Genomic DNA, 71,240 nt, shown 5'->3' on the forward strand with positions numbered 1-71,240 from the left:
TATGGGCAATAAATAAAACAAGTGTCTTCATCTTGCCAGTGTTAACTAGGAACAGTGTCATAACGGAAGGAAGGTATTACTGGTATTATTATGAGATGAACTATATCCCACTAAAACCCATATGTCAAAGTCCAATCCACAGTATCTAAGAATGTTACTGTATTTGGAGACAGGCCTTTAAAGAAGTAATTAAGTTAAAATGGGGTCATTAGAGTAGGCCCTAATCCAATATGACAGCTGTCCTTATGAGAGATTAGGCCACAGAAGATAGACAAATGACCATGTGAAGACATAGTGAGAAGGCAGACATTTACAAGCCAAGGAGAGAGGCCTCAGAAGAAACCAAACCTGTCCCGCATCGGGCTCCCTGCTCGGCAGGGAGTCTGCTTCTCCCTCTGACCCTCCCCCTCTCATGCTCTCTCATTCTCACTCTCAAATAAATAAAATCTTTTAAAAAAAAAAGAAGAAACCAAACCTGTCAACAACTTGATCTTCAACTTCTTCAGAATTATGAGAAAATAAATTTCTGTTGTTTCAGCCAACCAGTATAGGATATTTTATTAAGGCAACCTTAAGGGGCGCCTGGGTGGCTTGGTGGGTTAGGCATCTGCCTTCAGCTCAGGTCAAGATCTCAGGTCCTGGGATTGAGCCCCACATTAGGCTCTCTGCTCAGCGGGAAACCTGCTTCTCCCTCTCCCTCTGCCCCCCCCCCCACCCCCGCTCATGCTCTCTTGAGAGAGAGATTTCTAAATAAAATCTTAAAAAAAAAAAAAAAAGGCAAACCTAGCAAACGAATACAACTGGTATATATAGCACATCACAGGAAGAGATAAGTAACTACCATGTGATAAGTATTACTGGTTATGAACATACATAGGCAAGTAGATGAGGGACCAGTTCATCTGGCATGGGAATGATGTGGGATCAGGGAAGTTATGGGAAAGAGATGAGGGTTTTATTTGTTTTTTTAGTAATCTCTTCACTACCCCTACATTAAGAGTAGCATGCTCTTCCAACTGAGCCAGCCAGGCACCCTAAGAGATAAGGGTTTTAATGAATTAATTTCAATGAGCCAACTTTAGGGTCTGGTTATCTTAAAAATTCATCTACCTGTGAACGTACTTCTATATGCTGCACCAATAAGAGGAAACCATTATAGAAATCACACGTTAGGGGCGCCTGGGTGGCTCAGTTGTTAAGCGTCTGCCTTCGGCTCAGGTCATGATCCCAGGGTCCTGGGATCGAGCCCCGCATCGGGCTCCCTGCTCAGCAGGAGACCTGCTTCTCCCTCTCCCAGTCCCCCTGCTTGTGTTCCCTCTCTCACTGTGTCTCTCTCTGTCAAATAAATAAATAAAATCTTTAAAAAAAAAAAAAAAAAGAAATCACAGTTTAGAGAGGAATGACCTAGGGTGACCAGTGTGAACAGTCTAGAACCACATCACATGCATATCAGCCTAGGGAAAATATAATGTGACTATTCCTGTTTTCCTCAAAGAACCAGAATGGGTTCCGAAGCAAAAGCTGCATTCACCAAGAATTTCCTGGATGATTGCTACAAAAGCTAATGCAACGTACAGTGAACATCATAATACAGTAGATGCTCTCTTAACTTTGTCTAACTATGTCTACTTAATCAAATCATACTAACCTGTATCTATGGCTAGATTAAATGACAGTCCCCATCCCAAACAGGACTTACTAACTTGATGTCCATGAAATGCCAAGCACGTGTGGCTAGCAGGTTCCTCTATGGCACTCACAGAACACCTGGCCATTTCTGCTGCCATAGGCTAAAGCAGATCCTTAATAATTATCAATTGTGTTTGTTCCAAACCTGTATATGACCCTTGTATTTGCGGTTTCAATTACATAATAAAATCATATAAACCAATCAAATCAAGGCAAAAAGTAAGTTACTGAGTCTGTGAAAACCATGTTGAATACTTCGGACATATTTGATAAAGCTTAAAAAAACTGTAGTCAAATTAGGTGTGGTTGAGCAACCATAAAAGGATGGAAAAAGTGGTAAAAACGTAGGAGTATTCAAACTGCTTTACTAGGAGTTTTTTAGGTTTTGCTTTGCTTTAAAGAAACAAACTTTGGGGTGCCTGCCTGGCTTAGTCGGAAAAGCATACAACTCTTGATCTCGGGGTTGTGAGTTCAGCCCCACGTTGGATGCAGAGACTATTTAAATAAAGACTTAAAAAAAAAAAAAGAAACAAACTTCATATTACAACAGCTGCACTTACGGGCATACTTTGTACTGGGAAGACAAACTACTCTAACACTGAACCCGGAGTCAAAAACAAGGCCTCAGTCCCAGATCAAAATATTCGTAAATGAATAAACATTTAACATGGGTGGTTTTTTTTTTTTAAGATTTTTATTTATTTATTTGAGAGAGAGAGAAGCAGGACTCGATGATCCCAGGACCCCGACATCATGACCTGAGCTGAAGGCAGACGCTTAACCGACTGAGCCACCCAGGCGCCCCCACGTTTAACATGTCTTAAATTAAAATCAAAAGGTATGTATGGATAATTTACTTTTGATTGATTAAAACAACTACTAGACTGAATACGGTTGAATAAAGTTTCTATTATACAAGTGGCTGCTTAAAGTGGACAATAAATACATCCTGGCTGCCTCTCAAAACAAGTTGCTTGGCGGGTAGGGGGGCGGGAGACAAAAAAAAACGAACTGGGAAGAGGTAGGGCCTTTGGATTAGGCAGAACCATGTATAATCCCTGCTCTGTCACTTATTAATTATAAAACCCTGAGCAAGTAAGTTAATGGCTAAATCTGTTTTCCCGTGTATAGCCACTTTGCTAGGCTTTAATGCATCATCTCATATCATTAGCAAAGCGACTGTATTAGACAGGCATCATCAGCTCCATTTTATACACGGGAAGCATTCACTATTCATGGGCTGTGTACCCACCATCCACCTCAATTCTTTTAGGACTCAACTTAAACCTATCCATATTTAAATACTCACACAGAGGCTCCCAGCCAGAAGCAGGAAACACTGTAGGGACCTAAGTATCTGTCAAAAGAATAAATATGGAAACACAGGTGTTTGGCAGGCACACAAACTAATGGAATTTAATGAAGCAATTTTAAGAATCAAGAGATCTTCTTTCAAACCAGTATTTCCGGGCAACCAGTATCACTTTTCTTTTCTTTTTTTTAAAGATTTTATTTATTTGCCAGAGAGAGACACAGCGAGAGAGGGAACCCAAGCATGGGGAGTGGGAGAAGGAGAAGCAGGCTTCCCGCTGAGCAGGGAGCCCAATGGGGGGCTCAATCCCAGGACCCCGGGACCATGACCAGGACCCCGGGACCATGACCTGAGCCGAAGGCAGATGCCTAACGACTGAGCCACCCAGGCGCCTCAACCAGGGTCATTTTTCAAACAAAAAAAACACTTCTGCTTTCCCCCAAAACAAACCTCACTTCTCACAATGTACTATTCTTTTCAGTTGACACCGGTACTTAATTTGCTAACATTCCATTTGGAATTTTTGCATCTATGTTCATGGGAGTGGTCTGCAATTGTTTTTTGTGTTTTTTTTTTTTCCTAAAAATGACTGGGTCAGATTTTGGTATTGAGTCTAGGGTGGGCTTGTGAAAGTAGTCTGAAAGTGTTCACAATATCACTTTTGAGATTAAACAAGGCAGTTCAACTGTTTTACTCTGGATTTTGGTTGTTGACCTTAGTAAATCATTCTGCTCCACACTGTATATACAATTACCTCATCTCTACTGTCACTGTCCTTCTCCTCCAACGTCTCGTCTTCCCCATCTTCTATCTCCTTCGCAAAACGACTCATTTTCTTCTGTTCACCTGGATTTTTTCCCCCCGCTTAAAATGGACACGATTATTAGGCTCATCACCGGGCCTCCAACATTCCATGGGCTAAGCACATTTTCTCTCCGGTATCTGTAATAAGTTTCTATTTGTAACAAACACATGTCAGGCCTCATCTTAAAGTTACTTTCATTTTGAATCTTTCACTCACAGTAGTGAATATCAAAATATTTAGAAAAAGATAATTTTTGGCATCTATTTGTAGGTCAGATGTCCCATACCTTGTCTTTTGCCACGATCTAGAAATGGTTAACTCCTCGAGGTATTAGGCAAGCTTCCAAGAACTCCTCCCTTTCCCTCTCGTTCTGTTCCCTTCAACACGGGTTTTCAAATAATTTCGATGTTTTTAAAAAATTGATTCCACTACCAGCTGCTCAAATGAAAGCACACAGGGCCAAAATAAAGCCCCCTTACAGGTAAAAAATCAGTACCTACAATTCAAGTGTCTACCTTTCCAGACCGATAACTCAGTGTTAAGTGGAGCAGCGTCCATCTCTACCTCCCTGCAGCACAAATAAGGAGTCTCACACCAGAACCTAGAACCGCCACTTCTCTAGGTAACCCGCACAGTCTCGTCCCTCCTGGGGAGGCGATCGCGGGTGTACGGCCCCGCCCACCCAGAGCCACCGCGCACTGCAGAGCCGGGGGCGAAGCCCCAAAGCGGCCCGCCGCAGCCCGCAGGCGCCGACAGGTCTGGAACGCCCTCCCAGCGGCAACCGGAGATGGAGACCCGGGCGACACACACACTCCGGAATAAGACGGACCCCTCGTGACTCCGCCTCGGCCAATCAGAGCCCGCACCGCCTCTGGGCCAATCCCGAGCCGCGAACCCAAGGAGGGGGTGGACTAGCGCGAGCCTGGGGGCGGGGTATCGAGCCGGGGCAGCCAGTGCTACGCCTGCGCGCTGGAGGGGCGTTTTGGGCGTTTGAGTCGATTTGTCTCGGTTCTCGCGGGCGTCCTGCCATTGGCCCAGATAGGCGGGCCAGAAGGTGAAATCCCCAATAAGTTCGGGAATTTGGCGGGCGGCCACACGTCTCGGCACACCTTTGTTGGTGGGCCCGGAGAAAGTGAATAACCGTTACAAAAGCAGCCTCCCATCGCGGGCTCGTGAGCGAAGCTAGATAGGTTCCAGGCGCTTGCGTCGGTTAACCCGGTTAGGCCGCCACCCGCGCAGTGGGGCGGGCGTGAGTCCTCTCATTTCCAGCCGAGAAGGAGGCGCGTGCCTTCTAACGCGGGGCAGAGCCGAGACCAGGACCCGGCAGTCGGCCTTGGGGGTCGCCCTGTTGACCCCGGGCACCGCGCCCTCGCCGCCCGCCAGCGCCTGCCGCTGCCGTGGAAGCAGTGACAGCGCTGATGGTGATAGCCAAGGTCGTTAGTACCTGTTTTGTCCCGGCCATTGTTGCTTTCCACGCATTTTATGCACTTCTCTAAACTTGTGACTTAGATGTTTTAATAGTTTCATTTTACATGTAAGGAAATTGAGGCTCACAGAAAGGGAACTCCACAGCTATTGACTTGCATCCTCAATTACTAAATATTATTTCTTTGAGTTAAAACCATCAGTAATATGCTCTTTCAATCACCCTTAGTACCGGTAAACCCCGTAGTAGGATCAAAATCCTAGGAATTATCCCCATACCGGGACTGGAAAAGAGCGCCTTAGGATGTGTGTGTGTGTTTTGGGAGTGGGGAGTCCTAGCTTCAGAAAGTCCTAAACTGGAAGGAAGGAGAATAGGAAAAACAATTTGCCTACATATTTTAGATTTGGTACCTCACTAAAGACTTACCTAACTAAACTGATCAATGACAACTCAAAAGAAAGCAGAAATCCATTTCACCTATGAATAAAGATGCAAGGTTCAAATAAAATATTAGCAATTTGAGCAAATTGAATGAAGCAGTGTAGTAAAAAAAAAAATGTATCGACAGTAGGATTTAACCCTGGAATGCAAGGATGTTTCAAGGTAAAGAAATAGGTCAAACTAACAGACTAAAGGAAGAAAAACCATGTAATTTGAAATAAAGCCTATCTGTGAAAATGAAACATTTGATGACAAGTTACCAAGCATTCTTACTTAAAATCAGTAATAAGAGGGTGCCTGGCTGGCTCAGTCCCTACAGCATGAGGCTCTTGATCTCTGGGTGGTGAGTTCCAGCCCCATGAGTGGCCTAGAGTTTACTTAAAATAAAAAAAATAAATATATATATTTTTAAATCAGTAATAAGAGCTTGGCATTTGAATGTCATTCCTAAGGAACAAAGACAAAATCTGTAAATGAAATTAAGACATATTTGACTATAAACAATTTAAAACTTCTGGATGCAAGATTGCCTGCAAACAAATTTAGAATATAAGGAATAGGGGCGCCTGGGTGGCTCAGTTGTTAAGCATCTGCCTTGGGCTCAGGTCCTGGTCCCAGGGTCCTGGGATCAAGCCCCGCATCAGGCTCCCTGCTCCGAGGGAAGCCTGCTTCTCCCTCTCCCACTCCCCCTGCTTGTGTTCCCTCTCTGACTGTGTCTCTCTCTCTCAAATAAATAAATAAATAAATCTTAAAAAAAAATAAAATATAATATAAGGAATAAATTGGAAAGAAATATTTGTAACGTACATAACAAAAACTGAGTGTCAGAAATAAAAGAACTATAAATCAGTAAGAAAAAGACAAAAATGGGCAAAGAATATGAAAAGCAATTTTCAAAAGAAATTTAAGTAGCACATAAAGTTGTGAAAAATGCTCAACTATACAACCATCGGGGAAATACAATTTAAAATGATAAGATATCGGGGCACCTGGGTGGCTCAGTTGGTTAAGCATCTGACTCTTGATTTCTGCTCAGGTCATGATCTCAGGATTGAGAGATGGAGCCCAGGTAAGGCCTCGAGCTAGGTGGGGAGTCTGCTTGAGATTCTCTTTCCCTCTTCCTCTGCCCCTTTCCACATCCTACGTACTCTCTCCCAAATGATGTTTTTTTAAAAAAATAAATAAAATAAGACACTATTTGTATCCATCAGATTAACAGAAATTAAAACATCAATCGAAGGGCGCCTGGGTGGCTCAGTCGATGGGCGTCTGCCTTCGGCTCAGGTTATGATCCCGGGGTCCTGGGATCGAGCCCCGCATCCGGCTCCCTGCTCAGTGGGGATCCTGCTTCTCCCTCTCCCTCTGCTGTTCCCCCTGCTTGTGTTCCCTCTCTCACTGTCTCTCTCTCTGTCAAATAAATAAATAAAATCTTTAAAAAAAACCCCAAAAAACATCAATCGAGCTTCTGCTCCGCAGGAAGCCTGCTTCTCCCTCTCCCACTCCGCCTGCTTGTGTTCCCTCTCACGCTGTCTCTCTCTCTCTGTCAAATAAATAAATAAAATCTTTAAAAAAAAAGAAATTAAAACATCAAACAACAAATGTTTGGGGATTGTGGGAAACCGGCAAATTGTGTAGGGGAGGATATATCTTTTTTTGCTCTACCCTTCTAAGTTCTGGGCTGGGGGCCCTGTAACAAAAGAGATTAACAAGAGAAAAGCATATAAATTTCTTTATCACAAGTTTTATGTAACATGGGAGCCTTCAAAAGGAAATGAAGACCTGAAGAAGAGGGTAAGCCTGAGTGTTTTTATGCTATTTTTGATAGAGACTTATGGGAACATGGATGGGACAAAGGAATATGAGCTCAGTGTAGTAAACTGGGAGAAACAGCAAGGCCTGTTGGTTCAGATTCCTCCTGGTGTCTTAGAGAAAACGGTGCTCCTTTCCTCTGGGTATAGGGAGGGCACCTCTCACATGAGAGCCTATGGCCTGCCTCAGGGTAAGTCAGAGTCCTTCCTGCACCTGCTTTGTGTCAAATTCCTTTAGCTTAAAATATTTAGTATGCCGAGGTGCCATATTTAGGGGTAATTTGTCCTGAACCCCCTTATTACAAACACCCAGAGAGAAATTTGGCAATTTCCAGTCAAGGTAAAAATTCTCATTCCTTACGTTTAGGAATTCCCCTTACAGGTATCTAACCTAGAGGAGCAGTCACACTGATAGACAAATACGTGAATTTTTCTTGCAAACTTAAAAAGAATTTTATTATGGACATTTCCAAACATACATTAAGTAGAGAGAATAAAAAAATGAATCCACCTTTACCCATCACCCAGCTTCAAAACTTCAATATTTTTTTAAGATCTTATTTATATATTATTTGAGAGAAAGAGAGAGAGATTGAGAAAACGAGTGGGAGGAGGGGCAGAGGGAGAAGCAGACTCCCCGTGGAGCAGGGAGCCCGACGTGGGGCTCGATCCCAGGACCCTGGGATCGTGACCTGAACCGAAGACACACGCTTAACCAACTGAGCCACCCAGGCACTCAAAACTTCAATATTTTGCCAATTTTTTCAAACTATTCCTTGCCTCACTTTTCCTCTCTCCTCCCTTCCTTTTTTTTCTTGAGTATTTTAATCTGAATCCTAGGCATCCTCTCATTCACCTATAAACACTAATTTAGTATGTGTGGTAACATGCTATTGGCTTGATACCATCTAATAGCTAGTCTGTGTTTGATTTTCTGTCTCAAAAATGTCTTTTTACTGTTGGTTTGCTTGAATTAGGATTCAAAAGTTTCCAAAAATTTTTCAAAAATTTCCACACATTACATTTGGTTGATATGTCTTAAATCATTTTAAATCTATAATAGAGAACCTTATATATATATATATGATAGGTGGCACCTGGGTGGGTTCAGTCAGTTATGTGTCCAACTCTTGATTTAGTCTCAGGTCATGATCTCAGGGTCGTGAGGTTGAGCGCTGCAGTGAGCCCCACATCCAGCCCTGCATCCAGCCCCACATCGAGCCCCATGGCTGACTCGGCACTCAGCGGGGAGTCTACTTCTCTCCCTCTCCCTCTCCCCCTCCTCTCTCTAATAAGTAAATAAAATCTTTAAATATATATGTAATAGAGAACCTCTTTTATTAAATTTTTAATTTAAATTTAATTAATTAACATATAATGTATTATTAGCTTCAAGGTAGAGTTCAGTGATTCATCAGTTGCATATAACACCCAGTGCTCATTACATCACGTGCCCTCCTTAATACCCATCACCCAGTTACCCCATCCCCCCACCACCTCCCCTCCAGCAACCCTCAGTTTGTTTCCTATAATTAAGAGTCTCTTATGGTTTGTCTCCTTCTCTGATTTCGTCTTATTTTATTTTTCTCTCCTTTACCCTATGATCCTCTGTTTTGTTTCTTAAATTCCACATATGAGTGAAATCATATGATATTTGTCTTTCTCTGACTGACTTATTTCACTTAGCATAATGCCCTCTAGTTCTATCCACATCATTGCAAATGGTAAGATTTCATTTTTTGAAGGCTGAGTAATATTCCACTGTATATATATACCACATCTTCCATTCATCTGTCGATGGACATCTAGGCTCTTTTCATAGTTTGGCTATTGTGGACACTGCTGCTATAAACATTGGGGTGCAGGTGCCCTTTCAGATCACTATGTTTGTATCCTTTGGGTAAATACCCAGTAGTGTAATTGCTGGGTTGTAGGGTAGCTCTATTTTCAACTTTTTGAGGAACCTCCATACTGTTTTCCAGAGTGGCTGCACCAGCTTGCATTCCCACCAACAGTGTAGGAGGGTTCCCCTTTCTCCGCAACCTCACCAGCATTTGTTGTTTCCTGACTTGTTAATTTTAGCCATTCTGACCGGTGTGAGGTGGCATCTCATTGAGGTTTTGATTTGTATTTCCCTGATGCCGAGTGATGTTGAGCATTTTTTCATGTGTCTGTTGGCCATTTGTATGTCTTCTTTGGAGAAATGTCTGTTCATATCTTCTGCCCATTTCTTGACTGGATTATTTGTTTTTTGGGTGTTCAGTTTGATAAATTCTTTATAGGTTTTGGATTCTAGTCCTTTATCTGATATGTCATTTGCAAATATCTTCTCTCATTCTGTCTGTTGTCTTTTGGTTTTGCTGTGCAAAAGCTTTTTATCTTGATGAAGTTCCAATAGTTCATTTTTGCTTTTGTTTCCCTTGCCTTTGGAGACCTGTCTAGCAAGAAGTTGCTACAGCCAAGGTCGAAGAAGAGAACCTCTTTTAAATGTTATCTATTTATTGAAGAAACCAAGTCATTTGTCCTATAGAATTTGTCCTTATTCTGAATTTGGCTGACACCTTTAAGGTATCTTGAACATATTTGTCCACCATCGGTTCTTGTAAACTGGTAGTTAGATCTGGAGCCTTCATTAGATTAAAGCTCAGGGTTTTTTGCAGTAAGACTTCATGGTTGGTGGCATGTACTTCTTTTGCCTACCTCTAGGGGGCACTTAATGCCCGGTTGTCCCACTTTAGAGATGTTAAAACTGATCAGACAGTTTGGGTGTTCTCGGCTTCATCATCCATTATAACCACTGGTTTTCCACCTGATGGTTCTAGGCAGTTTGTTTTGTAAAGCAAATGATTGAAAACAATCTATTATTCATTATGGGGGCAGGGGATATGTGTGAGGAAATGATCGGAATCAAATTGCCAGAATCTTAACAGAGGTTAATTTCGGTGCTGGGAATAGAAGTACTACTTTCGGGGCAACTGGCTGGCTCAGTGGGAAAAGAGTTCAAGGGTGTAGAGATTACTTAAATAAATTGGAAAAGAAAATTTTTGAAGTATTACTTTCATTTTTGTACTTTTTTTTTTTTTTAATTTACTAAAATAGAAACAAAAGAAATCCTGCCTATGCATGTCTAACAAAGGTAAACCAGACAGGGAAAAAGATTGGCGGGAAAATTCCAAATCCAAATTCCAGGAAGAACAGCCAGGGAAGTACAGAGAAGGACAGCAGTGAATGTGGAACACAGTCTGCTTTGCTTTGTTTTTGCCTGTCTGATGTCCACGCCTCCTCCCGACAGCCTTCATTCCCTTTAGGGTCTCCTCCCTCCTTCCCTGGATTCAGTTTTGGTGGAATTGCCCTTAAAGATGCTCCGCCCTCCCCTGACCAGAGCTCAGAGGCCAGTCAGACCCCGTCTCCCAGGACTTTGAGTCTTGAGCAGCATCACTTCCTCCTGGACGCCTTCCCTCCCCTGGGGCAGGTGCCCCTTTTCTGTGCCCCCAGAGTCCCAGCTGTCAGAGCACTTACACGCCAGTATATTTGTATGTCCCCGTTCCAGCTCTGTACGATGCCAGGCGCACGGTGCTCAACAGATGTTAGCTGAATGGATGATGCCCACCTGGCTTTAATGCTGATGAAGGTACATGAATATTAGCTAAAAAGATCCCAGGTCCTCTTGCAGATGTTCCAGAGAACGTGGTAGCAGCTTCCAGGCCTTCCAGTCTCGCCCCAGCCTCGGGCCACTTCTCCTGAGCAAGGTTACTCTTACCAGTCAGGTATAGCCTTCCATGAGTCCCTCCCCTGGGCCTTGGGCCTCTGTTCCTAAACAGCCCCCCTGTTGTCCTTCCCTGCCCTGTGCAGAAGCTTGAAACAGGGTGAGGTTGGGGTACTGCGTTTCAAGAGGCCACACAGAGGGACAATTACCTTAGAGAGTAACTACCTTCCTCACACTAAACCTTGTAGATTTAGGCACCTGGACACTGTTTGGAAGGATGCTGTTGTCAGTATGGGCCTGGGAGTTTTATTTGGGTGCAGGCAGGTGGCACATTCTCTGTTTAGAGATGTCAATACCTTTCAGTCCAGTCTGGCTTTGGCCCCAGGTCATTCTGACTTTTAAGGGTAATTAGTGGCTGAGCCCAGATTCAAACCTGGGCAGCCTGACTCCAGAGTCCTTGCTCACCACTTCTGTACCCTACTGCTTTGTCAGGAGAAGCACACTCCGGTTCTCTTCTTGTGCTGACGAGGTTTTCAGACTGTTAGAAACATGTAAATATGTCTCTACCATCAAGTTCCTTAAGTCTGTCCTCATTTTTCTTGTCTTAAAAAAGAAAAAAAAGATAGGGGCGCCTGGGTGGCTCAGTCAGTTGAGCATCTGATTCTTGATTTCGGCTCAGGGCATGATATCAGGGTCATGAGATTGAGCCCCGTGTCAGGCTTTGCACTCAGTGGGGAGTCTGCTTGTCCCTCTCCCTCTGCCCCTCCCCCCTGCTTGTGCGCATGCTCTCTCTCTCTCTTGCACGCATGCTCTCTCTAAAATAAAATCTTTAAAACAAAAACCCCACAAAAGATAGTTTTAAAAACAACGAGATAGAGGGACAATGATCATGAAGTACTACAGACTGTTTGTTGTTTGGGGTTATAACAAATCAGTGATAACATCTGCTCGTCTTAGAAATGTGTAAAGATAACCACTAGTAGAACAAACAATGCATAACCTTCAAACCAGTGAACAGATGAATCTGTTAAGGTTCTCAGCTGCAAACAACCGCAAATGACTCTAGCCAACTCAAGCAAAAAAGGAATTTATTGAAAAGCTCTCAGCAGCTCAGAACATCAACAGGAAGGCTGGAAAAGCTGGCAGAGAAAATGGGCAGAAACCAAGGGAGGCTGGGTGGCAGGAGGCCCACGGATCGTCATGGGTCTCAGTATCACTCGCTCCAGAGAAGGAGTCCCATGTCGGATCATCCAGCTGTCTGAGTGCAAGTCATGGGCCACAGGGTGACATCAGCAGTGGAGAGCATCTGGGAGCCTTTCAGCTTCTGTAGTGAGAACCTGGGCTTGGTCTCCAATGAGTCACACACTGAGGGGTTCCCACCCCCCTCCCTCCCACACACATGGGGAATGGGAGGCCCTCAGTGGGTGCCAAGCAAAGAACATGCCAGGAGTGGCTCTGGGGGGGTGGTGCGGGGGACATAGAGGTCGGGGGAGGGAACAGGAGTTGGGGGGGTGGTGAGCTGGTGAGGAAGTAGAGAATAATTTCCGCCTTGTTGGTCTTAGGTTTTCCAGCAGTTCTGTTACGAGCCGTGATTTATGCACACACACAGAAAACCACAGGTGAAGTGCCGAAGTGTGACACTCTGAAATGTCAGGGCCCCTTTTATTTTGCAAACAAGGGACCAAGGCTGGGAAAGGTGATGCCACCTGGCAAGGAGGTGGCAGCAGGGCTGAGATCAGAACCAGGTCCCCCGGATCCCTGGCAGCCCCGCTGCCCAGCCACCCACCAGGTAGAGATCCAGACTGGGTGGGGGCCTTGGAGGATCAGGTTGGCAGGGGTCCCAGGCACAAGCCAAGAGCTAGAGAGGGCCAGAAGGGGTCAGAACCTACAGAATCTCAATGAGAAATGGGAAGGAAAGGTGGGGCCCCACGAACACATTTCAGAAACTGGGGGTGGGGGTGGGGGAGACCCCAGGCGGAGGCTTGCTCTGCCAGTTAACCAGCTGCCTTGTTTCTGTAGAGGAAGGACTTCACCTGTGGGCCTGGGGCTCTGGAGGGCAGGCAGCGACCTTATATCCCTTCCAAAATCTTGGGTGGGGGGAGTCGCTGAGGTGCCGGTCCGAGCTTATTGGCTGAAGTGAGGACGGGGCATAAGGGGGAACAGGTCATGAAGAGGAGGGCAAGTGTGGCTCCCAAAACTGCGTGTGGCACTCTGGCACTCAGAAGGGGTCAGTCTCTTGCAGCCCCTTTCAGCCACCGTTCTCAGTCAGCGGGTGGATCCTGATGCCCGGGGGCCCAGGTCACACAGGGTGCTGCCCATGGTCACCCTGCTGAGGCTGTGGGAGTTGCGGGGGGGTCTGTGGTATTGGCACTGAGTCCCCAAGCACAGGGCTTCCTGGAAAGTCTCCCTGAAGCGGCTCGACATGATGTTGTAGAGCACAGGGTTAATGGCCGAGCTGAGGTAGAAGAAGACGCCGGAGGTAACATGCACGTACTGGAAGGCCAGTTCCAAGCCCTCGGTCCACTGGTACACAAAGCTCCACATGAGGCGGTCAGCGTGGAAAGGGGCCCAGCAGATCCCAAACACCACGACCAGCACAACTGTGGGGGTACAAAGGGGAGACTTGGGTGCCTGCCAGACTGCCTTCCCTGGGCTTCAGGGTAGTCTGCCCATTCTCACCGTGCCACCCATGCCCATTGTCCATCTGGAAGGCTCTGGAAGGCTGCCTGCGCTAGCCTCAGCACCCCCTTCAGAGAGGCTGGGCCACCGTCACTGCCTGGGCAGTGGGCGTGTGCCCTACCCCTGGCCACAGTCAACTGGACCAGGTGAGGATGCCTGAGCCAAGCTGGCCCAGTCTGGCTCTCCCATCACAGAGTTTGGAACTAGGTGGCTCTTAGCTAAGAGGTCGCCCAGCTTCCCAGAGCTTCCCTCCAGCTGTGGCGTCAACCAGCCATGCCCTTCCTCGGGTCTCTGTCATCGGGCTTGTCTTGATTTTTGTTTCTTCTTGCTTGTGTTTGCTTCTCTGACTGCCTGTCTTCCCCTGCAGTGCCTTCCCCGCCACACCCCAGCACCGTTTTCCCTCATCATCCAGGATTTCGACCAGGATGCTGCTTACAACATCCCCAGCCCGTAGCCTGATGTACCTAGTCCCTCAGAAAGCGAAGCTGGGGGAAGGAGGGAGGGAGGCAGGGAGAGAAGAAAGCCAGAGCCCCAGGCCAGCAAGCAAGGCAGCCTTAAGGAAACACCCCAGCTTCCCAGGGCGAGAGCCATCCCAGCTGAGCAGACTTGGTCCCTGCAGGGCAAGGGAATAGGGGGCAGAGGCAGAGTGGGCAGGGGGCGGTCTGTAGTGCAGGCTTCGCAGGGCACAACTGAGAGGCAAGCTTGAAACTCTGGGGTCAGTCCCATTTTAGGGAGTTGCTCAGGTGGCCTTGGGCTCTGGGACACTGTCCTGGGGGACAAGAGGAATGGGTCTCTCTCTGGGAATGGGGCAGTCCCGTTAGCCGGCTATAATCCCATGGCTTTGACCAAGGTCTCACTACCTCTGTCTTGCCCTGGCTCACTCCATCTACCTGATTCAGGCCCCGCTAGGGTGGGGCAGGATGGGGAGGAAATCAAGGATTGGCCTAGGATCATTTTGCCTGGCTTCCCCAGGGCCTCTCTTTTTGTAAAAGAGCCAGACCTAGACCACAGTAAGACCCAGAGCCTCAACCCAGCTGGCCAGCCCCAATCCTTCTGCCCTGACTCTCCTGTGCTCTGCACACTGACCCTCACAAACACACCTCCTGATGAGCTTCTGTTAGACAGTGGGTCCTCTAGGAACCACAGATACAGCATGGAGGAAATGTATCATCTTGCCCCTCCAACACCTTGCTCCCCTTCTTTCGGGACCTTTGTTCCCCTCAGATCCCAGCGTGTGAGTCTGTGGGGGCTGCAAACCGCAACAGGCTGCCACTCTGGCCTGGGGACAGGCTATGACCTAAGCCCACCAATCAGAATCCTGCCCTGGCACAGGCACAAAGGGAAGAGGGCAGTTTCTCAAGAAAGAGGAACACTCTGTGCCCATGGCCCTGCCTCCCAGGCTGCTCTAGGGAAGGACAGAGCCAAGACAAGTTCAGGAGCAAAGATGAGAGACCTGGCAGGTCCAGCTCCCACAAACGGCTCTGCCTTCCTGGAACCCAGCCACGTGCCCCTCCCAGTCCGTGGCTGGATTCCATGAGTCAGTGCCAGCCACCTGGGAGCACCACCTGTGCATCTGCATGGGCCTCCAAGCTGAGAAGCACCCCGGGCTTCGTTTAATGCTCGACTACTGCTGTCTGGACCATCATAATGACTGAAACAAGGGATCCCCAAATTTGCATTTTGCACTGGGCCCCACAAATCACGTGGCCCATCCTGCCATTTACCTTTGGTATGAGTTTCTCACCGAGTAAAGCACGCGCGCGTGCACACACACAGGGCGGGGTGGGGGCGGTGGTGGCAACCCCAAACCTCACACTCAGCCTCCATCAGAAACCCAGACACTGAGCCCCCCGGGTCCTGGAGGCTCTAGCCTCGTACCCAGGGCTAGGCCCAGCCTCTCTTCCCAGCAGCAACACTTACACAGCATCTTGGTCACCTGTGTCCGGCCCCGATCCTGCAACCGCTGAAACCTGCAGCTGTCACTGGGCCTGGCCCTGGCCTCCTGCCTGAGCAGCCACAATCTCTCACGCCGCAGCTGAAGCCCGATGAGCAGGTAGAGCACGCTGATGGTGGCCATGGGCAGGCAGAAGAAGAACAGAGTGGTGATCTGCATGACCAGGTTGTAGAGACCCTGCGGGTGGACCAAGGTGCACCTAGCCGAGTGGGGCACTATGCCCCGGCAGGGCAGTTCCAGCTGCTGGATGCCGTGCAGGCTGGTGTTAGGCAGAGAACAAAGCACAGCGAGGCCCCAGATGGCCCCGAGTACACGGCGCACGTGGACCCGAGTCATCATGGATCTGGCCTGCAGCGGGTGCACCACGGCCACGTAGCGCTCCACACTCAGGGCGGTGACATTGAGCACGGAGGCCAGGCAGACTGTCTCGAAGAGCAGCGTGCGGAAGTAGCAGCCCCCAGCGCCCAGCAGGAAGGGGTAGTTACACCACATCTCATAGAGCTCCAGGGGCAGACCCACAAGCAGCACCAGCAGGTCGGACACCGCTAGGCTGAAGAGGTAGTAGTTGGTGGGGGTGCGCATGGCCTTGTGGCGCAGGATGACCGTGCAGGTCAGCCCATTGCCCACGGCGCCCACCACGAAGATCAGCAGGTACATGGCGCAGATAGGCACAAACAGCTCTGTCTGCTGGGGCCCCAGGTACTTGAGTCTCAGTTCTTCATCAGTGAGGTTCAAGTCCTCAGGGTCGTGGAGCCTCGAGGCCCTACTGCCATTGCAGGGCACCAGGCTCCTTGCATCCCCTGGGGACAAGTCTCCAAGGCGGATGGAGCAGTTGAAGCAGAGAGGGGCCTGTGGAACAGAACAGAGAGACACCCAGAAAAGTCACTCAAAAATGCCCGGTAATTCATTAAACCAAAGGTGCCAGGGACACTAAGAGGAACGATATCTTAGGTACCGCTGGGAAATAAAAAACTCTGTCATTCATTGTAAGGTGTGTAACAATTTCAGAGATGTAAAAGTGTACATCTTAAAAATGAGAAAAAGCAGGGGCGCCTGGGTGGCTCACTCGTTAAGCGTCTGCCTTCGGCTCAGGTCATGATCCCGGGGTCCTGGGATCGAGCCCCGCAACGGGCTCTCTGCTCCGCGGGAAGCCTGCTTCTCCCTCTCCCACTCCCCCTGCTTGTGTTCCTGCTCTCGCTGTGTCTCTCTCTGTCAAATAAATAAATAAAATCTTTTTAAAAAATGATAAAAAGCAGGATTCGGTTCTAAATGTCATGATCCACTGAAGTCTGAATAAAGGATGGTTCCTCTGGAGCATGAGCTTTGCAGCCAGCAGTCTCCCCTTGGGTATCTCCCCTTTCAAGCCCTGGACTTCGGGAGAGAGACTCAGTTTGGGCATCTATAAAATGGGCACAACATGCAGTACCTGATCTTATTAGTATGGTTTTTAAGAACAAGAATGAAACTGGACCAGTTCCTTACAGCACACACAAAAATAGACTCAAACTGGATGAAAGACCTAAATGTGAGACAGGAATCCATCAGAATCCTTGAGGAGAACACAGGCAGCAACCTCTTTGACCTCAGCTACAGCAATTTCTTCCTAGAAACATCACCAAAGGCAAGGGAAGCAAGGGTAAAAATGAACTATTGGGACTTCATCAAGATAAAAAGCTTTTGCAGAGCAAAGGAAACAGTCGACAAAACCAAAAGACAACCGACAGAATGGGAGAAGATATTTGCAAATGACATACCAGATAAAGGGCTAGTATCCAAAATCTATAAAGAACTATCAACTCAACACCCAAATAACAAATAATCCAACCAAGAAATGGGGAGAGGACATGAACAGACATTTCTGCAAAGAAGACATCCAAATGACCAACAGACACATGAAGAAGTGTTCAACATTGCTCGGCATCAGGGAAATCCAAACCAAAACCTCAGTGAGATACCACCTCACGTCAGTCAGAATGGCTAAAATTAACAAGTCAGGAAACGACAGATGTTGGCGAGGATGCAGAGAAAGGGGAACCCTCCTACACTGTTGGTGGGAATGCAAGCTGGTCCAGCCTCCCTGGAAAACAGTATGGAGGTTCCTCAAAAAACTGAAAATAGAGCTACCGTATGATCCAGCAATTGCACTACTGGGTATTAACCCCAAAGATACAAATGTAGTGATCCGAAGGGGTGCGTGCACCCCAATGTTTATAGCAGCAGTGTCCACAATAGCCAAACTATGGAAAGACCCAGATGTCCATCAACAGATGAATGGATAAAGAAGATGTGGTATATATATACAATGGAATATTATGCAGCCATCAAAAAAAAAACCAAAATCTTGCCATTTGCAACGACGTGGATGGAACTAGGGGGTATCATGCTAAGCGAAATACGTCAATCAGAGAAAGATAAGTATCATATGATCTCACTGATATGAGGAATTTGAGAAACAAGGCAGAGGATCATAGGGAAAGGGAGGGGAAAATGAAACAAGATGAAACCAGAGAGGGAGACAAACCATAAGAGACTCTTAATCTCAGGAAACAAACTGAGGGTTGCTGGAGGGGAGGGGGGTGGGAGGGATGGGGTGGCTGGGTGATGGGCATTGGGGAGAATATGTACTATGGTGAGCGCTGTGAATTGTGTAAGACTGATGAATCACAGACCCGTATCCCTGAAACAAATAACACATTATATGTTAATAAAAACAATTAAAAAAAAAAAAAGAACAAGGGCTCTGGAAGCAACTGCCTGGATTCAAATCCAACCTCCCCAGTTCTGGGCTGTGTGACCATTTGCATGGGAACCTCTCTGTTTCCTTATTGCAAGGATCCAGGCAGTTTAATCTACAAAAGGTACTAGCGTGGGGCCTCCTGACACACAGAAGGGCTTGGTTATCAGCCACCTCGCAGTGAGGACTGAGTCACTGTGGGGATCAAGCGAGGGGGTAAAAGGGCTAAACATGAGAATGCTGACCCAAAAGTTGGTCTTTATTTCTGTTTCCTAACACCTGCACTGTTAAAAGTTGAAATATTTGACAACCTTGACATGGCCGGTTCTGGGGTTCCCTCTCCTTTGTCGGGTCTCCATCTCTGCCAGTCCATGGGATATAGTGGTTAAGGACCCAGGCCATGGAGCTAAACACACTGGCCCGAGGTCAAATGCCAGCTCAGCTACACTCTAGCTGTGACGGCTCCTCACTGTGCCTCAGTCTTCACATCTATAAAATGGGGGTGTCCACAAAGCTTACCTCATAATTTCTGTGAAGATTAAATGTGAAAACACATATAAAGTTCTCAGGGTGTGCCTGGTACATTTCAGGTGTGCAATATTAATGCAGAGTAACAGCATCCTTACTTCCCACATGGAAAGGGAAAAACAGTCCAAGGGAGGGGCACGTGGCTGGCTCAGTCGGTCGCTTTTGATCTTGGGGTTGTGAGTAGGAGCCAGATATTGGGTGTGGAGATAACTTAAAAATAAAATCTTAGGGGCACCTGTGTGACTCAGTCATTAATCTACCGACTCTTGATTTCAGCTTTGGTCACAATCTCAGGGTCTTGAGATCAAGCCCAGTGTCAGGCTCTGCGCTCAGCAGGGAGTCTGTTTGGGATTCTCTCTCTCCCTCTGCACCCCCCCTCAAATAAATAATTCTTTTTTTCCCCTAAGATTTAGTGCAGAATTCCTTTTTTTTTTTTTTTAAGATTTTATTTATTTATAGTCAGAGAGAGAGAGAGTACAAGCTGGGGGAGCGGCAGGAAGAGGGAGAAGCAGGCTCCCCACCAAGGAGGGAGCCCGATTCAGGGCTCCATCCCAGGACCCCGGGATCATGACCGGAGCTGAAGGCAGACGCTTAACCGACGGTGCCACCCAGGCATCCCTCAAATAAATAATTCTTAAATAAAATAAAATAACTCTTAAAAAAAAAAAAAAAGAACAGTCCAAGGGAGATGGGGCAGGGGCTGAAACAGGATTTGTCTGGGCAGGTGTTTGGTGGGACAGGCCAGGAGCTGGGGACTGTCCTCCTTAGCCCTTTTGCCCAGCCCACCGCCAACACCACCCCTCCCCTCAGGGCAACCGCGGACTTTCAGGCTCCGTTCCTGGACCCTCTTCCTATTCCTTCAGCTCCAATTCATCTTCTCAATAGGAGTTTGGGGCCCATGTACCACCATCCAACTTTCTTTCTGGGTCCTTTTCTCTCCCAGACCCCAAGAATTCTTAATCCTGAATATCTGCCTCCTTACCAGAACCTCCACCCAGAAGTCTCCCCCAACCTCCTTGTTAATCTCATACCTGCTCCGCATTCTGGGATGGAGGGGCATTTTCACTCACCCAGGCTGATCACCTGCCCGCCTACAAGGCTGGAGCCCAGCGGGGAGCCCGGTGGGGTGCGGGGGGGGGGGGGATGAGCGGGCGGCGCGCAGGGGCCGACCAGGGGTCGAGGGGGGGGATCTCTGCGCCACCGGGAAGGGTCGCAGCGCCGGTGTCCGGCAAAAAGACAGAAATAACCCGGAGGCTGCGAATCCCCCGAGAAGTGGGGCGCCTCGACGGGGCCCTCCGATCCCTACCGCGCCCTCTGGGCGCTCTTCCCAGCCCCGCGCCCAAGCCCCCTTGGCCGCAGCAGCATCGCGATCCCCTACCATGCCTTCTGCGGCCGGCGACATCGAGGCGCGGGGCGGGTGGCGAGACCGACCAACAGACGCGGCGCCGGGAGCCAGCAGACTGGCGGACAGACGGCAGCCGGCCCACAAGTAGCCCTCCCCGTCGCCCCGCCTGCCGGTGGCCCCGCTGCCCCGAAAGGGACCACCACCAGGGGGCGGTGCTCTTGCCGCTGCGGCGGACCCAGACACCCTCATCTGGGGTCCCCACGCCCCCCCAAACGAGGGCGGTTGTTAACAGCGTTTGACGAGACATTCCCAGGAGCACCATCACGGAGTCTTCATGGAACCCTCACAACAACCCATTTACAAATGAGAAAACTGAGCCTCAGAGAGGTGAATTGCGACTGGTCTGGGTCTCACACTCTCCCCCCTCCCAGCCCCTGGCTCCGGCGTGCTGACTTTTAGCCTAACTCCTTATTGTGGTGTCTCTCCAGTCCCCCATCTCCTCCTGCCCCCCATTTCGGACGCACCTCAAAGTTCACATGCTCCAAAGGGTCTCATCCCCCCTCCTAGACTTCACGTGGGGTCTCCCCTCCTCCCCCCGCCTCCCCGCGGGGCCCAAGTCCCCGGGCAGCACTCTCCACTCCCTCTCCCTAGAGTTCCCGCGCAGGTCGCCCTCCCCTCCCAGGACTGCTGCAGAAGCTCGGTTCTCCCTCCAGTCCGTCCTCCCACCGCCCAGTCTTCTTCCTGAAGCCCTAGCCAGGTTCTTCCTCTGCTGGAAAACCTTCCCAGGGACTCCCCACTTCCTTCTGAAAAAGAACACACCAAAGTCTAGCCTGGTGTTGGACCTCCATGCCCCACTTGCCTTCGTGGTCCCCCCTCACTATATTCCTCACCCCCAAAGACCCTCCCTCTCACCCATTCAAATGTTGCTCCATCCCTCCCACCCCCACCACAGGGTGCCTGACAGGGAAGGAGGGGAGTGTAGGGAAGAGTCTCGAGTGCTTGGATCCCAGCCTCCTCCTGCTCCCCCAAGCTGTACACATGTAAACCCAAGCCGGGAGCCCTTTCCCTGCTCTGCCCTCTCCTCCAACCGGCTCCTTAGTTGGAAGTTATTTCATCAGGAACTTTCCAGGAACCCTAGACACATGGATCTTAGAGGCCAATATGCTGGCTCCTGGGCCTCTTCCCAGAGTCTGATTCATTTAGTCTGGGCAAAGTCCAGCAACCCTCATTTTTGACACACAGGGAGGGAGCCCCAAGCCCCAGAATCACACTGCGAGAAGCACTGGGAGGGGTTAAGTACAAAGCCCCAGGACCCAGGAAGGCTGCTGGTCAGCAGTGAGAATGGGAAGTGGTCAGCAGTGAGAATGGGAAGAGATCAGCCCCTCTGTGTCTCGGTTCTCCTTCCTATAGCATGTGCGACTGTGGGTGCCCTGAGACATCAGCGCAAAGATTTAGCACCGGGCTGGCGCCACAACCAGCACTCAAAAACGTCCATGTAATGACAACTGGAGGTGCAACTTTCTTGCCCCCAAATCTCCCCAGCCCCCACCCCCCCCACCCATGAGTCAGGGTCTGGCCTTGGGGACTGGGAGTCTACGCTCTCAGAGCCTCCAGCAGGCCTGCCTTCCCAGGAACTCCACATGTAAACGCAGGCCCAGGCAGATGGGTCCCCATGTCCTTGGGGAAAAGAATTCTGAGGTTTCCTTGAGAATTAGCCACTCAACTCCAGATGAGTGACCCCACCCAGAACCTTCAAGGTCCAGGCTGCTATCGTAGCATAGATCAGAGGGAAAATGAGGGGTAAGCAGCGTCATTGGGGAAAGCCCACCGTGGGGTCACAGGCAGCATTTAGCATGTGATAAGCATTGTTGACACCTGCCCCCATCCCTGCATCACACTCGCACACGTGCAAGCACAAGCCCCACTGTGCACACACTCTGAGCATCCTGAAAGCCACGGTGGACCCCTTGGAGGTGCTCAGAGCCCAGGAAAGAAAGGAAAGACCCATCCCTGCCTTAAAGAGGCAGAACGGCTCCTGCCAATCAGGAATTCTTACAGCTGGCTGCCTCATTCACAGTATTAACAGCAATCAAAGACCAAGCCAGGCTAAATAAAAGGGTAGCCCCCCAAAAGGAGAGGCGCACTGTTCAGAGGGCCCAGACTGCCATGCCAGCATGTCCCAGGGCCCATCAGAACCTGAGGACATCCTGCTACCCCCCTGCTCTCTCCTGAGGCAGCTTCTCCAGGGCCATGTCCACTGGGGATACCTGCAGGGCTGAGGCCTGGAGTAAATGCGTCCCAAGTTTCCTGGGTGTACACTTCAGTCTCCTGACCCTGGCTGGTGGGCATCTGCCCAGACCAGGGTATTCTGGGCCCTCCTCTGCACAACAGCAAATCTGCCAAGGGAGTGCCTCTGGGACCCATGGGAGCCATTGGGGAGATCTCTCAGGTCCTGGAGTCTGTGCAGGGCTCACAGGGCCTGAAGTATATAATTAGCCCCATTGCCCTTCCTCCCCCTGCTGACTCCTGAGAGCCACAGAAGGGCAGTTGCCCCGAGCCAGGTCTTCACCAACATCACCTGAGCAGCTCCTGGAACATTCACTGTTCACCGGAAGTCCCCACCCCAGCCCCTCCCCTTGCTCTACTGCCTACAGAGACCAGAAGAGGAGGATGAGATGAGCCTGAGGACACTGAGGCATTGGATGGGAGGGAGGGACTGCTCTGTAGCCTAGGCAGTGGAGACGGCCCAGAACCCACCGGTAATCGGGCTCAGCAAACATGGAGAGCTGGGTACGGCAAACATCTGGAGGGGAAAGAGTTGCCACACTTACCTAGGAACTTCTCCAGGTCCGACACCTCTCACCTGGCTCTGCTTGGCTGGACCTGGGCCAGGCCATGGCCAGGAGTGAGAGGAAAGGTCTGAGCCCCTCCAGAGTGTGTGTGTGTATTTGGCGGGGAGGTCCCCAGTGCAGGGGCTGGGATTGCACCCCACCCAGTAAACCGTGCAGCTTGTGTGTGGCCATCCACACTCCCCAAGCCCCCAGGCCTGGATCTGCTCCCAGAGACCAGCACACTCCCAAGGAGAGAGAAGGCAAAGGAAGACAGGGGGGAGTGAAGCCCGGATGAGAATCCTTATTCGCACTGCTGCAAGCTGGCTGTGTGGGCCTAGACCAGACACTCTGCACTCCAGACCCCAGCTTCCCGGTCCTGCAAAACAGCAAGGACAGCACCTGTCCCTCAGGATGCTGTGAGGATTACGCAAGATGACGTGGGTTAAAACCCACAGGCTTGACACACTCAAGAAATGGTAGCCGTAACTATGCTCGGAATTCTCTGGAAGATATTAGAAAGCTGCCAGGAGTCAGGGCTGGGGTGGAAGCTGAAGGACAGAAGACCTTGTTCCGCAGGGTTTGGAAGGGCAAGGTCCCCCAACAACCTGGGGCAGGAGAGCTACATCCCAGTGAGAAGGAGGAAAACGCAAACTTGTGGGGAGTCCGGCCACAGTGCAGAGACCCAGGCCCTGTGGCTGGACCTCGGGGACCAGCGGCCGAGGAGACTTCCAGTGATCATCACCTCTGCCTCTCCTGCCCATAGACGGGGCCTCTTGGGGGCTCATTGTCTGACCCCTTGCTGTCTGAGGGCCATGCAGCCTGGCTCTGAGCCATCCCAGTCTCTCGGGCAGGGTCTGGGTGCAGAGTCAGCCCCCTTCTCCCCCAGTGGCTTACTGGTGCCCCAGGCCCCGAACTCCACTTGTGGCCAAAGGGAGGACAGGCTCAGGTCACACATCGAGAGGGCGAGAAAATGCCTGGGTCTCTCTTGTCCTCAGTCTGTGTGTCCTTCATGCCACCCCGGGGTGGGGCTAGATGTTACTGGTGCTCCCGGTACCTGTTCGTCCACACAGCCTTCCTGGTTAGCAAGCCACTTTCGGAGGCATCATAGAGGCCCCTTCTGGGATCTTCCCTTTTATGAGTGCTCACGGTTAACTCAAAACAGAAGCCCCTGTCCTCCTGCCAGTAACGGGTGTTGGAGGGCTTGGGGACTCGTCGGTCCACAGTGCTTTGCTGTGTCTACCTTCGTGTTTTTGTGTTTCCTCTGAGTTGTTTTATATCAGCGTAATTTGAGAGTCAGTGGTAGACATAATGCCCCTTTACCGCAAAATACCTCAGTTCTGGCTCAGCTTCAGTGTTCCATGAATATCATTAATTCCACCTCGCCATCGGCAGGGGGGTACCAAGGGGTGGGTGTGGAGAAAGCAGCCAGCCGGGAAGGAGTAATATCTTCTCACTTAGCACATCTGATAATAGAAAGCAGACAACGTTTAGTTGGTCTGATTACTGTTTTACATTTTGTCAAGGTTATTGCCATTCCCAAGGCAGACTGCTTCCACAGCCAACAGATACAAAAGCAGTAAATATTCAAAGTGCCAGTAAACAGAGGCTCAGGATTCCCAAGGAAATAACATTGAATTGGAGAAAATAAATGACAAAACCTGCAGGTAGTGGAAAAAGGACAGTTGCTCGTGTATATGGAATGAGTCTTTCTAGGGTTATCATGAGGTAAGTGGAAGATGCTGGGCGTATCAACCAGCAACCATTAGACGTGGGGAAAGGGACGGAACACGGAGACACTGAGAGTGTGTGCTGGAGGGCTGGGCATCAGTATGGGCACGGTTGGCCCAAAGTCAAAGGCAGGAGTCTGAGCCCTTGAAGGCAGAGAGTCGGGAGATGGTACTGCTGAAATTCTTGTTGCAAGCGATTGTGGGCTCATGTGCCAGATAAGGATCTTGTTTTGCAAATATCAAAGCTGGTTCTGGCTAATTTAGGCAGAATTTCCTGAAGACTGTCAGATAGCTGGAGGACTGGGGAGGCTACGTGGCTGGACCCACCACCCCAGACATGCAGCCAGAAGTCCTAGTGGTGTGGTCCTGCACCTGCTGGATGAGGGTCCCAGCCTGGGACCACAACCCGACTTCTTTAAGGCACTTGCCTGGACTCCCTGCCCTGGGTGAGTGAGACCCGGGAGGCCGTGAACTTGGATCCTACCCTGGCGTTCTCACTGCTCCGTACAGGTGAGCCTTCGGGCCTTCTGGAGTGGAGGAAGGCAGATTCCCACTCAGTGGCTCATCCGCAGCCCCCGGCCGACAGCCCAAGTGCCAAGCACATGTGTCCCTGTCACTCAGGGGTTCAAGGCCTCTTCGAATACACCAGCCCCAGAGAACAGGGCCACCTGTTCCTATGGCCACAGCAGGGCCTGGCTTTGGGGTTTGGGGCGGGGGGCTTGTCCCATCAGGCTCACCAAGTTGACAAAACTTTTTTGGAAAAAGATACCCAGGAGATCATGTATCTGCAGGGAAGACACGAGATTCTAGATTTTAAAATTCGGAGAGACCAGCTCGCATTCCTACTTGGGGGAACCACATCCAGGAACTCGAAGTTTAAACCTTCCCCCATCTATTTTTTTGGTTTTTTTTAAAGATTTTATTTATTTGGACAGAGAGAGCATAGCAGAGGGAGAGGGAGAAGCAGGCTTCTCCCAGGACCTGAGCTGAAGGCAGACGCTTAATGACTGAGCCACCCAGGTGTCCCAAACCTTCCCCGATCTATTTGCACTCAAAAAACAGCAGACTTATAAACAGCCTGTTCTCAAGTAGAAAATGTCAGTGACTCCTACCAGCTGCCTGGAGATGGAGGTCATAACAAACTGGCCTTAAACACCAGGAAGCAGCAAGTCCAAGATGTTAAGTGATTTGTCCAAGATGTTAAGTGATTTGTCCAAGGTCACTCACAGCTAATAAAGGCTGGGGCTGGGATTTAAAACCAAGTTTATCGGGCGCCTGGGTGGCTCAGTCGTTAAGCGTCTGCCTTCAGCTCAGGTCATGATCCCAGGGTCCTGGGATCAAGCCCCGCATCGGGCTCCCTGCTCAGCGGGAAGCCGGCTTCTCCTTCTCCCGCTCCCCCTGCTTGTGTTCCTGCTCTCGCTGTCTCTGTCAAATAAATAAATAAAATCTTTAAAAAAAAAAAAACCAAGTTTATCTGAATAAAACACTTCCCACCTTTTACTCTACAGTTCTGACCCTAGGGGTCCCCCATTTCCAAAGACAATCAAATTTAAAGAGCCCATATGTGTATTTCTCCTTCAAAGACTGGATTTTTATAGACGTGCCTTGCCTGGTTCTCTTCACTGGGTTATGAGTTTTCTCCAAGAACTGCCCTACCTAGCTGCTGTTCTCAATGGCCCTGAACGGCTTGTGGGCGGCACTTTCCATGGGCTAGTCTGTTCTCTCCCTGCTACGGGCCCTTGGACAGCTTCTGAGTGCCTTTTCCTGGAAGCAATGTGGGTACCCAGTTGGCTCTGGAACTTTTGGAAATAAATTCAGGAGTTTCCTAGTTAGGGTGTGGTGCATTCCAAGGGGTCACAACCTGTGGTTGCAGCTCAGAGGCTGTGAGTTACCAAAGATGGAGCTTTATTATCTCTGTTCTTAAGCTTTGGGGGGGAGGGCATGTTGCTTAGACTTTCTATGTCTCGGTTTCTTCACCTGCAAAATGGAGATAACAGACCTACTCATAAAGTCATGAGAGGATTAAATGAAATAAAGGATACAGAGTGCCCAGAAAGCAGCACTTAGCTGGCCCTTGATAACTATTTTTCAAATAAAAGAAAGTAGGTGCATGTCTCAGAAGCTTGGTAAATTTTCTGAACAAAAATGAAATGATTTTTTTTAAGATTTATTTATTTATTTGAGAGAGAGAGAGCACATGAGCATGTGAGCAGAGGAGAGGCAGAGGGAGAGGGAGAGAGAGAATCTCAAACAGACTCCCCACGGAGCATGGAGCCCAATGGCAGGACTGGATCCCGTGACCCTGAAACCATGACCTGAGCCGAAACTGAGGGTCGGCTGCTCAATGGACTGAGCCACCCAGGCGTCCCCCAAATGAACTGATTTTTAATATTTTTCTTCCAAGGCAGCAAGAGACAATAATATAGAGGTTTCTCTATCACCTGTGAGGAGGGGCATGGAGAGGGAAACTGAGGGCCAGAGGAGTTAGGGAAGGGAGACAGGCCCCAATCCCGTGTAGGTGGAGGGGCAGGCTTTGTCCGCCCTCAGGCTGGCATCCTGCCTTCCGGCCCCTCATGTTCCCACGAAGTTCTCAAGTGTGTTTGTGTGGAGGCTCTGTAAACAAAGGCGGAATGAGCAGGCAGCTACCAGCAGACCTTTATTAGGACAGAACCAGTTCGGTCAGGCTGAACCCCTACCACAGGAAAGGGACCCAGGAGGACCCCAGCCCCCACCAGGCTCCAGGCCAGCTCGTTCCCTGAGCAGAGGTCACTCCGCCGTGCAAGAGGGCGGCTGCAGCAAGAGCAAGGACTCGGATGTGTGACCTTGGACAAGTCCCTTCCCTCCTCTGACCTCAGCTTCCTCGTCTGCAGAATGGGGACATATATTCCCCTCATGGAGTTGATGACCGGGAAACAGGCTGAGGTTATCCAGGGGCCACCTGCAGCCAGCGTGCGACCCACAGGCTGGTTCGTGCGACCCAGGGGCAGGGCTTGCGGGTGGGGCGACTGTCTCTTCCTGCAGCTGATTCGGAAGTCAATGGTGGTTCTCTCTGGGGGTAGATTAGGGTGGGAGGAGAGGAGGCTGTTCTTTTTGTTTTCAGTTTAAAATGTTTTTCAATAGTCAACATTCGTTCCTCTTATTATAATATATATGTAGTTTTGTTTTTGTTTTGTTTTTTCATGTCAAAACACAGTTTCTTGTTTTTTCCTGGTGTCTTATCTCTGGCCAGGCCCTTTCTTCAGGCCATCATTAGGATCAGGCCCAGTCTGGTGAGAGCCTCCTTCCGGTTAGGCTCAGGAAAACTTGGACACAGATGTGCTTACTCTTACCTCCAGCCAGTCACACCCCACTGTGTACCTGAGGCCCCCTCACGTCGCTGCCATTTTGTCACCCCGACTGTCACACCCTCCACCATGTCCCCTCTGCCAGGCCCAGAGTGAGGAGCGAGGGGCCGCACACAGTCTGCCCTCCTCCCCACTCCTCACTGCCAAGCACCAGGCCTTCAGCCCCACGGTGCCCCCTCCCGGTGCTGGTGCAGGGCCTGGGCCCAGCATGGACACACAGGGGCCTCTGGCCAGGCCCGATCCCGTCCCCCATGTGGTCCCTGTGTGAAAGGAGGACGGCCCTCCCTGACAGTGTGGGTCTGTGGGCACTTCCAGGCTTCAGCACGGTTGCAGGTCAGCTCCCACCCGCTCCCCCGGCAAAGCCCTGCTCTTGGATGACCTCAGAGGACAGCACAGCCCTGGCTGATTCCCCGCCACTGCCCCAGCTGCCTGTTTGAGCTTCGGCCATCATTTCTGTCATCCATCAAGCGGGGGTAACCATCCTTAGCCAGTTGCTGTGAGGATTAAATGAGATAATTCTTTTTTTTTTAAAGGTTTTTTTTTTTTTTTAAGATTTTATTTATTTATTTGAGAGAGAGAGCACATGAGGGGGGGAGGGTCAGAGGGAGAAGCAGACTCCCTGCTGAGCAGGGAGCCCGATGTGGGACTCGATCCCGGGACTCCAGGATCATGACCTGAGCTGAAGGCAGTCGCTCAACCAACTGAGCCACCCAGGCACCCTAAATGAGATAATTCTTATAGACCCCCTGGGCACATGTGGCATTTTCTTTCTTTCTTTTTTTTTTTTTTTAAGATTTTGTTTTTTTGTTAGAGAGAGAGAACAGGAGGAGGAGGAGCAGGGAGAGGGACAAGCAGACTCCATGCTGAGCATGGGGGACATGGGTCTTGATCCCAGGACCCCGAGATCAAGACCCGAGCCAAAACCAAGAGCTGGTTGCTCAACCAACCAAGCCACCCGGGTGCCCCCACATGTGGCATTTTCAATGACAAAACACCTTCCAGGAAAATTTTGCAATAATACAAAGAACTTTTTGTCCTGAACCATTTGCCAGTGAGTTGCTGACCTGAGGCTCAGCCTCCCCTAAACCCGTTAGTGTGCATTTCCCGCGAACGGGGACCTCTCCTCCATCACCACCACACAGCCAGCCACTTAGGAGCTGCGTACGGAGGCATTACCGCCCGCTAATCCTCAGTCCGCAAAGGTTCCGCAATCTCCCCTTGACTTTTAGGATCTTGACTTTTTTTTTTAGGATTACAGGCCAGTTATTTTGTAGGATTCTCTCAATTAGGATTTATTTAATGTTTCTTTTCTTTCCTTTTTTTTTTTTAAAGATTTTTATTTATTATTTATTTGACAGAGAGAAAGAGAACACAAGCAGGGGGACCTGAGGCAGAGGGAGAGGAAGAAGCAGGCTCCCCACTGAGCAGGGAGCCCGATGCGGGGCTCGATCCCAGGAGCCCGATGCGGGGCTCGATCCCAGGACCCCGGGATCATGACCTGAGCCGAAGGCAGATGCTTAACGACTGAGCCACCCAGGTGTCCCTCTTTTTTTTTTTTTTTTTAAAGATCTTATTTATTCATTTGAGAGAGAGAGAGCCCATGCTTGTAGGGGGAGGGGTATGGGGGAGGGGGAAGGACAAGCCGACTCCCTGCTGAGCGCAGAGCCCATCATGGGGCTCAATCTCAGGACCCCGAGATCATGACCTGAGCCAAAATCGAGTCAGATGCTTAACCAACTGCGTCACCCAGGCAGTCCTATCTAATATCTCTTTATGATAAATTTGGGTTACACATTTTTTGCAGGAATACCGCAGAAAGGGGGATGTATTCTCTTCACGGTGTCCTTGGGGGCAGCACAATGTTTCCATTTGTCCCATTACTGAAGATGGCAACTTTATTCCTTTTATGAAGGTGGTACCTGCCAGGTTCCTCCTCTGAAAAATTATTATCTTTCCTTTTCTCCCCTGCCAAAGTTTTATTTGAATCCTAGTTAGTTAATGTATAGTGTAATATTGGTTTCAGGAGTAGAATTTAGTGATTACTATCTTTCCTTTTGGGATTAATAAGTATTTTGTGAGGAGGCACTTAGAGGTTATGTAAATATCCCATTTCTTATCAAACTCTTACTCACTAATTTTAGCGTCCATTTATGATACTTGGATAAATTACTTATTGCTCTAAGGATTGCCAAGTAGTGATTCTAATTCTATCATTCTTTCATTGATTAGCTGGCATTGTATTGTAAGGAAACATTTTCTCCTCTCACGATTTATATCTGTGTGGACTTGGTATTTCTTTTTTAATCCAATGGATAATATTCCATTATCATTATGTATGATGTTGAAATTGTCTGAGATTTGGCCAGTGAGAACTCCTTCAAGCTTCAGGCCATCATTAGGATCAGGCCCAGTCTGGTGAGAGCCTCCTCCTTTTGCTATTTTCAGCATATTTATTTGTAGAGTCGACCCCCTGAGTGTGTAACCCATCTTCCATGTTGCCACCACCCGCCTTTGCAGACCCTTCCTCATCCTCTCTAAGGGTGGTCCTCTCTAAGGACTAAGTGGTCCCTGCTTCTCCCCACCTTTATCCGGAGGCATGCAGGACACCCTCCTCACTGCACCCAGCCTCTCAGATGGAGGGGAACAGGCTCCCTTACCATGGATGAGAATTATAACATTACTGGAGAAAATATAGAAGCATATCTCTTTGGCCCTGCAACTCTACCTCTAAAAATTTATGGAAAAGAATAGTAGCTCAGAGTCCGCCCATGGGCCTGATGGCTTCAGATGTATTCACCCTGCCCAGCTCCTGCCTGCCTCCACTGCCCCCATAGCTGGCCCAGGCTCCCCGCCCCACTACCAAGATGGTGATGTGCTCCTGCCAGGAGAAGGCTCAGCAGGTGAACGAGCAGCAGCAGCTCGTCCTATCCCAGTTGCTGAGGGAGGAGGACAGGTATTACTCCAATTGCAAGGCCAAAGGTCCACGATGGGCTTCCTGGAATATTGGCGTGTTTATTTGCATCAAATGTGCTAGAATCCATAGAAATCTTGGAGTTCATATATGCAGGGTCAAGTCGTTCAACCTAGACCAGTGGACACCAGAACAGATACAGTGCATGCAAGATATGGGAAATACGAAAGCAAGACTACTCTATGAAGCCAATCTTCCAGAGAACTTTTGAAGATCACAGACAGATCAAGCAGTGAAATTTTCATGAGAGATAAACATGAGGAGCACCGATCTAGCTCAGTGGGTGGAGCGTGCAACTCTTGATCTTGGGGTTGTGAGTTTGAGCCCCACCTTGGTTGTAGAGATTACTTAAAAATAAAATCTTTAGGGGCATGTGGGTGGCTCAGTTGGTTAAGCATCTAAGTCTTGATTTTGGCTCAGGTCATAATCTCAGGGTCAGGAGATGGAGCCCCACAGCGGGCTCCATGCTCAGCGTGGAGTCTGCTTGAGATTCTCTCTCTCCCTCTGCCCCGCCCCCCGCTTGCACGCTCTCTCTCTTTCTCTCTCTCTCTCTAAGATAAATAAATAAAATCTTTAAAAATAAAATAAAATCTTTAAAGAAAAGAAATAAATATGAAGAGAAGATAAAAATCCAATAGCTATCACAAATAAAGAAAAGTGGGGGGAAAAGGAAGAGAAAAAGAAAAGGAGCCAGAAAGGGCGCCTGGGTGGCTCGGTTGGTTAAGTGACTGCCTTCGGCTCAGGTCATGATCCCAGGGTCCTGGGATCGAGTCCCGCATCGGGCTCCCTGCTCCACGGGAAGCCTGCTTCTCCCTCTCCCACTCCCCCTGCTTGTGTTCCCTCTCTCGCTGTGTCTCTCTCTGTCAAATAAATAAATAAAATCTTTAAAAAAAAAAAGAAAGAAAAGAAAAAAGGAACCAGAAAAGCCTGCAAAACCTCTTACAACTGAAAAGCTGCAGAAGAAAGAAGATCAGCAGTTGGAGCTTAAACAAAACTACCAGCCCTAAAAAAGCTGCAGAGCCCGCTGTTGATCTTTTAGGACTTGATTGCCCTGCTGAGGCCCCAGTAACCAATGGGAACACAACCATGGCGCCAGCCCTGAATGATGATCTGGACATCTTTGGACCAATGATTTTTTTTTTTTTTAAGATCTATTTATTTATTTTGGGCGGGGGAAGGGCAGAGGGAGAGAGAGAGAGAATCTCAAGCAGATTCCCCACTGAGCACAGAGCCCTGACACGAGGCTCAATCCCACAACCCTGAGACTGTGACCTGAGCCAAAATCACAAGTCGGACGTCTAACAGATTGAACCACTCAGGTGCCCCTGGATCTGTATCTGTTCACTGAGCAAGCTACAAAATCAGAAGAGGTACCAAAGAAACAAACTCTCCAAAGACTCCATCTTATCTCCGTATGGCACAGGAAACATTCAGCAGCAGAGGACTCCTGGTGTGTTTGTGGGACCCACAAATACACCATTGACCTCACAAGCACCAACTGCACCTCACGGCTTTCCATCGGTGGGTGTGCCCGTGCATGAGCTTGCAGCTCCCGGCCTCCCGGGAAATGTAATGGGACAGGGTGCAAGCATGAGGGTGGGCATACACGTGCCCAGCGGGCTTATGTATGATGCCACCAAACGTGGTTGGCCCCTAAGGAGGAATGGTGGGGCAGATGGGTGCCCCCCAGAGTAAGTTTGGCCTGCCACGAGCTCCACAGGCCCAGCGGAACCTCTTGCAGATGAATCAGCAAATGGTTGGCATGAGTATCAGCAGTACAAACCTTACAGTGGGTTTTGGCCAACTCCCCAACACAACAGCAGGATGGTCTGGAAGCTCATCCGGTCAGGCTCTCAGCACACAGCTGTGGAAATGAAAACTGCAATGCGAGTTTCATCCAGAACTACCACCTGACATGCCTTGCTAAAATGCGTCTAGTTCCCCTGTTTATCCATGTACGTATACTTTTTTCTTTTTCCCCATTTGCTCATATTAAGAATTATCTGATATTGACCGTGTTGGTCCGTACTGATTAAATTTGATATGAAAAGAAAAAAAAAGAGAAGAAGAATAGTAGCTCAAATACAGAGAGATGTATAAAAGGATACTAGTCCCAGTCTTTCTGTAATAATGAAAAATTGGAGACAAGCTCAATTTTCTTTATCTTAGCTCCTGAAAGTAGACTCTTTGCCTTAGCTCCTAATATCAGTGTCTTGCCTGCCTCCCAGACCCACCTGCCTGAAGGACCAGATAATCAGTTGCTAATTGGCTTCCTCTCAGGGCTCTTAGCATCCCTGCATTTTCCAGCTTTTGTACAAGGATCCAGAAGGCTCTTGTGTGTCAGAGAAGGTCCTGGGGCAGAAAGCAGAGGGTGCAAGGCATGCACTTGAGTTGGGACCCTTTTTCCCTAGCCGCAGCTGAAATAGAGTTAGGCCAAAGGGAGGGTGGTCTTCAGCATGATAGTGTCTTCAGCGTGTTCTGGGTTAAGCCAAAAGTTCCAGGGACTTAACACCTCAGGAGCAACCCTCTTACTGAGAGATGGGAGTGGGTGATAAATGCCTTATGTAGTAGGCATCTTCCAAGACGGCCTCCGATGACCCCTGTTTCTTGGTACTCACACTCTGTGTAGTTCCTCCCCCACTGAAAATGGCTGAGCAGGGACACCTGGATGGCTCAGTCGGTTAAGTGTTTGACTCTTGATTTGGGCTCAGGTCATGATCTCAGGGTCATGAGATTGAGCCCCACACTGGGACTCTGCTGGACTCCTGGAGCCTGCTTGGGATTCTCTCTCTCCCCTCTCCCTCTGCCTCTCCCGCCTTCCACTCGCAATCGTGCTCTAGAAAGAAAGAAAGAAAGAAAAGGAAGGAAGGGGGGAAGGAAGGAAGAAAGAAAAGAAAGAAAGAGAGAGAGAGAAAGGAAATGGCTGAACTATGCAATAGAATGTTACAGAAATGACAACATATAATATCCAAGGCTAGATCATAAAAGAATTGCAGCTCCTGCCTTATTCCCTTTTGGATCTCTTGTTCTTGGTGGAAGCCAGCTGCCATGTTATGAGGATGCTCAAGCAGCCCAGGGGAAGGTGCATGTGGCAAAAAGCTGAGGACTCCTGCCAACAACCAATGCTCCCTTGTCAGGCATGTGAGCCAGGTTGGAAGTGGATCCTCAAGCCCAGTCAAACCTTCAGATGATTCCAGCTTCATGAGGGACCCTGAGCAGAACCTTGAGCCAGAACCACCCAGTTGAGCTCCTCCTGGATTCCTGACCCTCAAAAACAGTGTGATATAACAAATGTTTATTGTTTTAAGCTGCTAAATTTTGGAGTGATCTGTTATACAATAATAGCTAACTCATATTCACATATATTCCTGGTAGGAATGGAAAATGGTGTAGCCACTTTGGAAAACAGTTTGGTGGTTCCTCAAATGATTAAATATAGAGTTACTGGTGGCTCAGTCGGTTGAGCATCTGACTCTTGATTTCAGCTCAGCTCATGATCTCAGGGTGGTGGGGTGAAGCCTTGCCTCAAGCTCCATGCTTGGCGTGGAGTCTGCTTGAGATTCTCTGCCTCTCCCTCTCCCTCTGCCCCTCTCCCCATTCATGTGTGCACTTGCGCACTCTCTCTCTCTCTCAAATAAATGAATAAAATCTTTAAATAAACAAATAAATAGGGGCGCCTGGGTGGCTCAGTCGTTAGGCGTCTGCCTTCAGCTCAGGTCATGATCCCAGGGTCCTGGGATCGAGCCCCGCATCAGGCTCCCTGCTCGGCGGGAAGCCTGCTTCTCCCTCTCCCGCTCCCCCTGCTGTGTTCCTGCTCTCGCTATCTCTCTGTCAAATAAATAAATAAAATCTTTAATAAATAAATAAATAAATATAGCGTTACCATATAACCCAGCAATTCCACTCCAAGTATATATCCAAGAGAAATGAAAACATATGTCCGCAGAAAAACTTGTACATGAATGTTTACAGCAGCAATACTCATGATAGTCAAAAGGCAGAAATAATCTACATGTCCATCAATAGACAAATGGAGAAACAAAATGTGATATATTCATTCGGCCATAAAAGGGAATGAAGTAGAGATATATGCTGTAGCTTGAACTGGCCTTGGAAAGTGAAGGACTTCAGTCACAAAAATCCACATATTCTATGATTCCATCATATGAAATGTCCAGAATAGGCAAATCTGTAGAGACAGAGAATAGGGGTTATATATAAATATATATATGTATACTATATATATAGTGTATCTATTTTTTCTTTTTTATATAGATAGTATATATAGTATATATATTTTTCTCATGTATATGTAAGTATACATATTTATAGTATATATATAGTATATTTTTTTCTTTTTAAAATATTTTTTAATTTAAATTCAATTAATTAACATATAATGTATTATTTGTTTTAGGGGTACAGGTCTATGATTCATCAGTCTTTTTTTTTTAAAGATTTTATTTATTTATTTGAGAGAGAGAGAATGAGAGAGAGCAAGCACATGAGAGGGGGGAGGGTCAGAGGGAGAAGCAGACTCCCCGCCGAGCAGGGAGCCCGATGCAGGACTCGATCCAGGGACTCCAGGATCATGACCTGAGCCGAAGGCAGTCGCTTAACCAACTGAGCCACCCAGGCGCCCTATGATTCATCAGTCTTATATAATACTCAGTGCTCATTACAACACATACCCTCCCCAATGTCCATCACCCAGTGACCCCATCCCTCCAACCACTTCTCCTCCAACAGCCCTCAGTTTGTTTCCTATGATTAAGAGTCTCTTATGGTTTGTCTCCCTCTCTGGTTTCATCTTGTTTCACTTTTTTCTCTCTTCTATGACTTTTGGCCTTGTTTCTTAAATTCCACATAGCAGTGAGATCATATGATAATTGTCTTTCTCTGGTTGACTTATTTTGCTTAGCATAATACCTTCTAGTTCCATCCATGTTGTTGCAAATGGCAAGATTTCATTCTTTTGGATGGCTGAGTAATATTCCATTGTATATATACATCACATCTTCTTTATCCATTCATCTGTCAATGGACATCTAGGCTCTTTCCATATTTTGGCTATTGTGACCATTGCTGCTATGAACACTGGGGTGCATGTGCCCCTTTGGATCATTACATTTGTTTGTTTGGGGTAAATACCCAATAGTGCAATTGCTGGGTCGTAGAGTAGCTCTTTTTTTTTTTTTTTTTTAACTTTTTGAGGAACCTCCATATTGTTTCCAGAGTGGCTGCACCAGCTTGCATTCCCACCAACAGTGTAGGAGGGCTCCCCTTTCTCTGCATCCTTGCCAACATTTATCGTTTCCTGACTTATTAATTTCTGACTGATGTGAGGTGGTATCTCATTGAGGTTTTGATTTGGATTTCCCTGATGCCAAGTGATGTTCAGCGTTTTTTCATGTGTCTGTTGGTCATTTGGATGTCTTCTTTGCAGAAATGTCTGTTCATGTCCTCTCCCCATTTCTTGATTAGATTATTTGTTCTTTGGATGTTGAGTGTGGTAAGTTCTTTACAGATTTTAGATACTAGCCCTTTATCTGATAAGGCATTTGCAAATATCTTCTCCCATCCTGTCGGTTGTCTTTTGGTTTTGTCATCTGGTTCCTTTTCTGTGCAAAAGCTTTTTGTCTTAACGAAGTCCCAATAGTTCATTTTTGTTTTTGTTTCCCTTGCCTTTGGCGATGTTTCTAGGAAGAAGTTGCTATGGCTGAGGTCGAAGAGGTTGCTGCCTGTGTTCTCTTTGAGTATTTTGATGGATTCCTGTCTCACATTTAGGTCTTTCATCCATGTTGAGTCTATTTTTGTGTGTGCTGTAAGGAAGTGGTCCAGTTTCATTCTTCTACATGTGTCTGTTCAATTTTCCCAACACCATTTGTTGAAGAGACTGTCTTTTTTCCACTGGATATTCTTTCCTGCTTGAGACAGAGAATAGGTTACTGGTTGCCTAGGCTGAGGTGGGGGATAGGGGTGATATCTAAGAAATCTGGAGAGCCATGACTGATACATTTATCCTCCAAGGAAGGTAGGCCTGAGAGGGGCTGAGTTGTGGGACAGACTCCAACTTTTAGGGGCACAAGTGTCTCTCCTGGGGGAGACAATGCCAAGGTCACAGGGAAGCAGGTGGGGGATTTGCTGAAACCCTGCAGCTCTGCACCCATAAAATGCATCCTGCTGTTGGTTTAACCAAATTGGTTAGAGAACTGAAAGTAACTCCCATAAAGCTAACCCAAGACAGTACTACAAATGGAAATTTCTTTTTAAGATTACAAAAATCTGGGCACCTGGGTGGCTCAGTCGGTTAAGCAGCTGCCTTCAGCTCAGGTCATGATCCCAGGGTCCTGAGATCGAGCCCCGCATCGGGCTCCCTGCTCCGCGGGAAGCCTGCTTCTCCCTTTCCCTCTGCCTGCCGCTCTGCCTACTTGTGCTCTCTATCTCTCTGTCAAATAAATAAATTAAAAAAAAAAAAAAGATTACAAAAATCTTCTAAAATTGACTATGATGATGGCTACACGTATATGTGAGTAAAACAAAAACTACTGAATTGTCTACTTTTAATGGATGAATTGTGTATGTGAATTACATTTTAGTAAAACTGTTTAAAAAGCTGATGATGAACGGGCGCCTGGCTGGCTCAATCAGTAGAGTGTGCGACTTTGATCTCAGGGTCGTGAGTTCAAACCCCATGTTTGGCGTGGAGCCTACTTTAAAAACAAAACAAAAAACTGATAACGAATGCACCACAGCTTCCTTCCCATTGGTGGGACAACTCTGAGGCATGTTCCACACAGTCTCTCAGAACATCCCCTGTAGGACTGAACCTGTTTCCCACGGCCGTGACATGCCCGTTAATATGCACTGTATTTTCTTTCCTTTCTTCTTGATCTCATTTCTCCACCCTGGGATCACATCTCAAATAAACTACTTCACCCAGTTCTTTCCTCAAGGTTTGCTTTTGAAGGAACCCAAACTAAAGCAATTGTGTTCTTTGGGTCAGAGGTCATGGGGCCGATTCTGCACCCGTCCATGGACAACCCAGGTGGGAGGACTGGGCCCACTGGTGGACTGTCCAGGGTGAAGGCTTGAACCAAAGTCCAGAACAGTCACAGAGCTGGCCTCTATCCCCCCCACAGCGCGCCTGACATGAGCCTGGTATGATTCACACACACACACACAGGCCTGGGACAGTTAACCCAGCCCTTTACCCTGGAGTCAGGCTGTGTGGGACATGTTCATTTCCCCTTTGGCTCATTTTGCCTGTCCCTGTGGCTGGGCGTCATCTGGCCACACAAACCACCAAAAACAGAGAAGCAAGAGGCTACGAAGGGCTGTGTGGGAAGGGTCTTCCCTTCAGTGGTGACCCAGAGGTATCTGATTGAGGGGGGAAAAAACATATTCCACAGCTAAGACTTGAAATTAAAGAACCAGGAACACCCCGGGCGGCCCCCCGGGCAAAGGGACCAGTGTGGGAAGGTGCCTCCTGCATGGTGAGGCCCAGGTCCAGGCTGACCGTCAGACTGCAGAGGGAAGACACCAGCTTCCAGGCCCAGACTGGGAAATGGGTGCCTGGAATCTTCTTCTTTCCCCAATTTAGGCCAGCTCCGCCTCAGTCAAATGCCATCACCTGTAAGCAAAAGACAGTTGCAGATGTTAATGCTTCCGGCACTCACACACAGGGTTGCCCAAAGCAAGAGAACAAAAGAGCTCTGACTGGCTCAGAGATTTCATGAGTTGGTCCTAGAATAAGAACTTTGATTTCATTTTTTTATGTATTTTACTGTGATGCTTAGTTTAATGTGTCAGATTGGCCAGGCTATAGTACCCAGTTATTTATTCAAACACTAATATAAATGTTGCCATGAAGGCATTTGTACATGTGGTTAATATCTCCAAGGAGTTGACTTTATTACCCTCCATAATGAGGGTGGGCCTTGACCAATCAGTTAAAGGCAGTAGTAGCAAAAGCTGAGGCTTTTGTACAGCCTGCTACAAACTTCCCTGAGAAGTTTGGCAGCATTCACTCCCACCTGAGTTTTTAGCCTGCCCTGTAGATCTCAGACTTGCCAGCCCTCACAATCACATAAGGCAATTCCTTAAAAAATAAAAGAATAAATAAGATGGGGAGCCTGGTTGGCTCAGTCAGTTAAACGTCTGACTCTTGATTTTGGCTCAGGTCTTGATCTCAGGGTTGTGAGATCAAGCCCCACATCAGGCTCCATGCTCAGTGCAGAGCATGCTTGAGATTCTCTGCCTCTCCCTCACCCTCTGCCCCTCCCCCTGCTCGCTCTCTCTCTCAAATAAATAGGTAAAATCTTTTTAAAAATACATATATATATGTGATATACGTATATATCACCTATTGGTTTTGTTTTTCTGGAGAGCCATGACTGATACATTTACCCTCCGAGGAAGGTAGGCCTGAGAGGGGCTGAGTTGTGGGATAGACTCCAACTTTTAGGGGCACAAGTGTCTCTCCTGGGGGAGACAATGCCAAGGTCACAGGGAAGCAGGTGGGGGATTTGCTGAAACCCTGCAGCTCTGCACCCATAAAATGCATCCTGCTGTTGGTTTAACCAAATTGGCTAGAGAACTGAAAGTAACTCCCATAAAGCTAACCCAAGACAGTACTACAAATGGAAAATTATAGAAACCACTCAAAGGATTCACAAAATCCAGGTCCCATAGCCAGCTCCCACATAACTCAGACCAGGTGACACCACGGCCCTGATGAAAATCTTCCTATTTATTTTAGAATAAACCCAAGCTTAGTTCAGCCTGTAGCCCAGCCTTGCCCACTTCTGCTCACCTTCTCTTCCCTTTGTTCTGCCAGCCCACTCTCTGCCACCTCAGGACCTTTGCACGTGCCATTTGCTTTCTTCGCTTGGCACCTTCTCATTCTTCAGGGCTCTGAGATGGCTTCCCTGACCACACATTCTGACATGCGCCCCTCTACCCCCAAACCCATCTGCTACATCCCCTGTTTATGCCCTTCATAGAACTTACCACAGTTTGGAATGACCTTATTTGTTTGTTTTCATGTTTATTGCCTATGTACTCACTCTGGCCTGGAAGTTCCAGGAGATTGTGCCCATCTCATTCTCTTGTATCTTCTCAGTACCAGGTCATAGGAGGTAGCGCCTGATACATATTGAGTGAATGAATGATTCCTCAGCTCCTAAGCTCATCCATGTTTAGGTCAGGGTCCCTCCCTACCTTCCCACAGTGCCCTGGGCTGACTCATCATATCCCTTGGTGATCCATAGTAGAGCCCTGGCATCTAGCCGTCCAGGAGTTTGGACCTGTGCCTAGAGGGTGGAGGACTTGGATACTGCACGGGGTTACAAGGTTGAGCCTAAAAAGAGAATCTTGTCGCTGAATAAGGCAGAATTGAACCAAGCCCTGAAGAGTGTTCCAGGGAGAGAGAACAATGAGGGGAAAGGCCACAGGGCAGCATCTCTAGGGACCAATCCAAAGCCAGAGAACCAACACTATGAGCCAGGAGGAGAGTGGCATGAGCTGAGGGAGGGCAGGGCCTGAGAGCAGACTGAGATCCACAGGGGGATTTTCAGTAAGGAAATGATATGGTCTGGTCTACACACTGAAAATCCAGATGATTTCTGGGCTGAGGGAATGGGGAGGAGGGGTGAGAAGGAGACATTTTTTAATCCTATGGTATCGGCTGGACTGCTAGATTTTTTTTTCACTATGTACATGTATCGCCTTAAAATTTAAGCAGACAATCCTCCTGCTAGGAGGAGCCAGTACTACAAGAGGTTGAGGGGATTTTGGTGAGGGCCTGTGGTAGAGACCGTAAGCTGCCCGCCTGACACCCAATCTCCTCTCCCCCTCTTTCATCACTGACAGATCCTACTCTCTGCTCTCCCAAGTGACCATTTATGTAAACAGCATGCTTCCAGCTAAAAGACTATGTTTCCCAAAGAGGGGCTGCCATTGAGTAGAAGTTGTTGAGTGGGACTTTTGAGGAAATTCTTCAAAAGAGGGACAGGCAGGGTGCCTGGGTGGCTCAGTCAGTTAAGCATCTGCCTTCAGCTCGGGTCATGATCCCGGGGTCCTGGGATCGAGTCCTGTGTCTGGCTCCTTGTTCAGCAGGAAGTCTGCTTCTCCTTCTCCCTCTATTCCTCTCCCCTGCTTGTGCTCTCTCTCTTGCTCACTCTCAAATAAATAAATAAAATCTTTAAAAATAAAAAGTAAAAGAGGGACAGGCGACTGACAAGGGCTATTTTTACCCTCTTCTGCTTTCCTTGGACTTGACCCTTTGTGACCTCAACTTCATGGGATTACTTTCGGCAGGAGCCCCTTAATCCTAAGTCACAGAAGCAAACCTACAGCTTTGCATGCGCCTCCCAAGCCCCTGAGATTCACTGGTTCTGATAATTTCTTGGCTCTGTAACTTCAGAACCCCTGCCCATGCCGTGAGGGCCAACATCTGTCTCCAAAACTCCATGAGCCATTTCCACCCCTAACTTCATTTGTGTTATGTTCCCTCTGCATTCCCGGCACCAGGAAGTTTCCCTTTCTTAATTTAAACCTGGTTAAGTATTCAAAAGGTTATTTTTTTTAAAATTTTATTTCTTTATTTGAGAGAGAGAGAATGAGAGACAGAGAGCACGAGAGGGAAGAGGGCAGAGGGAGAAGCAGACCCCCTGCTGAGCAGGGAGCCCGATGCGGGACTCGATCCCGGGACTCCAGGATCATGACCTGAGCCGAAGGCAGTCGCTTAACCAACTGAGCCACCCAGGCGCCCCAGGTTTTTTTTGTTTTTTTTTAAGATTTTATTTATTTGACAGAGAGAGAGTTAGCGAGAGCAGGAACAGAAGCAGGGGGAGTGGGAGAGGGAGAAGCAGGCTTCCCGCCGAGCAGGGAGCCCGACGTGGGGCTCGATCCTAGGACCCCGGGATCATGACCTGAGCCGAAGGCAGACACTTAACATCTGAGCCACCCAGGCGCCCCTCAAAAGGTTATTTTACTGTATTTTATTCAACATCCCCATGTATAGTCACTTCCTGCATAGGGTCTTATTTTCTTGTCCATCTACAGTGCACGATTTAACAATGAACTGCGCGCCACCTTGTCCATTGCTTCAGTTGATGTGTTTTGTCTCCCCGACTACATGTAGATGCTCCCACTTAGGGGCTGAATTATGTTCCTGCAAAATTCATACACTGAAGTCCTAACCCCCTGGTTCGTGCGACTGTATTTGGAGATAGGGTCTTTAAGGAGATAATTAAGGTTAAATGAGGTCCTTGGGGTGGGCCCTAATCTGATATGACTGGTGTCCTCATAAGAAGAGGAGATCAGGACGCAGATGCCCAGAGGAAGACCCTGTGAAGACACACGGCTTGGAAGATGGTCCTCATCAAGCCAAAGAGAAAGGCCTCAGAAGACACCAACCTTGATAACATTGATCTTGAACTTCCAGCCTCCAGAACAGGGAGAGAATTCGTTTCTGCGTTTAAGCCCCCCAGTCTGTGGCACTTGGTTATGGCAGGAAACGAGTACACCCCACTCTTTCATTTGAGCGCCTATTATGAGCAGGGCTCGGTGGCTACACACTGTTGACTGCTTCCCAGGCTTACTTTCCTTTCCCAGCAACTGTCACGCTGGTCTGTAGTGGACGTGTGAGCCAGCTGGTCCCCATCAGCTATTTATAAACCATCCCAGCCCCCGTGCCTGCTCCCCTTCTGCCTCAGACCCCTGTCTCTGAGCTGTGGCCTGACCCTCTGCCCTCCCTCCAGAGAGTCACGCTCTCTCTCCCTGGGAGTGGTCCTCAGCGAGGCTTCCCCGACCCTCCGACCCTCTGACCCTCTGAGAACAGCATCCAGGCTCAGCTCTCCCCACCCCACCCTGCCTTCTCCCTAGCCCTGAATTTCCACATGGCCTTGTGGCCGGGGCGCAGGCTGGTCCTCCCCTCACTTTCAGCAGGAAGAGCTTCTTCCCAACTCCAGCTCCAGTGACCAGGCCTGTTATCCCGGCCACGCTTGTCTCTGCCCTGGGCACTTCCACTCCACCCCCGGGGACCCCGCTTGGGCAAGGACCTCTTTTCCCCCGAAGGTCCTTCTTAGGGGAACTCAGAGGGTTTGCTGAGCAAGTAAAAGGGAAGAAGGGCACAGTACTAGCTAGAAGGGGGCAAGTTCTTCTCCCCCCAGTTAGAGGGTAGGAAGGAGGAGCAGGCAAAGGGAGGAGAGGAGAGGGAGGTCAGTGGGTCCGAGGGCAGCGGGGTCCATCTCCTGTGTCCTGGCAGCGCCCCTGGGGAGCGGCAGGACCAAGAGAGGAACACCACTGGCCTGGTGCCCCCAGGACAATGGGCCTATGGAAGCATCACAAAAGAGTCTGAGCCCAAGGGTAGCCCCACGCTGGGGCAGGAGCCCACCCTCAAGGATTTAACAGACAGGCAAAAGGGGTCTTGCAGCCAGGGGTGGGTTATTGCTGGAGGCCCCTCGGCTCGCCCAGCCTGGCCCCTGCTCTGTGGAATGATGAGACAGGTCGCATGGAGAGGAAGAGAGCCCCGAGGAAGGGTTGGGGGAGACCCATCAGAGTGCGGTTGGGGGGCCAAAACTAAGCAAGTAGATTGAGCTCTCTATGCCGCAAAGCTCAGCGATGAACTTGATTTGGAAATTTCTGATAGTCACAGACTTGCTATTTCTCCCATTTATTTCCTGTATGGAAAGTGCAAAGACCCCACTAGCCGGTTCCAGACCAGACAACTCTGGGCCCACAGTCAGGGCTGGAGAGACCTGCCAGAGCAACCAGCCCTGTCCCCAAGCCACACATGCACATGCCCACCCCCTCAAAGGAGAGTGAGAGGAGAGCAGCCTCCTCCCCTGGATCCATGGCAATCAGGGCAGCCTGCCTGGAGGTGGAGGTGGGGCACACTTGTGTGAGGGGAGCACCAGGTGGGGAGCATCACAGAAGGCCAGGGGCTCATAAGTCTGCTCTAGCTGAACAGGCACAGTTACCAAGCTCAGTGACTCAGCCTGAACCCATGGCTGAAGTCTAAATTGGATGGAGTCTAGAGCATCACCCTGCCATCCCGGTTCCGCCCCCACCACTCCATGACACGCGGGGTGACCCAGCTCCAAATCCAGTCCGCGGGTGGCTTTGCCAGGCCCTGGGTCTCCATCTCGGTGGGTCCTAGACTTGCCAGCAGGGCACAGTCATCCCCATCTCCCAGGAACACATGCCCAACAGGGAACCCCAGCAGACATCCAGGCCCCCACAAAACAAGCACAGAGGAGCAGAGGAGGCCATCCGGCTTCCAGCTGGGAGGAGCAGGGAGGTCACCTCACCCAATGTGTTTCTAAGAGGCTCCACCTGGGACTCTGGTGGCTTGCCCAGAAGCTTCCCTCGGAGGCCAGTCCTAGGGGTTTCCCATCTGACCCTGGTGCACCTTCCTCCACATGACCTTGAACCCCTTCCCTAAACCTTCAGGCCCCAGAAACTTCCCCTTCCAGCACAGAAGCCTCCTTCTGACCTGAGCTCTTCTCTTCTCTGACTCACATTCCTCCTCCTCCTTCCGACCCTAGATTCTCCAACATGCACACAGCTCCCCAACTGTGGACCAGGGTCCCCCACTCCCTGTGATCAAGACGCTCAAGCCCTTGCACTGAACCCCCTGTGGCTGTCCTGCGGCCTGTGGTGGTGGCAGTCTCAGAGCGGGGACAAGAAAGGGACGCTGGGAGGAACGGGGGAGCATCTCCATGGGCACTCCCCCCCGGGGGCAGTCACCGCACCAGCGATGGGCAAGTGGACGGGGCTTGGCACAGGTACCTTCCTGGCTCACAGGAGGAGGGTACTAGTCTGTCCAGTGGAGCCTGGATGTCCATCTTCGGTGTCCGGCAGAGTCACCCCCTTGCTGATTGGAATCCCAGAGTTTCTGAGCCAGCAGGGCTGGGGTGGGGCCTGAGAACGTGCATTTCTAACAAGGGTCCTGGTGAGGCGGCTGCTGCCAGGAGGCACCACACTTTGAGAACTGCTGATACAGACATTGGGCTCCTCGGTTTTGGGCATTGGTTAACTTGGGTTCCCGTTGAAAATCTGCCCCCTGCTGGCAAGTGGCCTCTTAGACAAAGAAATTGCTCCTTCAGCCTAAGTTTGTTTCTATCCGAGAGATCAATATAATATTTACCTCCCAAGGTGGTTCTAAGGATAAAGTTGAAATAATTTGGGTAAATTATTTAGTAAGACTAGGGACAAATCAATCCTTTTTCAGTTGGGTGAGGTGTGGGAATTTGGCTGGAGAAAAGCTGCTGTTTGGGGGTTTTGTTTTTCTGTAAGCCTTAACAAATTATTTGACTTTAAAAAAATTTTTTTCTATTTCTACACCCAACGTGGGGCTCAAACTCATGACCTCAAGATCAAGAGTCCATACTTCACCAACTGAGCCAGCCCAGCACCGCTTGAATAACTTGACTTTTATTTATTTATTTTTGTTTATTTGACAGAGACATAGTGAGAGAGGGAACACAAGCAGGGGGAGTGGGAGAGAGAGAAGCAGGCTTCCTGCTGAGCAGGGAGCCCCATGTGGAACTCGATCCCAGGACCCCGGGATCATGACCTGAGCTGAAGGCAGACGCTTAACCAACTGGGCCACCTAGGCGTCCTGAATCATTTGACTTTTAAAAACGTGTACCATGGTGACAATTAAAATTTAGTTTAAAAAATTACATATGATTTAATATCATCGAGAAAGAAAAATCAAAAGCACTTTAATAGTTTAAACATGAAAACATCTGTAGATGATTCTATTATTGTCCCCAGCTATACACTCTCCCTTCCTGAAAGGGGATTATACAACCCTGCCCACTGCCACGTGACCTGGGATGCCTCCCAGGGGACAACTATTCATTTCACCCCACTGACTTTGGCCTTGAACCCCTGATTGCTTTTGCCAATGGTGTGTGTGCACCATGGCCGGGACACTTCGGAACAGAGACTTTAAGAGCCATTGCTTATTTCCATCTGATCGCTTGCTCTTGTCCTCTGCCAAAAAAATGACTGACACGTTCCTGGTGGGGGCTGTCCCTTCAGCTTTATTCTAGAATGAGGAAGAATCACAAACTGACCCACAGCCAAAAGGAGCCATGTCACAACCAAACTGTGAAAGAAATGTAGACAGGCATGGCTGTGAGCTGCTGAGATGTTAGGTCACTAGTTACTGCCGCTAAACCTACGGTGAAAACTGACTGAAACTATCCTAAGAGAGACAAGTGGCTAAAAAGAGTATGGTGTATCTGTATGATGGGGACACAGCTAGCAAACAAAGTTAATTTTTAAATTACATTAACTTTAGGGCGCCTGGGTGGCTCAGTTGGTTGGGTGACTGCCTTCGGCTCAGGTCATGATCCTGGAGTCCCGGGATCGAGTCCCGCATCGGGCTCCCTGCTCGGCGGGGAGTCTGCTTCTCCCTCTGACCCTCCTCCCTCTCATGCTCTCTGTCTTCCATTCTCTCTCTCAGATAAATAAATAAAATCTTTAAAAAAAAAAGTTTAAATTAAGTTAACTTTAAATTTATATTTTTTAAAGATTTGAATTTATTTATTTATTTGAGAGCAAGGGGGGGCAGAGAGAGAGCGAGAGAGTGAGCACGAGCTGGGGAGAGGAGCAGAGGAAGAAGCTGGCTCCCCACTGAGCAGGGAGCCCGATGCGGAGCTCGATTCCAGGACCCCAGGATCATGACCTGAGGTGAAGGCAGTTGCTTAACGGACTGAGCCACCCAGGCGCCCCAACTTTAAATTTCTATTTAAATGTATGCAGCTGGGTGGCTCAGTCGTTAAGCGTCTGCCTTCAGCTCAGGTCATGATCCCAAGGTCCTGGGATCAAGCCCCGCATTGGGCTCCCTGCCCAGCGGGGAGTCTGCTTCTCCCTCTGCCCACTCCTCCTCCTGCTTGTGCTCTCTCTCTCCGTCAAATAAATAAATAAAATCTTTAAATAAATAAATAAAAGAATCAATAGCTGAGGAGCACCTGGCTAGGGTCCTGGGGGTCTTGGTGGGGCATGGAGGGAAGGATGGAGAAGTACCATTCACGCTTGCCTTATACGCAGGCACCGCAGGCACGTGCCTAAACCCAGCAGCTTTTAACGTCCTGTGAGACCACGTATGACTTAAAAAAAATATTAATTGACTCCAAATATGAAAATAAAAGTGTGATTCCTGAGTTAATAAATTTTTTTTAAAGATTTTATTTATTTATTTGAAAGAGACAGAGACAGCGAGAGAAGGAACACAAGCAGGGGGAGTGGGAGAGGGAGAAGCAGGCTTCCCGCCCAGCAGGGAGCCCGATGCAGGGCTCGATCCCAGGACACTGGGACCATGACCTGAGTCGAAGGCAGCCGCTTAACGACTGAGCCACCCAGGCGCCCCTGAGTTAATAAATATTTAATAATAAAAGCCAAATGTTTAAATGCTTCAAATTATAACCTGATGTCAAAAAGTCAAATGCAGTGACGGCTTTGTGGATACAGGTTGCCATTTGGGGTGACAGAAAGGATCTGGAACTAGATATGGTGATGGTAGTCCTACACCGTGAATGTACTTGATGTCGCTGAATTGTATGCTGTAAAACGGTTAAAATGGTAAATTTTATGTTGTATGTATTTCACCACTAGAAACAAGCCTCCAGATTCAACTGCAAAGCAAGTCAATTCTTATATAATTATATGAAACTCCCATTGAAGGTAGGATGTGGGGACCTTCAATGTATCTGAGACAGAATGAGAGAGAGAGAGAGCTCATGAGGGGGGGGAGGGTCAGAGGGAGAAGCAGACTCCCTGCCGAGCAGGGAGCCCGATGCGGGACTCGATCCCGGGACTCCAGGATCATGACCTGAGCCGAAGGCAGTCGCTTAACCGACTGAGCCACCCAGGCGCCCCGGGACCTTCAATGTATCTAATAAGATGTGAATGGGACTCCAAAACAAAATTTCCCCAGAGGAGGCGGTGGTTGCTAATGATTCCTGTTCTCCCGTCACTGGATACTTTGTGGAGTGACAGTGAATGTGTAGCTTTCTGGAATGAGGTATGGAGCACAAAACTCCTCCCCACACTGCCACAGTGGGGTTTAGGGCTCAGACCCAGACCCTGAGAGGGATCAGCTGCATAAAGCAGGGAGACTGGATCAAGAGGGGCACCCTCCTGCAATGCCACAGAACCAGCACTAGGGGACAGCAGAGAGCCAGTGACCATCCCCACCACCAAGACCATCGCTAGGGCTGGACCTTCAGAAGATGGTACCATTTTTCAAAAGGAAATTGCTTTGCAAGTAAAACCCAAGGGTTTCACCGGCTCCTTGCAGTGGGATGTTTAAGAATATTCAAGATAGGTCAGTTTTTACATGTTTCACACAGGCTATCATGTAAAACATTTACTCAATTCCACTATAGCCAGTTTGCAGCTAATTTTGGGGACTGACCTAAGAAAAGTTCACATCCCATTTTTGTGGGGTATCAGTTTAAGATTTTTTCAGCCGATATTCATCATGCCGATACCTTCAGCTGATATTCATCATACCGATACAAGAGGCTAGAAAACTTTAACAGCAAGACTGGTGGCCGGGACAGTTTCTCTGTAATACTGAGGTGAATGGGGTCCAGAGAGCAGCATCCTGAGAACATTCTATAGAAAGTTGTGACAGTCCTGAGTCTCTCCTAATTTGCCTTTACTACTATGTAACAAACCACCTCAAAACTGAGCAGTTTAAAGCAATTACTATTACTATCACTACTATATTTGGGGGGCTGGGCTAAGCAGAGTGGTTCTTCTGCTGGGCTTCCATGGGTTCACTGTGGCTGCAGTCAGCAGGCAGAGGGGCTAGGAGCGGGTTGGTCTGGGTCCCACATGGCCCCACTCACATGTCTGGTGCTCGGCTGGGGTGATGGGGGGGGCAACCGGGCCACGTTAATCTCCATTATCAAACAAGCCAGACTTCTTCACTTGGCAGCTGGGCTCCAAAAGGAGCAAGAGAAGTCAAGCCCCAGTGCAGGAACACTTTTTAAGCCTCTGCTTTGTCATATTTCCTACTGTCCCCTGGACCAAAGCAAGTCATATGGCTAAGCCCTGATCGGGGCGGCGGGGGGGAGCAGAGAAAAGAGGCTCCATCTCTTGACAGGGGGAGCTGCAAAATATCATGATCTTTAAAAAAAAGAAATCGACCAGATGCTTTCTCCTCTTCTGCCACTACCAAGGACATCCTTATGCAAGCAGAGATGGATGACAGCCCTCTCCCTTCCCCCATTACCCCTCTGATCAAGTTCAAGGCAACTAAATGTGCCTTTCCCCAGCTGTGTCTGTGGAACACCAGTCTCATGAAGTTAAATATTATGGGCTGAATTATATCCTCCCAAAATTGATATATTGAAGCTCTAACCTCCCAGTGTTACTGCATTTAGAGATAGGGCCTTTAAGGAAGTAATTAAGATACACATACACACACACACACAATCCTATATATGCAGCTGGATGAATATGTGGATGGGGGTTTTGTTTGCTGGACTGAGTATTTTTTTAGATCCTTTACTTTCTGTTAAATCAGAGCACAGATTTCAGCAGATCGAATTTTCTGAAAAATGGCCACAGCAACATTTCCAGTCCCACATGATGGCCCAGAACCTTATCACTCTCTCATGAAAGGAGGTGGCCTAGCAGAACCAGAATACAGACTCTGGGGGCGCCTGGCTGGCTCAGTCAGTGGAGCATGTGACTCTTGATCTCGGGGTTGTGAGTTCAAGCCCCATGTTGGGCACAGAGCTTACCTAAAAAAAAATTCTTTTAACTACTCTTAAAAAAAAAAAAAAAAAAAGACTATAAGCTCTGGAGCCAGACTGCCCACATACAGACCCAGGGCCACCATTTTCCAGCTGTATGACCCTGAGCACGTTGTTCATCCTTTAAGAGTCCCTGATTTCTTTGTCTGCAAGTGGGAAGATAATAGGACCAACCTCAAGGGGTTGTTTTGAGGATTAAAAAAACACATAAAACTAGGGGGGTGGAGCAAGATGGCGGAGGAGTAGGAGACCTGGATTTCGTCTGGTCCCAGGAATTCAGCTGGATAGGGATCAAACCATTCTGAACACCTACGAACTCAACAGGAGATCGAAGAAAAGAAGAGCAACAACTCTCTCATCAGAAAAGCGACCACTTTCTGGAAGGTAGGACGTGCGGAGAAGTGAATCCGAGGCGATATTTGGGAGGATAGACGGCGGGGGAGGGGCCTCCGTCGGCCGCTTCTGGCAAGTGATAGAGCCGCGGAGCACAAAATCGGAACTTTTAGATTTTTTTTTTTTTTTTGAGACAGAGAGAGAGAGAGAGAGAGCACATGAGAGGGGGGAGGGTCAGAGGCAGAAGCAGGCTCCCTGCCGAGCAGGGAGCCCGATGCGGGACTCGATCCCGGGACTCCAGGATCATGACCTGAGCCGAAGGCAGCCGCCCAACCAACTGAGCCACCCAGGCGCCCCAAAATCGGAACTTTTAGAAGTCGGCTCCGCTGAGGGACGTCACTCCGGTGGCTAAGCTGGGGCTGGAAGCCTTGCGGGACAGTGTGGTCTCAGGACCCTCGGGGTCACAGAAAGACCGGGGGTGCCTGAGTGCGGCAGAGCTCCCAGGTAACAGAGCAGGGAAGCCGGCTGCAGAGGCGGAGCCCAGGCGCGGGCTCTCAGCTCCGGGTTGCCATCAACCGGGACCCGCGGCACAGTCAGGCCCCTGCTCCTCCAGCAGGGACCCAACAAGCAGCAGATCCGGGGAGACTCACCTTCCTCCCCCGGGAGGAGCCGCAGGGATCTGCTGGGTTTGGAGACTCCACCCGGGGTCGGGTGCCAGAGATAGAAATGCGCGGTCACAGGCCGGGTGAGCGACCGGGGAGACGGGAGTGACTGACGGCTTTTCTCTGGGGGGCGAACTGAGGAGTGGGGCCCCGAGTTCTCGGCTCCTCTGGGGCGGAGATTGGGAAGCCGCCGTTTTCACTCTCGTCCTCCAAAGCCAAACGGAAAGCTTGCAGGGAACAAAAGCTCCTGAGAGCAAACCCGCGCAGATTACTTAATCCAGACCCGGCAAGGGCGGGGCAATTCCGCCTCCGGCAAAGACATTTGGGAACCACGGCAACAGGCCCCTCCCCCAGGAGATCAGCAAGAACCACCGGCCAAGACCAAGTTTACTGATCAATGAGAACAGCAAAACTCCAGCGCTAGGGGAATACTGCACATAGAATTCATGGCTTTTTTACCATGATTCTTTAGTCTTTCAAAGTTAATTTTTTTAATTTTCTTTTTCTATTTTTTTAATTTCTCTTTTTCCTTTTTCAACCAACATCTTATCAATTCCGTTTTTTAAAATCTTCTTTAATTTTCATTTTTAGAGTCATATTCTATCCCTTCATTGTAGTTAACCTTATTTTTTGTGTATATATATATATATACACATAAGATTTTCTCTTTAAAATTTTGGGATACAGTTTCTTCTATCAGACCAAAATATACCCTAAATTTCTAGTGTATGGCTTTGTTCTAGTCTCCCGCCTGATCACATTCTCTCCTTTTTTTTTTAACCTTTCTCTTTCTTTTTTCAACCAACTTCTTATCAATTCCTTTTTAAAAATCTTTTTTAATTTTCATCTTTACAGTCGTATTCCATCCCTTCATTGTACTTACACTTATTTTTGCATATATATGTTTTTCTTTCTTTAAAATTTTGGAAGGCAGTTTCTTCTAACAGACCAAAATACACCCAAAATCTAGTGTGTGGCTCTGTTCTATTCACCAGTCTGATCATATTCTTTTTTTCTTTTTTTTTCTCTTTCTTTTCCCCCCAATTTTGGGTCTCTTCTGATTTGTTTAGTGTATGTTTTTCTGGGGTCATTGTTACCCTTTAACATTTTGTTCTCTCATTCATCTGTTCTTCTCTGAACAAAATGACAAGGCGGAAAAACTCACCTCAAAAAAAAGAACAAGAGGCCATACGGACTGCCAGGGACCTAATCAATACGGACATTAGTAAGATGTTGGAACTAGAGTTCAGAATGGCGATTATAAAGATACTAGCTGGGCTTGAAAAAAGCATGGAAGATACTAGAGAAACCCTTTCTGGAGAAATAAAAGAACTAAAATCTAACCAAGTCAGAATCAAAAAGGCTATTAATGAGGTGCAAACAAAAATGGAGGCTCTAACTGCTAGCATAAACGAGACAACAGAGAGAATTAGTGATATAGAAGACCAGATGATGGAGAATAAAGAAGCTGAAAAAAAGAGAGATAAACAACTACTGGATCACAAGGGGAGAATTAGAGAGATAAGTGATACCATAAGATGAAACAATATTAGAATAATTGGGATCCCAGAAGAAGAAGAAAGAGAAAAAGGGGCAGAAGGTATATTAGAGCAAATTAGAGTGGAGAACTTCCCTAATTTGGGGAAGGAAACGGGCTTCAAAATCCAGGAGGCACAGAGAGCCCCCCTCAAAATCAATAAAAATAGGTCAATACCCCAACATCTAATAGTAAAACTTACAAGTCTCAGAGACAAAGAGAAAAATCCCGAAAGCAGCTTGGGACAAGAGGTCTGTAACCTACAATGGTAGAAACATTAGATTGGCAACAGACCTATCCACAGAGACCTGGCAGGCCAGAAAGGACTGGCATGATATATTCAGAGCACTAAACAAGAAAAAATATGCAGCCAAGAATACCATATCCAGCTAGGCTGTCATTGAAAATAGAGGAGAGATAAAAAGCTTCCAGGACCAACAAAAACTAAAAGAATTTGTGAACACCAAATCAGCCCTACAAGAAATATTGAAAGGGTCCTCTAAGCAAAGAGAGAGCCTAAAAGTAACATAGACCAGAAAGGAACACGGACAATATACAGTAACAGTCACCTTACAGGCAATACAATGGCACTAAATTCATATTTTTCAATAGTTACCCTGAATGTAAGTGGGCTAAATGCCCCAATCAAAAGACACAGGGTATCAGATTGGTTAAAAAAACAAAACCCATCAATATGCTTCCTGCAAGAGACTCATTGTAGACCCAAAGACACCTCCAGTCCTATCCTCAGCAATCAGAAAACAAAAAAATAAAAAGTATCCGAATCGGCAAAGAAGAAGTCAAACTCTCACTCTTTGCAGATGATATGATACTTTATGAGGCAAACCCAAAAGACTCCACCCCAAAACTGCTAGAACTCGTACAGGAATTCAGTAAAGTGGCAGGATATAAAATCAATGCACAGAAATCAGTGGCATTTCCATACACCAACAACAAGACAGAAGAAAGAGAAATTAAGGAGTCGATCCCATTTACAACTGCACCCAAAACCATAAGATACCTAGGAATAAATCTAACCAAAGAGGCAAAGAGTCTGTACTCAGAAAACTATAGAATACTCATGAAAGAAATTGAGGAAGAGGGCGCCTGGGTGGCTCAGTTGGTTAAGCGACTGCCTTCGGCTCAGGTCATGATCCTGGAGTCCCGGGATTGAGTCCCGCATTGGGCTCCCTGCTCGGCGGGGAGTCTGCTTCTCCCTCTGACCCTCCCCCCTCTCATGTGCTCTCTCTCTCATTCTCTCTCTGTCAAATAAATAAATAAAATCTTAAAAAAAAAAAGAAATTGAGGAAGACATAAAGAAATGGAAAAACGTTCCATGCTCATGGATTGGAAGAATAAATATTGTGAAAATGTCTATGCTACCTAGAGCAATCTACACATTTAATGCAATCTCTATTAAAATACCATCAACTTTTTTCAAAGGATTGGAACAAATAATCCTAAAATTTGTATGGAACCAGAAAAGACCCCGAATAGCCAGAGGAATGTTGAAAAAGAAATTCCAAGCTGGTGGCATCACAATTCCAGACTTCAAGCTCTATTACAAAGCTGTCATCATCAAGACAGTATGGTACTGGCACAAAAACAGACACATAGATCAATGGAACAGAATAGAGAGCCCAGAAGTGGACCCTCAACTCTATGGTCAACTAATCTTTGACAAAGCAGGAAAGAATGGCCAATGGAAAAAAGACAGTCTCTTCAACAAATGGTGTTGGGAAAATTGGACAGCCACATGCAGAAGAATGAAACTGGACCATTTCCTTACAGCACACACAAAAATAACTCAAAATGGATGAAAGACCTAAATGTGAGACAGGAATCCATCAAAATCCTTGACGAGAACATAGGCAGCAACCTCTTCGATCTCAGCCACAGCAACTTCCTCCTAGAAACACTGCCAAAGGCAAGGGAAGCAAGGGCAAAAATGAACCATTGGGACTTCATCAAGATAAAAAGCTTTTGGGGCGCCTGGGTGGCTCAGTTGGTTAAGTGACTGCCTTCCGCTCAGGTCATGATCCTGGAGTCCCGGGATCGAGTCCCGCATCGGGCTCCCTGCTCAGCAGGGAGTCTGCTTCTCCCTCTGACCCTCCTCCCTCTCATGCTCTCTGTCTCTCATTCTCTCTCTCGCAAATAAATAAATAAAATCTTTAAAAAAAAAAAAAGATAAAAAGCTTTTGCACAGCAAAGGACATAGTCAAGGAAACCAAAAGACAACCAACAGAATGGGAGAAGATATTTGCAAATGACATACCAGATAAAGGGCTAGTATCCAAAATCTATAAAGAACTTATCAAACTCGGGGTACCTGGGTGGCTCAGTCATTAGGCATCTGCCTTCAGCTCAGGTCATTGATCCCAGGGTCCTGGGATCGAGCCCCGCATCGGGCTCCCTGCTCGGCAGGAAGCCTGCTTCTCTCTCCCACTTACCCTGCTTGTGTTCTCTCTCTGGCTATCTCTCCCCATCAAATAAAATCTTTAAAAAAAAAAAAAACATAAAACTCATAAAAAAGGAAGGAAGTAATTAAGGTTAAATATAGTCATAAGCATAAGACCCTAATCCAATAGGACTGGTGTCCTTATAAAAAGAGGAAGAGACACCGGAGTTCTCACTGTCTCTCTGTGTACGCACAGAGAAGAGTCCATTTGAGGACACAGCAAGAAGGCTGTCTGCAAACTTATCAGAAACCAACCCTGCCAACACCTTGATCTTGGACTTGCAGCCTCCAGACGGTTGTTCAAACACTCAGTCTGTGGTGTTCGGTTATGGCGGCCTGAGTGACGAAGACATAAGGGTTCTTTGATTAATTATGTTTGGGAAGTGAGTGCTCAATACTGATCCTCCCCCACACTTGGAAATTCATAAAGCTCTGTAGCCTAGCAAAGGCTTCCTCAGCACAGAAGCCTATAGTTTATCACAGCGTTTCCCAAACTGACTCAAACAGGAGGTCTTTTTCCCATACCTACGTTCACCGTATGAAGCCATGTTAGTTTCTAGGGCTGTTTTCAAAAATGAGCACAATGTGGGTGGCTTTATTCTCTCACAGTTCTGGAGACCGGAAGTCAGAAATCAAGATGTCAGCAAGGTTGGTTCCCTCTGGCTCTGAGGGAAAATTCACTCCGTGCCTCTCTCCTAACTGCTGGTGGCTGCCGACCACCCTGGGTGTTCCTTAGCCTGTAAGATGCATCACTCACTTCACCTCTGCCTCTCCGTCTTCATGTGCCCTCCCCTCTGTGTCTCATTCTCAATTACAACTCTTACAATTATATCTACACCCTTATTCCCAATAAAGTCATATTCTGAGGTTATAAGTGGACATGTCTTGGGTTGGGGCAGGGGAGTGGGGCACAGTTCAACCTACTACAGAAGCCAAAGGATAACCAAGGTGGCTGGGTGAGTGTGGGCATGGAGTAGGAGTGAGTGGGATGCATCTGGGTGCCTGTGGAGGGTCCACCCCTCCAGGGGATACACTGGGGAGAGTGCTCTCTCCCCTTGACAAGGCTGCTTCCCAAATCCTCATTTCCTAAACCCCTTACTGACCATCCCCCACGAACACATTCCTGTCTTGGGCAGCTCGGGACTCACTGTTCTAGTCACCCCAAACCGATAGGACTTCCTGCCCCTGCTCTTCCTGCTTTGTCCTGGAAGACAGGGCCAGTCTTTTGGGGAAACATTTGCAAAAACGATGTTTGTGTATGGTGGCAATATGGCAGGCAGGCTCTTACAGAGCTATGCTTCTAGAGGCTTCCTCCCAAAGCCTTCCCAAAGCCTTCCTAAATCCCTGCGTCCTCCATGCCTCTTTCCTGCCCAGAACCCTCTACCACTGGCTCGACCTCTAGGAGGTAATGAGACCTCTTCCACCCTCTAGGGACAGCCTTCCAGAATCAGCCAGGGTGTTCTTACAGCTTCCCCCACAGGGGCTGCCTCTTCCTGCCTTGGCATCTTTCTCCTGGATTGCATCCCTTGCCCAACCTCCCTCCACCTATCCGCACCTCTGTTTGCCTACAAGCCACACGGCAGGTGAGTTTCAGGGGTCTGCAGGTCCCTGGAATGCAAATAACCAGAAACAGTTCAAATCTCAGAGTGGGGTTTCAGGGAGTCTGTGCATGTGCATTTTTCTGGGGAGGGACCCAAATCATTCCTTCCTGACCTAAGGAGGCTAGAACTGCAAGTTTAGAGCAAGAGAGCAGTGAATAGCTCTCCCTTAGAGCAGTGCCGCTGGGAAAACCTGCTCTGAGGTAGAAGAACCTCTCTCCCAACTCACTTTGTGTTAAGGGGCCCCCGTAGGAACAGACAGCAGGCACAGCCCATCCAAACAGGTCAGTTGTCCACAAGGGTCAAATGTGGCAGCATGGGGGCACCTGGGTGGCTCAGTTGTTGAGCGTCTGCCTTCAGCTCAGGTCACAATCCCAGAGTCCTGGGATCGAGCCCCTCATCGGGCTCCCTGCTTGGTGGGAAGCCTGCTTCTCCCTCTCCCACTCCCCCTGCTTGTGTTCCCTCTCTCACTGTGTCTCTCTCTCTGTGTCAAATAAATAAATAAATAAATAAATAAATAAAATCTTTAAAAGAAAATGTGGCAGCGCGGCCTGCAGGATGCCCTACGGACGGACGGAGCAAAGCTGGCTCCATGCAGGGTGGCAGCTGTAAGTGGGAGGGGTAGCTCAAGGCTCTGCCCCCTCAACACGCACCCCCGTTCCCCAGCCCTGTACCCTGTAGATGACTAGCAGATGGCCGGGGCTGGGAAAGAGCTGCGAAGCCTGAGGGCAAAGCCCTGTGACCCCCACCCCCACCACACCCCATGGTTTGGCCTCTGGCTGGCCCTATCTGTAAGTCTTGCCAACATCCTAGATTCTGGGAACCTGCACACTCCTGGGAAGGTGCATTTGGCGCACGGGGCTGTGTTGGGACAACAAGTAGGTAACTTATCTCTCAACTTGGGTAATACAGCTTTTGCAAGGAGACATCTATCTTTAACCTCTTTGAGATTCTATATGAGAGCCTAATCCTGTGCTCAAGGATTTGTTATTCATCAGCCGGGGCAAAAAAAAAAAAAATTTGCCCGTGATCCACCGTTATTCATCAGTACTTTGCCATAACAAAGTACCATAGACTGGGAGGTCTTGAACAACAGAAATAGATTTTCTCACAGTTCTGGAGGCAGAAGTCAGAAATCGAAGTGTTGGCAGAGTTGTTTCCCTCTGAGAGCTAAAAAAGGAGGGCTGTTCCCCACCTCTCCTTGGTTTATAGATGGTCTTCATGTTCACATGCCCTTCTCCCCTCAGTGTGTGTCTTTGTCCAAATTTCCTCCTCTTATAAGGACACCAGTCATATTGGATTAAAGACCACCCTAATGACCGCATTCTAACTTAATTACCTCTTTAAAAGCCCACTCTCCAAACACAATCTGAGGTACTGGGGGTTAGGACTTCACCATGTGAATTTTGAGGGGATACAATTTAGTCCAGAACAGACACCCAGGAGTAACATGAGGATGGATGGTGGGACTTGTGGGCAGAGGGATCACAGTTTGATTCTGATCTCTCAAAGCTAGTCTACACCAGGGCCCCCTCAGGGTGCTGCATGGCCATCAGCCCAGCCTCTGAGGAGGCTGGGTGGCCCACTCCTTCTTCCTGGGCCCTCAGGCACTTGCCCAGAGTCCTCTTACTGCAGCCGGCAGGCCAAACCGGAGAGTGGAGAGGCATCAGGGTGGACCCTGGAGCTGTCTGAGGGGGTGTACATGTGGTTTGGGGAGAGTTAAAGTACCCCTTTTGTTTTGAAGATAGAGGTGGGAGGGATAGTCTCTCAGTTCAGTTAGTCTTCTGCTCTGGAGTGGGTGTTTGGGTGGCCCCAGGAATCCTATTTGCATACAGGGCCCAGACTTCTGGGAAGTTGGGAAGAAGGAATTTATTTTAACTTGCAAATTTGTTCTAATACTTAAAGTGATATTTACTTGTTGTTGAAGGATAAATGAATCATATAAATTAAAAATGCACAAAAGCTTGAAAGAAAAAAAATTTGCCCATGATCCACCAAAACTAAAAGTCTCTGACACCGGCTAGTCATTTGAGATTTGACAGTATCATGTGCTTTCAGAATGTTCTCTTAATGCAAGGAAGAAATGATATTACTATAGAAAAAATTAGAAAATGCAGTTCACCAAAAGATAGCAATTTTATTAAGTCACTTATAAACCCACCACCTAAAGAGATCTTTTTTTTTTATCTTATATTTCTTGGACTACTAATACAGTCAAATATTTTCTCATGTTTATTAGTTACTTAGATTTTTTTGGTGAATAGTCTTTTCTTGTCTTTTGCATATTGTGTTATTGGGTATTAATGGTATCTTATCAATCTGTTTAGAAGCTCTATTTAGTAAAAAGTTCCTGAACAAGCCCCCCCCACCCCCAAATGTGCTACTTTTGCATGTAGACTATTTTGAGCTGAAGGTAATCAAGACCCTGTGGGTTCAAGAGAAACTTTTGCCCCTTCCTTAATTACCTAGAAGAATCTAAATTGGGGGTCTTTCCCAGAATAAGAGTTATTACCAGAGATAAATCTTATCTGAGTGACCCATCTGTATAGCAGGGCAAACATCTAATTACCAAACATCTGCTCTTCTTCTTAATGCCCTGTGAATTGCCTTCCACCTCTTTGAAGCCCCAGGCCCCTATCCCATTCCTTAGCTCAGGATGGCATGTATACCTCATTTTACCTTTCTGTTCTTGAATCTTTCATGTATGTGGGGTTCCTGCAATTAAATTTTTATTTTCTCCTGTTAATCTGTCTCATGTCAATTTAATTCTTAGAACAGCCAGAAGAACCTTACAAGAGTAGAGGAAAGTTTTTCCTCCCCAACAATAGTACAGATGCTAACCCTCTGTGGTATTTGTAGCAAACATTTTTACCCAGATTGTGGTTTGCTCTTGTTTTTTAGACCCGTGTCTATTTTTTCCCTTTGGAAATTCTTTACTGGCTTTTACGTTTAGAAAGTACTTCTCCTTCCCAAAATGAACTATTTTCTTTTAGTTTACTTATGACCTCTCTCTTTTTTCTTTCTTTGCATTTACCTCTTTAAAATCTGGAAGTGAAGGGCTCCTGCATGGCTCAGTCAGTTAAGCATCTGCCTTCAGCTCAGGTCATGATCTCGGGGTTCTGGGATCAAGCCCCGTGTCAGGCTCCCTGCTTGGTGGGGAGTCTGCTCCTCCCTCTTCTTTTGACCCTCCCCACTGCTCATGCCCTCTCTCTCTGTCTCTCAAATAAATAAATAAAATCTTTAAAAAAAATAAAATAAAATCTGGGAGTGAAAGTGAGAAATTTACCCAAGGTTTTCCAAACACTTAACCAATTGCCCCAGCACCACTTTGTACCTCGGCCCTCCACTGCCCCTGCTCTCTGTGTCCCAGCTACAAGCCAGCCTAAAGGAGCACACCCTCCCCCAGGGCCTGCAGTCCCCTGGCTGTCAGCACTCATACAAAAGTACTAGAAAACAAGTGTGATTTTTGATGTTGTGGAGAAGGTGAGGAGTTTACCTTGGAGAACCCCACACAAAAAACTTAAAAATTCCCTATAGAGATTTCTGTTCTCCTGAGCCTCCCCGGCTCCACCCCTGGGGGGCCTGACCTTGCCTCCCTTCTCAGGGCTGCCACTTGTAACTTGGCATTCCTTTCTCAGGAAGTTCAAAACCCTCACTCTTTCTCTCCTGCAGAACAAATTGGCTGGTATGGCTCCTGGCCCAAACCCAGCTCTTTCTAAACAAAGACCTTCAGCTAACAGCACCCACCTCCTTAGAAAGCAGAGTGGCAATTGTTTTTTGTCACTTGAGAATTCCTTTGGGGTCTCAGTCCCCACACCATGGGGCTTATTAACCTATTCCAAACAAATCCAGTGTATGTTTAAGTGGAATTCCCATACCATCTGCTAATGGAGCTCTAGGGTGCTCCATCTCCTCAGTGTCTTCAACATGCAGGAAGTGGGAGTTCTAGAAGATGTAGAATCTGGAGCCCCTCCCTTGGAGCACCAATATTCAAAAAAGCTACCCTGGGAGCTGAGAGCTAGGACTGAGCACCTGGGGAGCAGCCAGCCAGAGTCAGAACCCCAGGGCCTTTCCCAGGTCCCCAAGTTGGTCTCACTGGCAGACAGGGTCCATGCGCACCACCCTCCTCAAGGTGGGCGGGGCCAGGGGGGACATGGGGTAGGGCAGCAGAGCTTCAGAAGGCTCCAGGCCCACACTCCCAGGAGCAGCCATGGGAGCCTGGGGCGTTAACAGCCAGAGCAGTGACCATGTGAACAGCGCCCATCACAGCAGGCATAGAGAGCGGGTGGCCGCCTTAGGGACTCTGAGATAGGGGAGAGGACTGGTGCCCCCCCCCATGTGATTGCACAGGCTTGTGGAGGCAAATTCTGACTTGGATCAGTACAGTGGTTAAGGATCATACGGTGGTTAAGAGCGCAGCCTTAGGGGCTTGGCCAGATGGCCTGGCTCACATCTCAGCTCTTGCCCTGACTGAGCCACACTTTCTTCATCTATAAAATGGGATAATGGTGCTTACCACAGGCCTTGTGGGGAGGATTAAGTAGTGCTGTGTCTGTGCGTATGTTGAGAGTGAAGACCCAATACCTGGTCATCACTGTTAGCTGCTCTCACAGTTCCAGAGGCCAGAGGTCTGAAATCACAGTGTCTGCAGGGTTATACCCCCTCTGAACACTCTAGGGTAGAATCCTTCTTTGCCTCTTGCAGCTTCCGGTGGTTTCTGGCATTCCTCGACTTAGATCACTCCAATCAATGTCTTCACATGGCTGTCTTCCCTGTGCCTGGTCTCCCTTCCCCTTCTCCCATATTGCGTCATTTGTACCCGAGGGATTTTAATTTATGGAGGTGATTGAAAGATGACCCAGAGAGGTCATTGCCATTAAAAGAATGTGTTACTCACACTTCCTGAGAGAAGGGGCATGCCCCGCCACACAGGGCCACATGGGAAACATCAGGTGGTCAGGAGGCAGAAGACAGGAGCAAGGGGAAGGCGCAGGCCAGAGTCTTAACTGGAGTTTCTTCAGGAAGGGCAAAGCAAGGCAGAGTAAAGAGTTTAAGAATGGCTAGTTTGAATAATTCCAACAGGCTTTGGGCTCTAGGAGTGGTCTCTAGCTGCTGGTACCTGGTCCTGGGGTGACTTGGGGCAGGGGCAATACTGGCTTGGTGTGTAAGAGATAAGAAGGTGGGTGGGGGCTCAGCCTTAGATAGCCCATCTGCCCCAGAAAGGAGAGTTCCTGGCAAGCTGACTTGCAGGAGAGGTAAATACTCTGGCCAATAGTTTGACCCTGTGATTGATAGATGCTAAACAGACTTACAGAATCTAAGAAAACACAGGACACTTCTCTTTTCTTATAAAGACACTAGTCATTGGATTTAGGACCTACCTTAATTCTGGATGATCTCAAGACCCTTAATTTAATTATGTCTGCAAAGACCCTCTTTCCAAAGAAGGTCACATTCACAGGTTCCAGGGGTTAGGATAAGGGCATATCTTTGGGGGGCCCACAATTCAACCCACTATAGATGCCAATTGACTAGATTGGTTTATGGTTCTCTTCCTCAGTGTAGACTCTGGGGAGAAATGACAGCTTTTGCGTTTTTTGATGAGCTCTACAGTGCTCCTTCCATAGTGGTGGCTTTGGCTGAATGCCAGTGCCAGGGAAGAATCCAAGGAAGGCTGTGGGAGGGACCCTATGGGGTGATTTCTGGACCAGTGTGGGCAGAAGTCTTGGGATGGAGAAGTCTGAAGCTCAGGCAGAAGGGAGATGACTTGAGAGCAGTAGTCATGGTAGCCAGAGGCCCCAGGGTGTTCTGGAGAGGTAGGATTGTGGGTCCTCCACAGCTTAGGTTCCTTGAATGACTTTCATGCTAGAGATGCTATTCCTTAAGGTGGCTTTGGTTGCTATAACAGAAAGCCCTGGATCAATTTCCTGAAACAACTTGGAAAAAAAATCACCTCTCATCACAGGAAATCTAGTGGCTGGGTGGCTGCCGGTATAGTTTGATCAAGCCTTTGCCCTACTTTTCTACAATCCCCATGGTTCCACTACTCTCTATGTAGGGCTTTTTTTTTTTTTTTTTTTTTAGGCCAGGTGCCCTCATGGTTACAAGAGACCCAACTAAATGTGATCACGTACAAGAGCAGAGGAGGACTACCTCTTCCTGGGTCTCCTAATAAGTAAGGAAACCTCCCAGAGTCTCTAAAAGAACTCACCTCACTCTCATGACTCCATGGCCAGCATTGCATGAAGGCCTGTGCCTGATCCAGTGACCCCTCCAGGAAACAGCTTCGATCATCAGGCCCATCCCTAGAGCTGGACTGGGGCCAGACTGTCTTCCCCACTACACACCCTCCTGGCTTTGGGTGCTCCAAATAGATGATTCCCATCACCCACACACTAGTGCAGCGGAGGGTCTAGGGCAAGCCTACCTCAAAGGGGAAAGGTGCTGGGGAGGGGCAGGGGTTGTTGCTACCAGAATCCCCAGGGAGCCTGGCAAAAGCACATTGTACTGGAACACACCCCATCCCTCCCGGTGTGGGCAAAGCGAATTATTCATTCACTGCAGCAACTACAGGAATATTACTCATGGGGCAGGGGATGGATTTCTAGTGAGTGAGGTCTGGGGAATGACCTGGGAGTCGCCACGGGCAGGCATCCCCTCCAAGGGAATCTTGGGCTCATTTGGTGAAGAGACTCCTGGAAAGAGCAAATCATCCATGAGCCCTGATGGCAGGCAGCCTGTCCAAAAAAGATGGCTCATCGTCATCGTGGACATGCTGCCCAACGCTCCCCGAGGCTCTGTGCTTCCTGAGAGCATTATCTCATCCCCTCCTTGCATTCATACATCCATGCTGCCGCGCCCACCCCAGCTGGAACTAAGGAGTCAGCACAGACCGCAAAGGTTAGGGACTCAGTCCCACAGGACTGCCCCCACTCCAGACGCCAGCAGCAAATGGGTCCCCAGGCCACCTGCACTTCTGCCCAGTCCCCTCAGGTTCACTAGAACGAGTCACAGAACTTAGGAAAACACTGTACTCTGGACTACAGTTTAGTACAAAGGATACAAATGAATAGCCAGATGGAGAGGTACATAGGGCGAGGTCGGGAAGGGTGCCCAGGGGCAGGAGCCTCTGTCCCCAAAGAGTTGGGGTGACCACCCACCCTGCATGGGGATGTGTTCACCAGTCCAGAAGCTCCCTTTTCAGAGTTTTTATTAAAGTTCCATTGTGCAGACATGACTGATTAAATCATCGGCCTTTCATGATTAACTCAAGCTCCGGCCCCTTTCCATCCCCAGGTCAGGGGCTGGGGCTGCACGTTCCACAGGCTTGTTTTCTCTGGAGACAAGTCCCATCCCGAAGCTCTCTAGCCACCTCATTACCACAAACTCAGGTATGGTCAGAAGGGGCTCCTCATGAATAACACAAGATACTCCTACCACCAAATTCCGCAGGCTTTAGGAGCTCTGGGCCAGGAACCCAGGACAAAGAGCAAATACATATTTTTCATTATACCACAGCTAAAGACTATTGCTCTCCCCAGTTTCCAGACGGGGGGACCGAAGCACAGCGATTTTAAGTGACTTGCCTTAGTTACACAGCTCATTACAGCAACAGCAGGATCTGAACCCAGGTGGCCCCCCTCGGTTCCTCAGAAGGGAGCCCTGAGGGCTGTCCACTTCAGAGGGCAGGGCGCACAGCCTCCCTGTTGGGAAAAGATTGTAATCTGATTCAGTAGTGTGCCCGTAAACCACCAGTTCCCTGGGAACAAACAAAACCCTGATTGGGGCGCCTGGGTAGCTCAGTCGTTAAGCGTCTGCCTTCGGCTCAGGTCATGATCTCAGGGTCCTGGGATCGAGCCCCACATCGGGCCCCTCATCGAGCCCCAGCATTGGGATCCCTGATCAGTGGGGAGCCTGCTTCTCCCTCTCCTTCTGCCCCTCCCCTCCCCGCTCGTACTCTCTCTCTTTCTCAAATAAATAAATAAAACCTTAAAAAAAAAAACCCTGATTGATAGCCACTTTCCATGGTGTGAATAATCCCACCGAGGCTGGTTTCCAGCTGCCCGCCTGACCTCGCTGGGAAGAAAAGCGCTCAGCGGGCCGGTTATGGGGCCTGAGGTTATGGGGAAGCAGTCACTTCTAGGTCCGATTCCAACAGCAACACTCCAAGGCAGGCAGAAGCTTCCTATTATCATGTGACTTTAACCCCCACCCAAGGATGAGTAGACAGCCAGTTGTCTCTCTGGTTTGATGGGCAGAGCCTTGCTGGAACCCTTCACACTGATGGGGGGCAGCCCACCCAGGGCCCCAGCTTGTGTGTTAAACTCTCTACACACAGCACTGTGTATTGGAGCCTAAGGCCACAGCTCCTGTTCTGACATTAGAAAGTCCCCAACCCCTGACCTCAGCCTATACTCACCCCAATCCCCACCTCCATTCCTGGTTAAGTTTACCCTTCTAGAACCTCGAGATCTCCCATTCGTCGTAGCTCAGCTATGTACTTAATCTATCGTGAACAGTATTTAATCAGGCATTTCTGTGTGTTTGAAGGATGTGTGTGTATGTGTGTATGAGTTTGTATGGGCTGGGATAACAGACTTCCCACCCACTGAGCCCACCTTATTGCTTAGGGTGATTTTTCTTTTTATTATTTACTTAATTCTTTTTTTTTTTAAGATTTCATTCACTTATTTATTTAGAGAGAGCATGTGAGTGGGGAGAGGGACAGAGGGGGGGAGGGAGAGAATCTCAAGCGGCCCCCCCCTGGAGCACGGGGCCCAGGGGGGGGGGGGGGGGGTGGTGTTGATCCCACAACCTTGAGATCATGACCTTAGCCTAAATCAAGAGTCGGACACTCAACAGCCTGAGCCACCCAGGGGCCCCTTTAATTATTTCTTATATATATTTTCTGATTTTGTTACAGTAATCGGAATAGCTGCTGGGCAATTCGCTTTATTTCCTGTCAGCTTGTCCCCAGTGGACCCCCTTTTACATGCCTGTGCTCACCATACAGTGGATCTTGTCTGTGTTTCCCACCCAGCATGCATCTGCCTTCTTTTGGTCACAGCACCCAAAAATCCTTTGGAGACCCATTCAGCTACCCCTTGTAGGCCTTCCATGTCAGTGGGGCTGACCCCACGCCCCCACGCCAGGCCCGACCAACCAGGATGCAGTCCCTGGGCTGTAGAGATGGCTTCAGGAGCCCACAAGGCTCAGGCCTGAGGTTTGCCGAAACCACGTAACTAGCAGTGCCCCTCATGGGCCCAGAGCTGTTGGCAGCCTGAGCTGGATGACATCTTCCTACAAATCTAGCACCAGCCAAGAGAGGGAGAGACAGAAGATTGAATCTTGACATGACCATTGAGCCCTGCTGTAGGGAAGTTTTCCCTTCGACTTTATAGGTTTCTGCGAACCAACAAATTCATTTTTTATTATTATCTTGAGCTTAAGCCAGTCTGAGCTGGGTTTCCATCGCTGCCAGCTGAGAGTGTTAGCAAATACACATAGTGTGCGTGCAATAATGTATCCTGCTTTTTAGAGTAATAGTATTTAACAAGCATTTTCCCATGTGTCTATGTAGGCTTTACACAGCTGCATAATGGTCCCTAAACTGGGGTTACCCTAAAGTGAGAACATTTATTTATTTAATAGGAGAGTCATTGTCCCTACAAAACAGGAATGGGAAAGAAATCAAAGGCAACATTTTTTTAAGATTTTGTTTATTTACTTAGAGAGAGAGAGAGAGAGAGCACAAAGGGAGGGGCAGAAGCAGAGGGAGAGAATCTCAAGCAGACTCCCCGCTGAGAGTGGAGCCCAATGCCGGGCTTGATCCCAGGACCCTGAGATCATAACCTGAGCTGAAACCAAGAGTCAGACACGTAACCAACTGCTCACCCAGGCGCCCCCAAAGGCAACATTTCTGAAACTAATTTCCTCCTCTGAACACTACTTAATAAAGGCAAGAAACTTTTGAACTAAATTAAGGGAAAAAACTCTTAGATATATTTTCTCTCATATATGTGTGCATATATATATATATATATATTACGTATAACAGAATAGATACACATTATGTTCTATATCAATACTGTTTAATATTTATGTGTAAATAAATAATATTTTTGTCTCCAAATTTTAATAATCCTCTGCTATTTGACGTTAATCCCTCTTTATTCTACTTTATCTTTCCTTGCCACAGATTTTTAAGGCATGTGAGATTTAACAAAGCTAAGTGTAAATTACAACATACAGAATCAAAGTCGAACTCCAATAGAAGGGGGGGACAAGGAGCTTGGCTTCAGTGCCTATGAAGAGTGCCTGATGGTCTTAGTGGGCCACAGGTTGTCCGTGAAGTGACATCAAGAATTTACTAACTAGAGGCGGGGGGGGGGGGGGGGGGGCGGTCTGCGCTCTGGAGTCAGGCAGATGTCATTGAACTTGCTGTGCACTTAGTTTCTCTAAGTCTTAGAGACTTCTCTAAGTCTTCTAAATTCCACTCAATACCTTCCGTTGCGTCTCATTGGCCAGAAGCTCTTACCTAGCTGTGGGGAAGGCTGGGCAATGTATTCCTTTGGCTGAGCGCATAGCCACCCTGAATAAAATCGGGATTGTGATACTAAAGAAGAAGGGCTACTGGGATGAGCAACTAGCAGTCTGCTCCGTGATTCTTTCACAAGGTTCAAGTTGGTACCAATTGGTCCCTCCCACCCCAACAAACTTGGGTTTGCCCTCTGACCTCTAACATGGCAGCAGGGTATTCATGGGGAGAAGAAATGCTTAATGAGCATTGAGCCTGGGGCTCGGGAGAAGTGACACCAGCTGTTACCGACTGATGTGATGCGATTATGGTAGACCTCTGTCTGCATTATCCAGTGTCCTTACCATGCCAGTCATCCAGTATTTTTACTATCCCACCCTGGATATAAGATGGCATTGGAGAGCTCGCGTTCCAAAGCCAGACAAAGTGCAAAACCCAGATTCAGTGCTTATTAATAGTGTGACTTTGCATGAGTCACTTCTTCCCTCTGAGGCTCAGCTTCCCCGTGTGTAAAATGGGTATAATAATAGATGTATACCTACCTACAGACAACGGAGTAGTTGGAAGGATTGGATGCTTGGCTCCTTCTCCTCCCTGTGGCAAGTAGTCACTAACTGTTAGCTGAGAACCCCAGGGGAAGCACAAGTGTGACAGGCTGCAACCTTCCACTCCAGCCCCCTTCTTAACAAAGAGCATAAGCCCCAGTTATTACCTGGGTCTGCACTTTTCCAAAGGATACTCAGGGGTTTATAGCTCTCTTGTTATTCTCCGCCCTTCCAGCCCAGCTGAGCAGGAAGATGGAGATTGTGCATCCTGTGTCACAAGGAGCACAGGGAATAGAGCCTGCGATGTGTGGCTGTGCCCGGCATCCATGCCCGGGTCCCACGCTGGCCACCCCTCCGACGCCAGACCCGGATCTGCATTCCCCCCTCACCTGCCCTCGCACTCAGGGAGTGACAGCCCTGATGATATTAAATGTTTGCTTGGCCACACCCTTAGTGTTCCCTTCCAAACACACTTGCTCAAAATGGAAAGATATTCCCCCCCAAAAAAGGTGGGGGCACTCAGTTGGCTCAGTCGGTTAAGCTTCCAACTCTTGGTTTCAGCTCAGGTCCTGATCTCAGGCTCATGAGATCAAGCCCTGCATGGGGCCCCGTGCTCAGCACTGAGTCTGCTTGTCCCTCTCCTTCCCCCTCTGCTCTGCCCCTGGCGCGAGCTCTCTCTCAAATAAATAAATTAAATATTTTTAAAAACGGAAAGATATTCCATGCTTATGGATTGGAAGAATTAATATTGTTAAAATGGGGGTGCCTGGTTGCCTCAGTTGGTAGAGCATGTGACTCTTGATCTTAGGGTCATGAGTTCAAGCCCCACATTGGGCCTAGAGTTTACTAAAAAATGTCCATGCAGCCCAAAGCAATGTACAGATTAAATGTAATCCTTATCAAAATATCAATAGCATTTTCCGCAGAACTAGAACCAATAATAGTAAAATTTGTATGGGGAACCACAGAGGACCCTGAATAGCCAAAGCAATCTTGAGAAAGAAGAACAGAGCTGGGGACGCCTGGGTGGCTCAACTGGTTAAGCATCTATCTTCCGCTCAGGTCATGATCCCAGGGTCCTGGGATCGAGTCCCACATCGGGCTCCTTACTCAGCAGGAACCTGCTTCTCCCTCTACTTGTGTGCTCTCTCTTTCTCTCTCTCTCTCTGACAGATAAATAAATAAAATCTTTAAAAAAATTAAATAAAAAAAAAATAGAACAAAGCGGGAGGCATCACAATCCCAGGTTTCGAGATACACAACAAAGCTATAGTAATCAAAACAGTGTGGTACTGGCAAGAAAATAGACACAGAGATCAATGGAACAGAATAGAGACCCCAGAAATAAATACACGCTTATATGGTCACTTAATCTACAACAAAGGAGGCAAGAATATACAATGGGGAAAAGACGGTCTCTTTAAAAAATGGTGCTAGGGGGGCGCCTGGGTGGCTCAGTCGTTAAGCATCTGCCTTCGGCTCAGGTCATGATCCCAGGGTCCTGGGATCGAGCCCCACATCGGGCTCCCTGCTCCGCGGGAAGCCTGCTTCTCCCTCTCCCACTCCCCCTGCTTGTGTTCCCTCTCTCGCTGTGTCTCTCTCTGTCAAATAAATAAACAAAATCTTTAAAAAAAAGAAGCAAGACGAAAACACACAGGAGGGAAACTCCTGGGATTTTTTTTCTAGGGATGTAAATCATACGTGCAAATAAAATGCCTCAGTGGAAAAAATAAGAAAGAAAGAAACTGCTTCAATTTCTTCCAATTTCATCACTCGCAAGTTCTACCTTCTGGAAAACACTAGAACACTAACCCAATTCAGCTAAGTTTTTTGCCACTTTATAAAAAACAAGGATCCCTTTTCCTCCCGTTTCCAATAACATGTTCCTCGTTTCCATCTGAGACCCTGTCAAAATGCCTTTACCATCCATATTTCTCCCAACGTTCAGTCCAGGATTATTAGGGGTTCTCTGAGAAAACTGAGGCTTTCTCTCCAGAGCTCTCCTTCCCTTTCTAGCTCTCTCCAGAATCACCCTTAAAGATCTTCACATTAGTGAAGGCTTTTCTGAGCATGTAGCTCAGACACTTCCAGCTTCTGCCTGATACCCCGTTCCAGAGCTGTGTCCACATGCTTGGGTGTTTGCTACAGCAGCCCCCCACTTCTCAGCACATATTTCTATCTTAGTCTATTTGGGCTGCTATTACAGAACACCATGGACTGCGGCAGGTTGGGGGCGGGGGGTGCTTATAAATAACAGAATTTTTTTTAAAAGATTTTATTTATTTATTTGACAGAGAGAGACACAGCGAGAGAGGGAACACAAGCAGGCAGAGTGGGAGAGGGAGAAGCAGGCTCCCCGCTGAGCAGAGAGCCCGATGCGGGGCTCAATCCCAGGACCCTGGGATCATGACCTGAGCTGAAGGCAGATGCTTAACGACTGAGCCACCCAGGCGCCCCACAGAATTTTTTTTTTTAAGTAAACCACACCCACCGTGGGGCTCAAACTCACGACCCTGAGATCAAGAGTCACACACTCCACTGACTGAGCCAGCCAGGCACCCCAACAGAAATTTATTTCTCACAGTTCTGGAAGCTGGAAAGTCCAAGATCAAGGCACACGCCGTTCAGTGTCTGGTGAGGACCTGCTTCCTGGTTTGTAGATCGCCCCCTTCCGGCTGCATTTTACATGGAGGAGGGGGCCAGACAGCTCTTTTTATAAGGGCAGCAACGCTGTTCACAAGGGCCCCACCCTCATGACCTAAGCACCTCCAAATACTATTACATTGGGGATTAGCTTTCAACCTACGAATTTTGGGGTGGGACACATTCAGTCTATGGCGCCCCATAACCAAAGATGGTTATTGCTGGGAGCTGCCCAGGCCCTTAGCCTTCACTTATTTCTCCTCACCACTGCTGGGAAACTGACTCTCTGCCGAAAGACTGGCCAAATCCGGGTCCTGAGTCACCAGTGTGGACAGAGAGGTGCTGGGACTGGTTCCTTCTAACATTTAGATAAATGTTAATAAATAACATGTTAATAAATAAATGTTAATCGATAAATCGCCACCCGCGTCCCATGATTCCTGTGGGCACCAGCCCCTGCATCTATATACACACCTCCACTTTTCCCCAAAACATTTGCCTTTCTCTCCTCATGTACCTGCAAACTCAGCTGTAAATTATCCCGTGGGGCGCCTGGGTGGCCCAGTCGGTTCGGTTGAGCGTCTGCCTTCGGCTCAGGTCATGATCCCGGGGTCCTGGGATCGAGCCTGCTCCACGGGGAGCCTGCTTCTCCCTCTCCGCACTGCTGGTGTGCTCTCTCTCTCCCGCTGTCTCTCTCTCTCTCCAATAAGTACATAAAATCTTTAATAAATAAAGTGTCCTATGGACTCAGCCCACTAGGGCAGCCCCTCCAGAGGCTCAGGACCTCGCTGCACAGGTACCTATGACATCGCTAGCTGCCTACAGCCCCCTGTGACCTC

At 48.4% G+C, this 71,240-nt stretch overlaps 1 protein-coding gene, 1 long non-coding RNA gene and 1 pseudogene across 2 annotated transcripts; 1 reads left to right on the forward strand and 2 right to left on the reverse strand.

The window, feature by feature from the left end:
* Nucleotides 1–13,405: 13,405 nt before the first annotated feature.
* Nucleotides 13,406–20,484, reverse strand: NMUR1 (neuromedin U receptor 1). Its single transcript, XM_021690364.1, is given in 4 exon segments — nt 13,406–13,467; nt 13,470–13,787; nt 15,787–16,669; nt 20,389–20,484. Coding segments are annotated over 4 exon segments (1,359 nt in total).
* A 10,709-nt stretch (nt 20,485–31,193) lies between these two features.
* On the forward strand, nt 31,194–33,176 carry LOC110580689 (annotated as a pseudogene).
* A 4,033-nt stretch (nt 33,177–37,209) lies between these two features.
* LOC110580682 lies at nt 37,210–51,097 on the reverse strand. Its single transcript, XR_002480362.1, has 3 exons — nt 51,072–51,097; nt 38,820–38,933; nt 37,210–37,224 (listed from the first exon to the last, which is right to left on the reverse strand). It is a non-coding gene; the product is annotated as an uncharacterized LOC110580682 (long non-coding RNA).
* Between the last annotated feature and the right edge of the window lie 20,143 nt (nt 51,098–71,240).

The sequence above is a fragment of the Neomonachus schauinslandi genome, chromosome 3 (genome assembly GCF_002201575.2).
Source record: "Neomonachus schauinslandi chromosome 3, ASM220157v2, whole genome shotgun sequence".
NCBI lineage: Eukaryota > Metazoa > Chordata > Mammalia > Carnivora > Phocidae > Neomonachus > Neomonachus schauinslandi.